Source organism: Phyllobates terribilis, unplaced genomic scaffold (genome assembly GCF_046119375.1).
Source record: "Phyllobates terribilis strain yellow unplaced genomic scaffold, ASM4611937v1 Scaffold_11__3_contigs__length_659146591, whole genome shotgun sequence".
Lineage (NCBI taxonomy): Eukaryota > Metazoa > Chordata > Amphibia > Anura > Dendrobatidae > Phyllobates > Phyllobates terribilis.
This window is the reverse complement of record NW_027362771.1, coordinates 322,046,127-322,118,215: the sequence shown is the minus strand read 5'-3', so window position 1 is coordinate 322,118,215 and position 72,089 is coordinate 322,046,127. Positions and strand designations below refer to the sequence as shown.

The window sequence follows — 72,089 nt, the reverse complement described above, 5'->3', positions numbered from 1 at the left end:
TCATCAGATTTGGCTTACCCTTATCTCGCACCCTCATCGGGTTTGGCTTATCATCTCGCGCCCTCATCAGATTTGGTGCACCTTTATCTCGTGCCCTCATCAGGTTTGGCCTACCATCATCTCGAGCCCTCATCAGGTTTGGCCTACCATAATCTCGCGCCCGTATCAGGTTTGGCCAATCATCTCGCGCCCTCATCAGATTTGGCCAATCATTTTGCGCCCTTATCAGATTTGGCGAAGCTTTATCTTGCGCCCTCATCAAGTTTGGCCTAACATCATCTTTCACACTCATCAGGTTGGGCATTCCATCATCTCGCACCCTTATCAGGTTTGGCCTAGCATTATATCGCGCCCTCATCAGGTTTGGCCTGTCATCATCTCGCGCCCTCTTCAGGTTTGGCCTACCATCATTTTGCGCCCTCATCAGGTTTGGCCTATCATCATCTTGCGCCCTCATCAGGTGTGGCCTATCATCACCTCACACCCTCTTCAGAATTTGCCTATCATCACCTCATGCCCTTATCAGGATTGGCCTAACATCATCTCACGCCCTCATCAGGTTTGGCCTTCCATCATCTCGCGGCCTCATCAGGTTTGGTCTTCCATGATCTCGTGGCCTCATCAGGTTTGGCCTATCTTCATCTCGCGGACTCATCAGGTTTGGCCTACCATCATCTCACGCCCTCATCAGGATTAGTCTACCATCCTTTCTCACCCACAAATTTGGCCTACCATCATCTTGCACTCACACAGATTTGGCCTACCATCATTTCGCGCCCTGATCAGTTTTGGCCTATCATCATATCGCACCCTCATCAGGTTTGGCCTATCATCATCTCTGGTTTGGCGTATCATTCTTGTGCCCCATCAGGTTTGATTTATCATCATCTCGCACCTTCATCAGATTTGGCCTATCATCATCTCGCGACCTCAACAGGTTCGGGTTATTATCATTTCCCGTCCTCTTCAGGTTTGGACTATCAACATCTCGCGCCCTCATCAGGTTTGGCCAAACATCATCTCAAGCCCACATCATGATTGGCCAACCATCATCTCGTGCCTTTATCATGTTTGGCCTACCATCATCTCGCACCTTCTTCAGGTTGGGCCTATCATCATCTCACGCCCTCATCAGGTTTAGCCTATTGTCATCTCAGGTATGGCCTATCTTCATCTCGCCCTCTCTTCAGGTTTGGCCTGTCATCATCTCGCACCCACACCAGGTTTGGCCCATCATCATCTCAATCCTTCATCAGATTTGGCCTACCATCATCTCGCGCCCCCATCAGGTTTGGCCAATTATCATCTCGCGCCCTCATCATGTTTGGCTTACCATCTCGAAACTACTTCAGGTTTGGTCTACAATCATCTCGCGCCCTCATCAGATTTGACCTACCTTCATCTCACGCCCTCATCAGATTTGGCATAGTTTTATCTCACGCCCTCATCGGGTTTGGCCTTCCATCATCTCACGCCCTCTTCAGATTTGGAGAACCCTTATCTCGAGCCCTCATCAGTTTTGGCCTATCATCATCTCACGCCTTCATCAGTTTTGGCGTACCATCATCTCGCGCCCTCTTCAGGTTTGGCCCACCATCTACTAGTGCCCTCATCAGATTTGGCATATCTTTATCTCGCACCCTCATCAGATTTGGCATACCCTTATCTCGCACCCTCATCAGGTTTGACCTATCATCATCTCGCGCCCTCATCAGATTTGGCGTACCCTTAACTCGCGCCCTCATTAGTTTTGGCCTATCATCATCTCGCGCCCTCTTCAGGTTTGGCCTACCATCTACTAGTGCCCTCATCAGGTTTGGCCTATCTTCATCTCACGCTCTCATCAGGTTTGGCCTATCATCATCTCGCACCCTCACCAGGTTTGGCCCACCATCATCTTGTGCCTTCATCAGGTTTGGACTATCATCTCGCGCCCTCATCAGGTTTGGCCTATCATCATCTCGATCCCTCATCAGATTTGGACTACCATCATCTCGCGCCCTCATCAGGTTTGGCCAATCATCATCTCGCGCCCACATCACGTTTGGCCTATCATCTCGCGACTACTTCAGGTTTGATCTACCATCATCTCGCGCAATCATCAGATTTGGCCTACCATCATCTCCTGCCCTCATCAGATTTGGCGTAGTTTTATCTCGTGCCCTCATCAGGTTTGCCCTAACATCATCTCACGCACTCATCATGTTGGGCATTCCATCATCTCGCACCTTCATCAGGTTTAGCCTACCATAATCTCGCGCCCTTATCAGGTTTGGCCAATCATCATCTCGCGCCCTCTTCAGGTTTGGCCTATCATCAGGTTTGAACAATCATCTTGCGCCCTTGTCAGATTTGGCGTAGCTTTATCTCGCGCCCTCATCAGGTTTGGCCTATCATCATCTCGCGCCCTCATCAGATTTGGCGTACCCTTATCTCGCACCCTCATCAGGTTTGGCATATCATCATCTCGCGCCCTCATCAGATTTGGCGAACCCTTATCTCACGCCTTCATCAGTTTTGGCGTACCATCATCTCGCGCCCTCTTCAGGTTTGGCCTACCATCTACTAGTGCCCTCATCAGGTTTGGCCTATCTTCATCTCACGCTCTCATCAGGTTTGGCCTATCATCATCTCGCACCCTCACCAGGTTTGGCCCACCATCATCTTGTGCCTTCATCAGGTTTGGCCAATCATCATCTCGCGCCCACATCACGTTTGGCCTATCATCTCGTGACTACTTCAGGTTTGATCTACCATCATCTCGCGCAATCATCAGATTTGGCCTACCATCATCTCGCGCCCTCATCAGATTTGGCATAGTTTTATCTCGCGCCCTCATCAGGTTTGGCCTAACATCATCTCACGCACTCATCATGTTGGGCATTCCATCATCTCGCACTTTCATCAGGTTGGGCCCACCATTATATCGCGCCCTCATCAGATTTGGCATACCCTTATCTCGCGCCCTCATCAGATTTGGCCTATCATCTCGCGCCCTCATCAGATTTGGCGTACCTTTATCTCGCACCCTTATTAGGTTTGGCCTACCATCATCTCGAGACCTCATCAGGTTTAGTCTACCATAATCTCGCGCCCTTATCAGGTTTGGCCAATCATCATCTCGCGCCCTCTTCAGGTTCGGCCTATCGTCAGGTTTGGACAATCATCTTGCGCCCTTATCAGATTTGGCGTAGCTTTATTTCGCGCCCTCATCAGGTTTGGCCTAACATCATTTCTCATACTCATCAGGTTGGGCATTCCATCATCTCGCGCACTCATCAGGTTTGGCCTAGCATTATATCGCACCCTCATCAGGTTTGGCCTACCATCATTTCACGGATTCATCAGGTTTGGCCTACCATCATTTCGCGCCCTCTTCACGTTTGGCCTATCATCATCTCACGCCCTCATCAGGTGTGGCCTATCATCACCTCGCGCCCTCATCAGGATTTGTCTATCATTACCTCGTGCCCTTATCAGGATTGGCCTAACATCATCTCATGCCCTCATCAGGTTTGGCCTTCCATCATCTCGCGGCCTCATCAGGTTTGGCCTTCCATCATCTCGCGGCCTCATCAGGTTTGGCCTATCATAATCTCGAACCCTCATCAGGTTTGGCCTACGATCATCTCACACCCTCCTCATCAGGTTTGGCCTATCAGCATCTCGCTCACTCATCAGGATTGGCCTAACATAATCTCATGTCCTCATCAGGTTTGGCATTCCATCATCTCGTGGACTCATCAGGTTTGGCCTACTATCATCTCACACCCTCATCAGAATTGGTCTACCATCCTTTCTCACCCTCCTCAAGTTTGGCATACCATCATCTTGCACTCACATCATATTTGGCCTACCATCATATCGCGCCCTGATCAGTTTTGGCCTACCATCATCTCGCACCCTCATCAGGTTTGGCCTATCATCCTCTCAGGTTTGGCGTATCATTCTTGTGCCCCATCAGGTTTGATTTATCATCATCTCGTACCTTCATCAGATTTGGCCTATCATCATCTCGTGACCTCATCAGGTTTGGCTTAAAATCATTTCCCGTCCTCATCAGGTTTGGCCTACCAACATCTCGCGCCCTCATCGGGTTTGACCTATCATCTTCTCACGCCCTCATCATGATTGGCCTACCATAATCTCGTGCCCTCATCATGTTTGGCCTACCATCATCTCGCGCCTTCTTCAGATTTGGCCCATCATCATCTCGCGCCCTCATCAAGTTTAGCCTATTACCATCTTAGGTATGGCCTATCTTCATCTCGTGCACTCATCAGGTTTGGCCTATCATCATCTCTCATCCTCACCAGGTTTGGCCCACCATCATCTTGTGCCTTCATCAGGTTTGGCCTACCATCATCTCGAGCCCTCACCAGATTTGGCCTATCATCATTTCGCGCCGTCATCAGGTGTGGCCTATCATCTCAGGCGCTTATCACGATTGGCCTAACATCATCTCACGCCCTCATCAGGTTTGGCCTTCCATCATCTCGAGTCATCATTAGATTTGGCCTACCATCATCTCATACCCTCATCAGGTTTGGCCTACCATCATCTCGCGCCCTCATCAGATTTGGCGTACCCTTATCTCGCGGCCTCATTAGGTTTGTCCTATCATCATCTCACGACCTCTTCAGATTTGGCGTACCCTTATCTCGCGCCCTCATCAGGTTTGGCCTATCATCATCTCACGCCCTCATCAGGTTTGGCCTTTCATTATCTCGCGCCCTCATCAGGTTTGGCATACCATCATCTCGCGTCATCTTCAGGTTTGGCCTACCATCATCTCGCACCCTCGCCAGGTTTGGCCCACCATCACCTTGTGCCTTCATCAGGTTTGGCCTATCATCATCTCGCGCCCTCATCAGGATTGGCCTAACATAATATCACGCCCTCATCAGGTTTGGCCTACCATCATCTCACGTCCTCATCAGGTTTGGGGAATAATCTCGCGCCCTTATCAGATTTAGTATAGCTTTATCTCGCGCCCTCATCAGGATTGGCCTAACATAATATCACGCCCTCATCAGGTTTGGCCTACCATCATCTCACGTCTTCATCAGGTTTGGCCAATAATCTCGCGCCCTTATCAGATTTAGTATAGCTTTATCTCGCGCCCTCATCAGGTTTGGCCTAACATCATCTTTCGTACTCATCAGGTAGGGCATTCCATCATCTCGTGCCCTCATCTGGTTTGGCCTAGCATCATCTCACGCCCTCATCAGGATTGGTCTACCATCCTTTCTCGCCCTCCTCAAGTTTGGCCTACTCTCATCTTGCACTCACATCAGATTTGGCCTACCATCATCTCGCACCCTCATCAGTCTTGGCCTACCATCATCTCGCACCCTCATCAGGATTGGCCTATCTTCATCTCAGGTTTGGCGTATCATTCTTGTGCCCCATCAGGTTTTATTTATCATCATCTCGCACCTTCATCAGATTTGGCCTATCATCATCTTGCGACCTCATCAGGTTTGGCTTATTATCATTTCCCGCCTCATCAGGTTTGGCCTTCCATTATCTCGTGTCATCTTCAGGTTTGGCCTACCATCATCTCGCCCCCTCACCAGCTTTGGCCCACCAATCATCTTGTGCCTTCATCAGGTTTGGACTATCATCATCTCGCATCCTCATCAGGTTTGGCTCACCATTATATCGCACCCTCATCAGATTTGGTGTACCCTTATCTCGCAACCTCATCAGGTTTGGCATACCATCATCTCGCGCCCTCTTCAGGTTTGACCTACCATCTACTAGTGCCCTCATCAGAATTAGCGTAACTTTATCTCGCGCCCTCATTAGGTTTGGCCTACCATCATCTCGAGCCCTCATCAGGTTTACCCTACCATCATCTTGCGCCCTTATCAGATTTGGCCAATCATCATCTCGCGCCCTCATCAGGTTTGGAAAATCAACTCGCTCCCTTATCAGATTTGGCGTAGCTTTATCTCGCTCCCTCATCAGGCTTGGCCTAACATCATCTCTCGTACTCATCAGGTTGGGCATTCCATCATCTTGCACCCTCATCAGGTTTGGCCTATAATCATCTCGCGCCCTCTTCAGGTCTGGGCTACCATCATTTCGCGCCCTCATCAAGTTTGGCCTACCATCATTTCGTGCCCTCTTCAGGTTTGGCCTATCATCATCTCGCGCCCTCATCAGGATTTGCCTATCATCACCTCATGCCCTGATCAGGATTGGCCTAACATCATCTCACGCACTAATCAGGTTTGGCCTTCCATCATCTCGCGGACTCATCAGGTTTGGCCTTCCATCATCTCGAGTCATCATCAGATTTGGCCTACCATCATATCATACCCTCATCAGGTTTGGCCTACCATCGTCTCGTGCCCTAATCAGATTTGGCGTACCCTTATCTCACGGCCTCATCAGGTTTGGCCTATCATGATCTCGCGCCCTCATCAGATTTGGCGTACCCTTATCTGGCGCCCTCATCAGGTTTGGCCTATCATCATCTCACGCCCTCATCAGGTTTGGCTTCCATCATTTCGTGTCATCTTCAGGTTTGGCCTACCATCATCTCGCACCCTCACCAGGTTTGGCCCACCATCATCTTGTGCCTTCATCAGGTTTGACCTATCATCATCTCGTGCCCTCATCAGGATTGGCCTAACATAATCTCACGCCCTCATCAGGTTTGGCCTTCCATCATATCGCGGACTCATCAGGTTTGGCCTACCATCATCGCACACCCTCATCAGGATTGGTCTACCATCCTTTCTCACCCTCCTCAAGTTTGGCCTACCATCATCTTGCACTCACATCAGATTTGGCCTACTATTATATTGCGCCCTGATCAGTTTTGGCCTATCATCATCTCGCACCCTCATCAGGTTTGGCCTATCATCATCTCAGGTTTGGCGTATCATTCTTGTGCCCCATCAGGTTTGATTTATCATCGTTTCGCACCTTCATCAGATTTGGCCTATCATCAACTCGTGACCTCATCAGTTTTGGCTTATTATCATTTCCCGTCCTCATCAGGTTTGGCCTATCAACATCTCGCGCCCTCATCGGATTTGGCCTATCATCTTCTCACGCCCTCATCATGATTGGCCTACCATCATCTGGTGCCCTCATCATGTTTGGCCTACCATCATCTCGCGCCTTCTTCAGGTTTGACCTATCATCATCTCGTGCCCTCATCAGGTTTAGCCTATTATCATCTCAGGTATGGCCTATCTTCATCTCGTGCTCTCATCAGGTTTGGCCTATCATCTTCTCGCACCCTCACTAGGTTTGACCCACCATCAACTTGAGCCTTCATCAGGTTTGGCATACCATCATCTCGCGCCCTCACCAGATTTAGCCTATCATCATTTTGCGCCCTCAACAGGTGTGGCCTATCATCATCATCTCACGCCCTCATCAGGATTTGCCTATCATCATCTCGTGCCCTTATCACGATTGGCCTAACATCATCTCACGCCCTCATCAGGTTTGGTCTATCATCATCTCGCGCCCTCATCATGTTTGGCCTACCATGTTCTCGCACCCTCATATGGTTTGGCCTACCATGATCTCTCACGCGCATAAGGTTTGGCCTATCATCATCTCGCTCCCCTATCAGCCTTGGCCTATGATCATCTCGCGCCCTCCTCAAGTTTGGCCAAACATCATCTCGCGACCTTATCAGGGCGCCTTCATCGGGTGGCCTATCATCATTTCGCGCCCTCATCAGGTTTTGCCCATTATCACTTGGCGCCCTCATAAGGTTTGGCCTATCATCATGTCAAGTTTGGCATTTCATCATCTCTTGCCCTTATCAGATTTGGCCTATAATCATTTCGCCCCCCCATCAGGCTTGGCCTATCATCATTTCGCGCCCTCATCAGGTTTGGCTTATCATCATCTCGCACCCTCATCAAGTTTGCCCAATCATCATCTCGCGCTCTCATAAGGTTTGGCCTATCATCGCCTCAGGTTTGGCCTCTCATTATCTCAGGTTTGGCCTATCATCATCTCGCGCCCTCATCAGGTTTGGCCTAACATTAGGGTTGAGCGAATATGTTCTGTCCGAGTATGCTCGGGCCGAGCTCCGAGTATTTACAGCTTGTCGGTGATAAGGTTAAATCGCTCCCGTGTGCATGATTTGCAACTGTTTGATAGCTTTATTACATGTGAGGAATGTGTAAGAAATAGACATTTCTCCCTTGTAATAAAGCTGTCAAACAGTTGCAAATCATGCACACGGGAGCGATTTATCTTATCACAGAGCAGCTGTAAATACTCGGAGTTCGGCCCAAGAATACTCGGCGAAAGGTTTAATAAAACATACTCGCTCAACACTACCTATCATCAACTGGCGCCCTCATAAGGTTTGGCCGATCATCATCTCGTGCCCTCATCAGGTTTGGCCTATCATCATCTCGCGCCCTCATCAGTTTTGGCCTGTCATCATCTCGTGCCCTCATGAGGTTTCTTATATATGTCTTTCTGTAAAGGCATCACCTTCACAATCACAGCAATTTGAAGAGATGCTTATCTGGACCTGTCCCCTTCAACAGTCAGTGTCTGAAGATATAAAATGATATTCAGGTTTAGAATTTTGTACATTCTATTCCCGTTGTGATGTCATTAGAACTGTCTTTTTTTCATGGATCCAATTTTTAACAACAACAAAAGAATAATTTAATAAAAAGTCAAAAGCCCCTACCTCCTTTTATAATTATAAAACATACATTTAAAGTGATCCTTTTATTTTATCTATATTTTCTACTGCTCTATATATTAAAAGAAAAGACTCCTTTCATTCATTTTTGAATGCATTAAACTACAACTCCAATGTCAGCCCAGTAGCTACCGAGGGGGGCAGAGGCGGTTGTGGCCCCGGGCCCAGCATACTGTGGGGGCCCACCCGGATCTACGCTATTGTAACTGTATCGTCGTGTGCAGCACGCCTTTACAGTTACACTCCGGGCAGAGAAGGGAGACTGGATGTCCCTGCACTTCCCGGCGGCCGCTATGCGGCCCTTGAGCAGGAGGAGGGGGGGCCCGGTGCCAGCATCAGGCCCCCCGCCCGTCACCGCAAGCTCAATGATGAGAGAGGGAGTGCGATGCTCCCTCTCTCATCAGTCCCCCTCTGAGTCTGATGTCAGTGACATCATCACTTGGTGCCAGGCCCTCTGTGCTGAGATGTGTGCGTTCACTCGGAGCAGCGGGGGAACGTTGAGGAGAGGTGAGTATTGTGTTTATTTATTCCTCCTATGGGGGAGATTATACTACAGACTCTGTCTATGGGGGGAGATTATACTACAGACTCTGTCTATGGGGGGGGGGATTATACTATATAGAGTACCATCTGGTGCATTATACTATATGGAGGCTATTTATACAGTGTGGGGATTACAGTTAGATTCATACAGTGTGTGAGATAATGTGCGGTCTTTGTACAGTGTGGGAGCCATCCGTTTGGAGGCTACTAAGGGGTTGTATACTGTGTGGGGGGTACTATACGGTGAGGGGGAATTATACTATGTATAGGAGAGGATCATATTCTGTAGAGGGGAGCTGTACATGGGGGGAGGCTCAGGACATTATTAAATGTTAAATGGGCACTTATCGTTATAAGGGAACTCAGGTTATTATGATTGTCAAAGGGGCACACAGAGAGCCCTATTACTTTCTAGGGGGCACAATATGGGCAATGTTTTTCTAGGGCACTTACACACGGCATTACTATATTCTAGAGGTTTGTTTTACCATCTAGAGAGCACACAGTACCACACAGAAGGGGCAGTAATAGGGACACATACAGCAACAGAGGCTCAGTATTGAGGTATTAGCAGGATGAGGCGTTTGTGCAGGTTGGGAATAGATGTGGGTGGTGCCTGAAATGTAAGGAGTCAAATGTGTCTTTGTTGTGATCTCTGCAGACCTGAGACTCTGAGTCCTGGATGGAGAAGTCGTTGTGTCGGTCTGGGCCAGATGGAAAAGACGGGAAAAGTGTACAATTTAATCAGAAAGAACGTCAGCTGTAAGGTACTATATATAACTGTGCTTTGATCTCTTATATGTTCTGCAGGACTGATGTCACCATATGGTGGTAATATCAGTGCTGGTCTTTGTATAGAGATTATTTTTAGTAACCGTTCGGTCATCTGCTGAGGTTCTCCTACATCCACTATCTGGATGCGCGCCACCATAGTTATAGTCAGGGTTACCTGGTTAGGGGCCCACTCAGAAGTTTCGCCCCCCGAACCAAAACCCTAGTTACGCCTTTGTGTCAGCCCCTATACTTCCATTTCTGACCGCATTAAACTACAACTCCAATGTCAGACCCTAATTCAATGGGAACAAAAAAGAGCTGAGAATAGAGAATGATAATAATATAATTTGTCCACGTAAATGGCAAAACTACCCAAAAATGGAGCCACATAAAAATGTCCCAACTTAACCTCCCAACAAACATGTTTTATTACACTGTCATCTTCCTATTATATTTGTCCTGTAGGAGTCATTACTTCCCCAGCAATATAGCAGCTAATTGCTAGTTTTTTTGCCGCTATACCCATTAAGATCTACCGATCATCAGCAACTCCTCATTTAAGGAAGGGGTTGTCCTGAAAATGTCTTATTACAGAGTGTTCCCGATAAATCCTTTGGATACGCTATAAGTATACCAAAGCTTAAAAATAAAGAGCTACCTACCTGGACTCGTCCCCTTTCAGCTGTCAAGTTCTAGTGACACGAGATTGCTCCGGTGCAGAACATTCTGCTTCAATTGTGATGTCTATGATGTCATGTGCCCTGTGTCTAAAACACAAAATGATTCAGGTTTAGAAATTTGTACATTCTATTCTAATTGTGATGTCATGGAATGTCGATTATGTAACGTGTGCCGTGATGTCATCGGAACTGTCACTGTTTTTTTTTTATGTATCGAAATTTTAACATTAACAAGAAATTAATTTAATAAAAATACATACCCCCCTACGTTGTTTCATAATTATAAGACGCCCATTTAAAGGGATCCTTTTATTTTATCTATATTACCTACTGCTCTATGTATTAAAAGAAAACACAGGACTCCTTACTACCATTCCTGACCGCATTAAACTACAACTCAAATGTCATCCTTCTCTGTTGTCAGCTCTTTTATTACTACTGAATTAGAGGCTAATATAATTTGTCCGCGTAAATAGAAAAACTACCCAAAAAATAGAGCCACATGAAGATATCCCAACTTCACCACTCTCTATCTACATGCCTTACTAGAGCATAGGGATGGCATAGAGGGAAAGCTCCATTGAAGAATTCCATAGTTGGGAGCCAGTGCAAAGAGCTGGAAGACTCCCAACAAACATGTATTATTACATTGTCATCCTCCTACAATAAGTGTCCTGTAGGGGTCATTACTTCCCCAGCGATATAGCAGCTAATTGCTAAGGGTTTTAGCTGCCATACCCATTAATATCAACTGATATTCAGCAACTCCTCATTTAGGCAAGCGGTTGTCCTGAAAATGTCCTATTACAGAGTGTTCCCGGCAATCCATGATAAATCCGGTGCATACGCTTTAAGTATACCAAAGCTTAGAAGTAAAGAACTACCTACCTGGACTAGTCCCCTTCCAGCTGTCAGGTTCTAGTGACACAAGATGGCTCCGGTGCAGAATTTTATATATTCTGCTCCAATTGTGATGTCATCTGATGTCTATGATGTCATGTACCCTGTGTCTAAAATACAAAATGATTCTGGTTTAGAAATTTATACATTCTATTGTAATTGTGATGTCATGGAATCTCGTTGATGTCACGTGTCCTGTAATGTCATCAAAACTGTCACTGTTTTTTTTTTTTATGTATCCAACTTTTAACATTAACAAGAAATTAATTTAATAAAAATACATAACCCCCTACGTTGTTTCATAATTATAAGACGTCCACTTAAAGGTATCCTTTTATCTGTATTACCTACTGCTCTATGTATTAAAAGAAAACACAGGACTCCTTACTACCATTCCTGATCGCATTAAACTACAACTCAAATGTCAGCCTCTACTTCAATAGGAATAAAAGAGCTGACAACAGAGAATGATACTATAATTTGTCCACGTAAATAGCAAAACGACCCAAAAATTGAGCCACATAAAGATATCCCAACTTGACTACTTTCTATCTACATGGCTTACTAGAGCATAGGGATGACATAGAGGGCGAGCTCCACTGACGACTTCCATAGTGGGGAGCCAGTGCAAATAGCTGAAAGTCTCCCAACAAACATATATTATTACATTGTCATCCTCCTACAGGTGTCCTGTAGGGGTCATTACTTCCCCAGCAATATAGCAGCTAATTACTAGGATTTTTGCTGCCATACCCTTTAAGATCAACTGATCATCAGCAACTCCTCATTTAGTGAAGGGTTGTCTTGATAATGTCTTGTGACCGAGTGTTCCCGATAAATCTGTTGGATACACTATAAGTATACCAAAGCTTAAAAATAAAGAGCTACCTACCTGGACTCATCCCCTTTCAGCTGTCAGGTTCTAGTGACACAAGATGGCTCTGGTGCAGAACTTTATACATTCTACTCCAATTGTGATGTCATGTGATGTCTATGAAGTCATGTGCTTTGTGATGTCATCAGAGTTGTCACTGTTATTTCAAATTTACAACCACAAAAAAGTTGATTTCATTGTTTAAAAAAATCATGGTGGGTAATTGCAGCCTGTGATTATTTTACATACTGTTATTAATATTCATAAGCTCGGCATGTAGAATATATAGTTAATAGACTGTGTTGAATGACTAGATGCCTATTAGAGCAATAAGATATACTTTAGTAACATTATCTCTATTTCTACAATCTTTTGGTTGAGTCTAAGGGCTCATGCTAATCTGCTTTAAATCAGATGAGTGCAATGTGATAAAAAATCTGCTTGCACTCTGACTATTGTCATTGAATGATTGTGTTCATCTGTGATTTTTTCTCAGCTCGGATCGGACTGAGAAAAATAATCGCACCATGCTGTGAGTGGCCGCGTATATCAGATGAGACTCGCCAACGTAGGCAGATTATAATGAGGGCAATTTGAGCTATCGCCCCGTCCGGGGAGCCCATAGCCAGATTACCCTCATTATAATGTGGTGTGCGCCGCCAATGCGGCACACATATCCCGGCAGGCAGGGGCGGGCTGGGCGCGGTCGTGTCTGCTAAAGTCACGTCACGCAGGACACAGTGCGCCCTGCACAGCTGCTTCCCATAGGAGAGAAGCTGGACGGGAGACGGGCCGGGGGAAGGTGAGTGACGTGTGTGTGTGTGACAGTGTGTGCATATATGATTGTGTTTATCTATGTATGTGTGATATGTCTGTTTATATGTATTTTTGTGTATGTCTTCAAATGTGTTTATGCTTGTATGTGTCTTTGCAGATGTCTGTATATGTTTGTGTGTGGGCCCGGGGCGTCGCTAGGCACTTATATCCGGGGCCTGGGCCGCAGTGCATTGCTCTGAAACTCGCTGTAGATTTTTTTTTTTTTTTTCTTCAAATAATCAAACTTTATTAACTGTCTGTGCACTGAGTGCAGGCACCGCGCAGCACACAGGGTTTGCCTGACGCACCCGTGCGTGCAGTGTGGTTGCTCTGTGTCATTACCTCGCAGCTCCTCCTCCCTGCTGATCCTTTTCTTCGGGCAAGTCAGAGCAGAGTACAGCGCCACCTAGGGGGAGGATACGATGGAAGGGGGAGGAAGGAGATCAGTGGGGCCAAGTCTGTCAGGGAATATAGCCGGCCATGGGGAGATGAGAGAGAGATTACCTCTCTCTCTGTGGCTGCAGAGCACATCCCCCCTCCTTTAATGTTTCAGGCAGCTCAGCAGTCCAGATGGGGGAGGGTGTGCAGAGACAGTGCAGGGCTGACAGGGGGTCTCCTGTTTACAACCCTCCCTCTTACTGCTGATTTCCAAGGTCAGGACTCTTCCAATGCTGCCACTGGATAACTACTGATGAAGAGAGTATGTATATGTCATGTCCCAGCATAATGTGTATATGTATAATGTGTATACAGGTCTTGTCTCTGTATACGTGTGTGTATATACATAATGAGCATATGTGTAGGTCATGCAGGGGCGTATCTAGGCGGGTGGAGGGGGTCAGCCGGGACACGTGCCCCAGGCGCAGCCGGCAGAGGGTGGGGGGCGTCGAGCTGCTTAATGCATCGGTCTGAGGTGCCCCCTCCTCCCCGGTGGCAGTTTTCTGCCGCCTCCCGGACTAGGATTCGGCTGTTCTCTGAGCGGGCTGTCAAGCTGACAGCCCGCTCAGAGAAGCTGCGACGTGCCAGGTCCCAATGATTGTAGACGCAATTGGAGCTCTGACCGTCGGCTTAGAGAGACATCAGCAGTGTGATCAGGTCATGTGATCGTGCTGCTGACGTCACTCGCCGGTGCCCACAAGAGAGAGCAGAGCCTTAGTAATAAGCACTCCTGTGGCTATGGAGCTGCAGACAACGAAGATTCAGCCCAGGGGGCTATTAATTGTGCAGGGTGGATAATTATTAATTGTGCAGGGGGGCAATTATTAATTGTGCAGTGGGGCTAATTATTAAATTGTGCAGGGGGGCTGTTTATTTATTGTGCAGGGTGCTATTAAATTGTGCAGGGGGGTCTGTTTATTCATTGTGCAGGGGGTTATTCATTGTGCAGGGGGTTATTCATTGTGCAGGGGGCTAATCATTGTGCAGGGGGGCTATTTATTAATTTTGCAGGGGAGCTATATACTAATTGTGCAGGGGGCTATTTACTAATTGTGCAGGAGACATATTTATTCAGTGTGGAGGGGAGAGGTTTAATCTGTGGGGGTGCGTGCAGACACATTATTGGTAGCGAGGGGGAAAATGTGTGCGAACACAGTATGGGGGGAGTGTGATGAGGGGGCACAGTACAGAGACTGGGACCTATAGGGAGGACACAGTGTGAAGAGGGGGCCCAGTATGGAAAGGAAAGGGCAGTATGGAGGGCATATGCCATAAGACGGACAGTGTGTGAGCCATAAGAGGGACAGTGTGTGAGTCATATTTTGTGCAGAGAATATAGAGAGGGGCAATTATTTATTTAGGGGATCAATGTAGGGCAGATATTTGTATTCAGGAGCATTATAATGACGCTGCTAATCTTTAAGGACATCGTGTGGGGATGTGCTGCAGAAGACCGGAGAAGATGGAAGTCTGCAGAGACGAGCTGTGGATGGGAAAAGTCATCATGTGTCTGGACAAGAGGAAGAAAAGAAAGAGAACGACTCCAGAGACAGCGTCACCTATAAGGTAACTGGATGTAAATGTTTTTTATGATGCTGACATTTTTATATTTTTATTTATGTTAGTAGGATTAAAAATATTGTCCATGTTTGTGATTAGTCTGCAGTCATTCTATGTGACTGCTGACTTCTGAATTCTTTTTTTTTTGTTTAGGGGAGGGGTAGGATGCAAAGCTTAAACCTCGGGGCTTGGGCCCCTGATCTTTTCTAACTCTAGCAATGCCCCTGGTGTGTGCACATTTCTGCGACCCATATATGTGCAAGTCTGCATGTGTATACATGACTGCGTGTGCATATGTGTGCGACTGCATGTGCATGACTGCGTGTGTGTGTGTGTGTGTGTGTGTGTGTGTGTGTGTGACTGCATGTGTGTACTGTATCTAGGGAGCTATGTGGTGCCTCCTGGATGTAGGGAGCTACGTTCGGCCTCCTACTGGATGTAGGGAGCTACGTGCTGCCTCCTACTGGAGGTAGGGAGCTACGTGCTGCCTCCTACTGGAGGTAGGGAGCTACGTGCTGCCTCCTACTGGAGGTAGGGAGCTACGTGCTGCCTCCTACTGGAGGTAGGGAGCTACGTGCTGCCTCCTACTGGAGGTAGGGAGCTACGTGCGGCCTCCTACTGGAGGTAGGGAGCTACGTGCGGCCTCCTACTGGAGGTAGGGAGCTACGTGCGGCCTCCTACTGGAGGTAGGGAGCTACGTGCGGCCTCCTACTGGAGGTAGGGAGCTACGTGCGGCCTCCTACTGGAGGTAGGGAGCTATATGGGAACTTGTGACGACACAGCTTTTAATCCTCATTATCCAAAATAATAATTAATAATACTTATTTAAATTAAGTAGGCCAGGAGAAATACACTATTATTTTTATGTTGACTTTTGAATTCATGTGTTTCTTCAGGTGGGACAAGAAACATGGACTTTTGTCATAAGTCTGAATGTTGACTTCTCTTGTAGGTTGAGTTGAGCCTTGTTAACTGATGAATAGCTGTTATTTACAATTTATATCAGCTCCTACAGTTTATTGTACTGTTATCTTTGCATGGGGTCTTTGAACAATGAATGTTTGTTAAATATGTTGATTAACCATTGTGTGGGCCCTGTGGCTTGTTGACTCGCAGAGCAGAGGAGTATAAGCTATTAAGATCAATTAAATGATCAAACAATGGAGAGTTAAACTCATCTCACCTCCCCCTGACCTGTTGAAAATGTCTTGAAGGGCAGTTGCGAACCATATAAGGGGGTTATGACTCTGTATCAGGAGTCTTTTTACAAAACCACAGACAGGGACACTAATGGACAGCTCTACAGGACAGCATGGCTCCATCCAGAGGTATACAGATCTGCTCTATTGACTATCACAGAACTCATGGATATATTCGGGAGAAATCCAGGTTGGGACCATCCGGTCACTTGGTTCCATGGATATGTCAGGAGAAGCTAGATTGGGACCCAAGGGTCTCCTGGCCACGTACCTCAATGGATTGTCAGCTTCCTAAGCTTGCCGCTATGTTCTCTCTGTTGGTGTCCACAAAAAGCGGGGTGCCACTAGTTGAGTTAGTTGGTCCTGGAAGTCCCAAAGTCGCAGCTGCTCTATTCCCAGCGGGCCAGCGGAAGGGTGAGACTGTGTTGTTTTGCACCATCTTGGGTGTTTGCTGGGACTGTTCTATATGTTTATTGTGTGTTTGGTGGTTCAATAAAGTATTGCCACACAGTTTTAACCTCACTCTGTGTTATCTGAGTAGTGTTATGCCCATAGAAGACCCTGTGTCTTCACAGTGCTCATACTGTATATAGGGGGATTTTGTGGGGGCTCATACTGTATGTAGAGGGCTATGTGGGGCTTATACTGAATGTAGGGGGTTGTGAGGACACTGGGTCGCCCGTGGGTGTAATACTACTCAGACAACACAGGGTGAGGGTAAAACAGTGTGGCAATACTTTATTGAACCACCAAACAGACAATAAACATATAGAACAATCCCAGCAAATACACAAGATGGTGCAAGTTACAGAGTTTCCCCCTTCCGCTGGCCGGCCGGGAACAGAGCAGTGAGGTATGTGGCCAAGTGACATGATTGTCCCAACCTGAATTTCTTCATAATGGCTCTGAGAGTTCAGTGATAGTCAATGGAGCAGATTTGTATTTCTCTTGATGGAGCCATGTGTCCTGGTTGCTATGCTGAAGAGTCTCTCTTGGCTGTCTCTTTGTAAAGTCTCCTTGATACAGAGGCATATGCCCCTTTATATAGTTTCCAATAGTCCTTTCAAGCACACATCCACAGGTCAAGAATAAAGGATGATGATATTAATCCGCAGGGCTTGAGTATCCACAGCTCATCCCCCAGTGTTTACTGGCAAACACCCTACAATGGTATTTAACCCCTTCGCAACCCTGGGATTTTCAATTTTTGCATTTTCGTTTTTTGCTCCCCTTGTTCCCAGAGCCATAGCATTTTTATTTTTTGGTCAATATGGCCGTGTGAGGGCTTATTTTTTGCGGGACGAGTTGTACTTTTCAACGCCATTGCTAGTTTTACCATATCGTGTACGGGAAAACGGGGAAAAAATTCCAAGTGCGGTGAAATTGCAAAAGAAGTGCAATACCACAGATGTTTTTTTTTTTTTTTTTACCACGTTCACTGAATGCTAAAACTGACCTGCCATTATTATTCTCCAGGTCATTACGAGTTCGTAAATACCAAACATGTATAGGTTCTTTTTTATTTAAGTGGTGAAAAAAATTCCAAAGTTTGGTAAAAAAAAAAATGGCGCCATTTTCCAAGACCCGTAGCGTCTCCATTTTTCGGGATCTGGGGCGGTTGAGGGCTTATTTTTTGCGCACCGAGCTGACGTTTTTATTGATACTACTTTGGGGTAGATCCGATGTTTTGATCGCCCGTTATTGAATTTTATTGCAATGTTGCGGCGACCAAAAAAACGTAATTCTGGCGTTTAGAATTTTTTTTCTCGTTACACCGATTACCGATCGGATTAATTCTTTTTTTATATTGATAGATCGGGCGATTCTGAACGCGGCGATACCAAATATGTGTAATGTGTTTTTTTTTTTTATTATTTTATTTTGAATGGGGCGAAGGGGGTGATTTAAACTTTTAGATATTTTTTATTTTTTTAATAATTTTAAAATCTTTTTTTTTTTCACTTTTTGCTTGCTTCTATAGTCTCCATAGGAGACTCGAAGCAGCACTTGTCTGATCGCCTCTGCTACATATAGGTGATCAGATCACCTGTATGTAGCAGAAATGGTCCTGTGCTATGAGCGCCGACCACTAGGTGACGCTCATAGCGACCAGCTCATGACAACCACTGGAGTCTGCTGCAGACCCAGGGTTGTCATGCCCACCCATCGGTGACCCGCGATCACGTAACGGGGTCACCGATGGGCGGGGTAAGTGACGCGCTTCCAGTGCGGCGATGTTAAATGCCGCTGTCAGAGATTGACAGCGGCATTTAACATGTTAACAGCCGCGGGTGGATCGCGATTCCACCTGCGGCTGTTGCGGGCACATGTCAGCTGTAATAATCAGCTGACATGTGCCCGGTTCAGTGCGGGCTCAGCGCCGGAGCTCTCACTGAACCGTGAGGTTACAGCCTGTAGGTACAAATACGGCACAGGCTGTAAAGGGGTTAAAGTTGTTGTCCACTACTTTCACATTGATGCCCTATCCGTAGGATAGGGCATCAATGTATAATCGGCCGGGATCCCGCAAGCGGCACACCCGCCGATCAGCTGTTATCGGTGGCGGCAGCGGCGGCTGCCGGCCGGAAGTCCTTACCTGTGGTGCTTGGCTGTCGATCTGTAGTGGCCGCCAGGGATTACTACACATTCGCCTCCCAGTCAGTTGAATAGGAGGCGGATGTGCAGTAACAAGTGCCAGCCACTACAACTTGACGGCCAAGCACCACAGGAAAGGATGTCCGGCCGGCGGCCGCTGCTGCCAGCACCGATAACAGCTGATTGGCGGGGGTGCCGCTAAGGATAGGGCGTCAATGTGAAAGGAGTGGACAACTCCTTTAACATATCTAGCAAACATCCATTGTTCAAAGATCCTGAGTCTCTTTTCTTTCAAAACTGGCAGACAATACATTGTAGGAGCTGATATAATATGAATGCCTGTTATTTACATCAATTAACAAATATAAACTCAAGTGATCAACATTCAGGTTTATACAAATAATAGTCTGTGTTGATCAACCAAAGAAGAACACATTCAAAAGTCAACATAAAGGTGTATGGCTCCTGGCCTACTGAATGTGTCTGGCATAATTAGGAAAAAAAGCTGTATTGTCACAAGGGCTCCTATTGTATGTAGGGGGCTATGTGGGGGCTCATACTGTATATATTGAGCACAATTAATTATGCTGACATCCCCCTATAAAGTCATACAATTAATGTAAAAAAATAATTATAATTAATATGTTAGCATTAATATTGAGCAGTATTAATTTCAGCCTATTGGTTCGGTCTCCACTACAGTCACGGTCTCATGTGGTCCCTCGGGAAAATTAATCTCCCACCCCTGCTCTTTTTCATATAGCGCTATGTTATGCATAGTGCTGTACACAAGGAAAAAATTTGTGCGGTGCTCTATGTGCGCTGCTGTCTTTCTTTTTAAATCTACAGATGCGCACCAGAGCACCTGTATGTTACTCACATGACTTATCACATGATACATTGGGTACCTGAGGGAGGGGGCCCACACTTTCTAAACTGGTTACTCTTAATTCACCCCTGCTCACCAATGCAAGTCAATGCGTGCGAGAAAAAAAATGCACGGCACACGGACCATGCTTATGCCATCAGCTTTTATGAGGAGGCAAGTTCTGGACAGGACCAAGGAAATGCAGTGGATGTTGTGTATATGAACTTTTCAAAAACCTTTTGATACGGTTCCACACAAAAGGTTGATACATAAAATGAGAACAATGGGGATAGGGGAAAATATATGTATGTGGGTTAAGAACTGGCACAGTGATCGGAAACAAAGGGTGGTTATTAATGGAACACACTCAGACTGGGTCACAGTTAACAGTAGGGTACCAAAGGGGTTAGTATTGGGCCCGCTTGTTTTTCATATAGTTATTAATGACCTTGTAGGGAGCATACAGAGTAGTATTTCAATATTTGCAGATGACACTAAACTTTGCAGGGTAATCAATACAGAGGAGGACAATTTTATATTACAGGAGGATCTATGTAAACTAGAAGCTTGGACTGATAAATGGCAAATGAGCTTTAATGGGGATAAATGTAAGGTAATGCACTTGGGCAGAGGAAATAAAATGTATAATTATATGCTTAATTGTTAAACACTGGGCAAAACTGTAACTGAATAAGACCTGGATGTATTGGTAGACGACAAGCTCACATTTGGGGGCCAGTGTCAGGCAGCTGCTACAAAGGCAAATAAAATAATGGGATGCATTAAAAGAGGCATAGATGCTCATGAGGAGAACATAATTTTACCGCTATACAAGACACTAGTGCGACCACACTTAGAATACTGTGTACAGTTCTGGTCTCCGGTGTATAAGAAAGACATAGCTGAACTAGAGCGGGTGCAGAGAAGAGCGACCAAGGTTATTAGAGGACTGGGGTTCTGCAATACCAAGACAGGTTATTACACTTGGGGTTATTTAGTTTGGAAAAATGAAGGCTTAGGGGTGATCTTATACTATGTACAAATATATGAGGGGACAGTACAAAGACCTTTCTACTGATCTTTTTACTCTGAGGCCTGAGACTGGAACAAGGGGGCATCTTCTACGTCTGGAGGAAAGAAGGTTTAATCATAATCACAGATGCGGATTCTTTACTGTAATAGCAGTGAGACTATGGAACTCTCTGCCGCATGATGTTGTAATGAGTGATTCACTACGAAAATTTAAGAAGGGCCTGAATGCCTTTCTTGAAAAGTATAATATTTCAGGTTATAAATACTAGATTCATTGATAGGGTGTTGATCGAGGGAACTAGTCTGATTGTCGTATGGAGTCAGGAAGGAATTTTTTCCCCCAATGTGGAGCTTAGTGTTTGCCACATGTTTTTTTTTTGCCTTCCTCTGTATCAATATGTTAGGCTATGGGTTGTACTAGATGGACTTAGTTTTTAAGGTTGAAGGAAGACTATGTTACTGTGTATAGCATCCATATAATAAGCACCTATGTAAAACCCTTCAGTGGCTGTGGTGGCATCTCGGCGCAGAAATTCTGAGTCTCAGATCTTCATCTGGCCTTGTTTTGTGTTTTGGCCATCATGTCAACAAGACAAGGGTGTTTGGGGCAAGAGACATGTTGGTGAGGGGGTTGTTGGCTGCCGTGATGCTGGCACTGGAGGTGGCTGCCAAGATACTGGCACTTGAGATGGTGGTGGCTGTCAAGATGCTGGCACTGGAGGTGGTTGCCGTGATGCTGGCACTGTAGGTGGTGATGGCTGCCAAGATGCTGTGACTGGAGGTGGTATTGATGGCTGCCGTGATACTGGCACTTTAGGTGGTGGTGGTGGTGGTGGTGGTGGCTGCCGTGATGGTTGGTCTGCTGAGTGACCTTGTTGGGGGTCTAATCACCGTTTTTGTTGACCTCAGAAAGCTGCTCACTTTCGAGGCATTCAAAAATGGCCATTGGTAAATTTGGTGGCATGGTGACAGACAATACAATTTGGAAGGTGGCCCTGGTCGGCAGCCTCAAATAAAAGGGAACATGCTTGAAATAATGGGCCACGCTCAGACAAAAATCCTCCTGCCCATCCTCATTCACAGGTATTCCCATGTGGTGTACGCCAGTGGTGGTGATGGGGGGGGCCCTCTTTCGGCGGTAGTGAATCTGGCTTATTGGTGCATGAAGGGAGGTGTCGAGGGGCTGTGGTGTGCTGGTGCTCTCCACAGGCTCTTCTTCCGAGCTGGAGGTATTTCCCTTTTTGGTCCGATCAGATCTGTAAGGTCAGGGATGAAAGAGTAAAAAGCATTTATTATTATGCAAAATCCTAATCAAAACATTACACAAACAAACTGAAAAAGGTAGCCACTTACGGGAGAAGATCTAGGACTGGGGCCAAAAACTGGAGCCGGTCATAATATAGGTATGGCCATTTTTTTAAGACCACACCCACTCTTCCTACACTGTTGTCTCTCACAGCAGAACTGGTCCCAGCAACTCCTACATAACCTTGTCACTACACCCACTGGAAAGAAAAGTGGAAGAGATTATATAATTTTTTTTATAGGTAAAGGATTCTGTATGCAATAACATGTATAATGTGTATTCTAAGATCAGTACTGCTAGTATAACGGTTATTTTTCTTTGTCTTTTTTTGTGTTTATGCTGGGTTGCCAAATTTTCGAGTTTGGCGATATTTTTTGGACCAAAAATTACACACGTAATGTTCTGGCTTCAATAGTTATTTGTTAGACCTCACCTACAACATAACACATATTCAGACAATCCTAATATCCCGTTCATATTTGCCATTCTTATATCATCTTGAATCTGCTGTGAGCTGTCTTCCAAATTAGGATATAGTTGGCAGCAAATATAGTTCCATGGTGCCTGCAGGTGACTCTGGTCCCCATAGCCATCATCCCTTCTGTCCCACAATTCTGGTCTTTGCTGAACCAGAACCAGCATCATTTCGACATCAATGGTGCAAGTCATGATGTTGGTTTCTGTGGAGGCGTGTTTTTTTCACTTTATATCATCCTTTGTCCCAAAAGATGAGCTTCCACCCTTTAGTCCACTTCCCTCACTTACCCCCTATGTCTCCACTCCTGTTGCTGATCCCCCACCGTTTTCAACACCCACTCCTGGCCCTGATTACAGTTCCGTACCTTATTATAATTTTGTAATGTTTATTTGTTTTATATTTACATTTGTTTTATTTAATGTTTTGATCATTTCTAATACATTTTGTTTTTTCTTATCTGCTTGTTTTTTTCTTTGCTACCTTATGTAAAATGGTAGTTTAAATGTAATGCTAAAGCATATCTGAATTTCACAGAAATCTTGGGGAAATTTAAAAAGATTTTGAGAAAGGGGGGGGGCTTCAAATACATAAGTAGGGCTATAGCAGTGATGACTTGGCCTAGGAACTTGGGATCTTATATTGTCTATTCATATGTAGTCTAGTCTACAACATTTTGGCGTTGTTTTACTTCCTTACAAATTTGGGTATTTTTTTTTTTTTTAAATCAGGTGGGGTCCCCCTCATTTTCTTAACCAGCTGAGGGAAAGCAGTGGGCTGGTGGTGTTGTTCTGGGAATGGGCCACTATTTATGGATCTTCCCAGCTTATAAATAACAGCTCACAGCTGTTTGTGTAGCCTTTACTGGTTATTAAAAAGGGGGTATCCCCCAAAAAATTACTTGGGGTACTCCCAAGTTTTAATAACCAGCAATGGCTAAACACACAGCTGTGGGCTGATATGAATAGGTTGAAAAGGGGCCATGGATATTGGCCTCCTCTCAGACTAATAACATCAGCCCTCAGCCACCCCAGAAATGGCACATAAATTAGATGGGCCAATTCTGGTGCTTAGCCTTGGCTCTTCTCACTTGCCTTGGTGCATTGGCAAGTGAGGTAATGGTTTTGGGGTTGATATCAGCTGTTTCATGTTTGCTGACATCAAGCCCAGGGGTTAGTAATGGAGAGGCGTCAATAAGACATCCCCATTACTGACTCCTTTAGTTCAAGTAAAAAAAACTCACACAGAACAAAGTCCGTTTGTAACATACCTGGCGGCGTCCTTGCATGGTGGTCCATCTCCCACTGTGCAAGAGAGCGCACTTGATCTCCTGTCCAGAATGTCTCTCTGGCTTCCCTCCATGCTGTCTGTTTGTGTCTGTTTCTGCTGCTTAAGGGCGGCGCCCGATCACTTCCTGCCTTTTGTTCCTGCTGTGGGTCACACCCCTTGTGCGTCCTCAGCCTATTGCTGTCTGTCACTTGGTATATAGCTCGGCAGCTCCCTTCTATCCCTGCCTGAGCATAGTGTTTTCCTTCAGTGTGTGCTTGCTCTCTGAAGGTGCCAGGTCCCGTCTTTGTTTCCTTGTCTGCCTTTCCTGGAGGCTGTATTTCCAGGCCTGTCTGAACTAAGTCCTGTATGTCTCCTGCTTTTTGTATCAGTTCCCGTGTCTGAACTGAGTCCTGTATGTCTCCTGCTTTTTGTATCAGTTCCCGTGTCTGAACTGAGTCCTGTATGTCTCCTGCTTTGCGGTATCAGCTCCTGTGTCTGAACTGTGTCCTGTATGTCTCCTGCTTTGCGGTATTAGTTCCCGTGTCTGAACTAAGTCCTGTATGTCTCCTGCTTTGCGGTATTAGTTCCCGTGTCTGAACTGAGTCCTTTCTGTGTTCTCTTGTCTGTCCTGTCTGAACACGCTCCTAGCCTGTTCCTCCCGCCTTCTAGGGGCCGATTACCTAGACCCGCTCCTGTATCTTGTCTGTCCTGTCTGAACACGCTCCTTGCCTGTTCGTTCCGCCTTCTAGTGGCCGATTTCCTAGACCCGCTCCTGTGTCTGGTCTGTCCTGTCTGAACACGCTCCTTGCCTGTTCGTTCCGCCTCTCTGGGGGCCGTATTCCCAGACCCGCTCCTGTATCCCTCTGCAGTGTCGGTCTCCTCCGTACACTCAGTTCCAGTCTGAACTCTCTCCTGTCCTTTACCTGTTTTGCCTCTATGTCCGTTCCCTTCCTTTTTCTGCAGAGTCTGAACTCGTACCTAACTCCTGCTTATTGTCTCTGCAAGTACTGTGTGAGTATCTGGCTCTGTCTTTCCCTTCCTGTCTGTTCCGTGTGAACAGAGCCCTGTCCTCCCTGCTCAGCCTTGTCGGCACTCTAGCTGTGCTTGCCTGTAACCCTCTGCCTGTATTGTTCCTGAGTCCCGGTGTGTACTGGGTCCTATCCCGCCTGTGTTCCTACCTGCTAGTGCCTCCCTGTCTGCACTCTAGCTGTGCTTGCCTGTAACCCTCTGCCTGTATTGTTCCTGAGTCCCGGTGTGTACTGGGTCCTATCCCGCCTGTGTTCCTACCTGCTAGTGCCTCCCTGTCTGCACTCTAGCTGTGCTTGCCTTTACCCCCCTGCCTGCATACCCGCCTGCCTGCATACCAGTCGTGCCTGCCTATACCCTCCAGTCTGTGTGCCAGCCTACCAGCCTGTTCCTGTATTTCCCTGTGTGGGTCAACAGCCGTGTCCGGGGTCTGTCCTGGAGTAGCACCTGGTCCCTCTGCTCGGTTCCTCCTTGGTGCACTGGCGTCGTATGCCGTCGTGCGACCCTGGTCGGATCGGGTGAATACTTAGTCACGCCCCTCCAGGCATTCACTCTCCGGCACGGTCCAGTGGAATCACTACCAATCACACGCACACGCCGCTTAGCCCGGGCGTGTGCATAACACCGTTATTTGAGCAAAACACTCCAGGACCCTCTTTTACCCATTTATTAAGATCCAAATAAAAATAAAAAACAAACTAATCCTCACCTGTCCGCTGGTAATCCATACTCATGATGTAGCACAACGATCCCCAGCTCTGCTATATCCGGATGGTGTGTTGAGCGGTTGCATGAGAATGCGTCTGCTCAGCAAGCCAGTTGGAACTCACTGACAGTAGCGTGAGGACGCGCCTGCAGTGACGAGCGGTGACGTCAATAAGCTTGCAACTTGAAAATGCTTTGCTATTTTCTTACAGTCTACTTCTGCTTTGTGGGCCTCCATCATTTTCATTTTCAGAGTGCTAGGCTGCTGCTGAGAAGAAACCATAGCTGCTGTTTTTGGCACAAGGTTAGAGTAGGCTGGGTTTTTATAAAGTTGGGAAATTTGTATCACCTAACCTTTCCTAACGATGATGGTGAACAAGCCATAACCCTAAGGCTGCGTGCCCATGATCCGTAGTAGCAGCGGTTTGGATGCAGATCACCTGCGCTGCGTTCAAAATGCTGCGTTCTACATTAGAAGCACAGTGGATGGATTTATAGAAATCCCATGCCCGCTGTGCTTCTATTTGATACCGCAAAAACTCGCCCGTGGCGTGGCTTTACGAGCTGTAGCATGTCAATTTCTGTTGCGGAGATGCAGAAATTTCCCCAATACAATGTATTAGATGTCGTGAAGACCCGGGGTCTTCCGTGGGCGTAACTCTACTCAGACTACACAGGATGAGGGTAAAACAGTTTGGCAATACTTTATTGAACCACAAAGTGGACAATAAACACATAGAACAGTCCCAGCATATCCCCAAGATGGTATAATATTACACAGTCCTCACCCTTCCGCTGGCCCGCCTGGGATAGAACAGCTGCGACTTTAGGAATTCCATGGCCAACTGCCTCAACCAGTGGCCCCCCGCTTCTGGCGGGCCCTCACAGAGAGAAGGTAGAGGCAAGCTTAGGAAGCTAGCAGTCCATCGAGGTACAAGGCCAGGAGACCTGAGGGTCCCACCCTGGCCTCTCCGAGAGTTTCCCTGGGGCCAAATGACCGGCTGGTCCCAATCTGGCTTCTCCGAATGTCTCAATGGGTTCCAGGCGACCGGAGGGTCCCACCTGGCAACCCCAAACAACATATCCATGGGGCCAGGTGACTTCATCATCCCAACTTGGTCGTCCCAAATGTATCCATGGGCTCTCTGATGGTCAATGGAGCAGATCCGTATTTTTCCAGTCAGGGCCTCGTACCCTTAGGCCGGAATCATGTAGAATCCAAATCTGTTTCTCTTTTGGTAAAGCCATGCTCCTAAGCTGATGGTGTGACAGTCTATCTGATCTTTTGCTAGTCTTTGATTCTCTTTGTAAAGTGTCTTTTAAATCTGTTTTAAGTCTGACTGCTACAGAAGCATATCTCCTTTTAAGTACACATCCACAGGTCAAGGGTTTAGGGAGGGCATTACTCACAGGGATCAGGTCTCATTGTTTGAACCAATCAAATTTACATAGTTGGTATAGTAGGGGCTCTATAAATCAACATTCAGCTGGCTTAGTACAATACGCTGTGTGCAGAATTATTAGGCAAGTTGTATTTTAGAGGATTATTTTTATTATTGATCAACAACTATGTTCTCAATCAACCCAAAAGACTCATAAATATCCAAGCTTAATATTTTTGGAAGTTGGAGTGGGTTTTTTTTAGATTTGGCTATCTTAGGAGGATATCTGTTTGTGCAGGTAACTATTACTGTGCAGAATTATTAGACAACTTAATAAAAACCAAATATAATCCCATCTCACTTGTTTATTTTCACCAGGTAAACCAATATCAGTGCACAAAATTTAGAAATAAACATTTCTGACATGCAAAAACAAAAACTGAAAAAATTAGTGATCAATATAGCCACCTTTCTTTATGATGACACTCAACAGCCTTCCATCCATAGATTCTGTCAGTTGCTTGATCTGTTTTCGATCAACATTGCGTGCAGCAGCGACCACAGCCTCCCAGACACTGTTCCAAAAGGTGTACTGTTTTCCCTCCCTGTAGATCTCACATTTTATGATGGATCACAGGTTCTCTATGGGGTTCAGATCAGATGAACAAGGGGGCCATGTCATTATTTTTTCTTCTTTTAGACCTTTACTGGCCAGCCACGCTGTGGAGTAGTTGGATGCATGTGATGGAGCATTGTCCGGCATGAAAATCATGTTTTTCTTGAACGATACCGATTTCTTCCTGTACCACTGCTTAAAGAAGTTGTCTTCCAGAAACTGGCAGTAGGTCTGGGAGTTGAGCTTCACTCCATCCTCAAGACACAGGAGGTAATTAAAACGCTGGCTTGCACTAATTTGTGTGTACCCGTGAGGCTGCTTCCCGAGCCTCAAAGGGGAATTTACAGACAAACTGACTCCGATATGAATTATGAAATATTATGAGTTCCATACGTCCGACAGTAACGGGACCCATATGTTTAGTGACCAAATCAGCCCAGGAATGTATAGGTAGTTTTCCAGGGCTGTAACCAAAATCAGGGCATAGCGCAAAAACACTAGAATAGCAGACTGCAGCTATGTGATATGTGGTCTCTAAATAAAGATAAAATCATAAGGGAAAAAATGGCATAGTTTGCAAACTTCTGCGATCAACGAGTGGTGAGTTATCGCAGAAGTTAGCGTTTTTAATAAAAATGTACAGGCTGGAGACCGGCCCACATGATGTTACCACAAGGGGCATGTGGCCAGATCTCCCCTTAGGTATAAGAGAATCCATGGAGAAGACAGGAGCACTCATTGCCAGGGGGGAATAAGAATTATAAGCAACGGGTCCTGTTCAATAACAGCATAATTTAACTGGAGAGCCCCCTCCTCCACCTATATTGAATCGTCTCAGCGATCGTATAGTGTAAGTAAAGTTATCTTCTTTCCTCCTGTTTATTTTATGTAACTTAGTATGTATTTTAATGTCTCCTTTGTAACATCCTTATGTATATATTTTTCCTAAACATTGCCTCCCTTTTGGATTAAACATAAAATTTAATAGTTGTTTCTTTTGTTCTGTAATCGTTCCCTTCCCCGAAGCCATATACGCTACCAAAACGCAGGCGTCCGGCCAGGCCTGTATTATATTTCAAACTCGGCCGGTGGTGGCAGAGAGTATTAATAATTGGGCTATCGTGAAGCTGACAGTGACCGTACAGAGGGCATTAAACACGGATTCCAGGCTGTGGAACCCAGGGTGTTGCGCCACACGCTCACTGGTCGCTTACCGACACCTACGTAGCGAGTAGTCTGGATCGCGTGCTCGCAACTCCGGACAAAATACGGACAGCATGACGGCACTGTGAGATATTGCGTGATCTCCCCTGTGTCGTCCCTCTATGTGTTGGAATTCCTGACACGTCTTTTTTGGCCAACACGCTTCTTGCGACCCTGTTGGGTATTTTCCATGAAACGCTTGATTGATCGGTGATAACGCTTCAAAAGTTTGGAAATTTCAAGACTGCTGCTTCCCTCTGCAAGACATCTCACAATTTTGGACTTTTCAGAGCCTGTCAAATCTCTCTTCTGACCCATTTTGCCAATGGAAAGGAAGTCGCCTAATAATTAAGCACACCTTATATAGGGTGCTGATGTCATTAGTCAACACCCCTCCTCATTATAGAGATGCACATCACCAGATTTACTTAATTGGTAGTTGGCTCTCAAGCCTATGCAGCTTGGAGTAGGACAACATGTATAAAAAGTATCATGTACTCAAAATACTCATTCACCTAATAATTCTGCACATAGTGTATGTCATTAGCATATTAACAAACATCATTGTTTCCAAACGAAGAGAAGTCAACATTCAGTTTTATACAAATACTGGTCTGTTCTTCTTGACCAGCCACAGAAATACACATACACTATTGTGTTTCTGTTGACTTATGAATGTATTTCTATTGGCTTAAGAAATCTAATCGTCTGGCTGATTAAGATTATAAGCTGTATCGACACAGATGCATTAACTCTGCATGTGTTTGATGAACACATCCGGATTTACCTGCATGCTCGAACGCAGCGCTTTGGATGCAGCAAAAATATGTGCCCAAACTTGCGTGTCCAAACTTTTGCATGCCACTGTAAGAGGCGCACATCGCTATTCACGTTACATGTAAAACCGCATGGCAGTGTACACATAGGATGATTGTTGCCTTCAGGGGTTCTATAGTGACGGAATACATCAGCCACCCATGAGATGACAGCTGCAGTCATGCAGAATGAGGGGATAGCACTTATGTTATCAGGCATCAGCCACAACATGCGAGAACCACTCATATTTTTAAAGGGAACACACAAGTCCACCATGTACGAGGGCGTGTCTTCAATAAGCAATCACAGATCCTCTCGCTCCAATTAGAAGGGGTTTTACATTGCAAGCAGTAGTAAAGGGCGCAATGTGCCGCCTAGCAGCATTGGTGGTGCCGGACTGCTGTCATTCAGGTGACGCACACTGGAGCTCTGATTCCTGATCTACAAGCTGCAGGGATATAGCAGAGCACATCCTATTCATAGACTGATGCACAATAGAAGACAGCTACAGCACATCTAGCATCTCTGCTCAGCATTTGGGGCAATCTCCTGTGTCCTTTCCTTTGTTTAGTACTGGTTCAGCACCACAGTGGTGGGCAGCTCTCCTCTGGGCACTACAGTCCTAGATTCAGCACTAAACCGGTGGGCAGCTCTCTTCTGGGCACTACATTCCTAGATTCAGCACCACACCGATGGGCAGCTCTTCTCTGGGCAGTACAGTCCTAGATTCAGCACCATAGTGTTGGCCAGCTCTCCTCTGGGCATTACAGTCCTGGATTCAGCACCACACCGATGGGCAGCTCTGATCTGGGCAGCACAGTCTAGATTCACCACTACGTAAGTGGTCAGCTGGACATTATAGTCAAATTTTGGTGCAACACCACGAAGGGCAGTGCCATCCAGATTCAGCATGACACTAGTGGACAGCTTTGGTGCCTCTGGCTACAACAGTTTCAGCACTTCTGCCTAGGACAGCTCCAGCTTCACTTCTACCTTGAAGAAAATGTCCTTCTCCTCTTGCCCCTCTCTGATATCCTCAATTATAAACCAATGCACTGGTTATTGGCACAAGAATAAGTCAGCGACCGAATCCAAGTATATAGCAGGATTGGACAAGGCTATTTGTATTGGTGTGAAATGGCTCTTAAGCATGTCATTTCCTTATGCGCCCTTATTGGAGTGATATGTTTTGTTCATGGACTTCCTAAACCAGAAAGTAGCCAAGGTAAACTTACTCTTAAATATGCAATTAATGCTCTAATTTAGCATCGCTTAGATAGTGTTTATGGGCCAGATTATAAGCAGTTATTATAAGCAATTATTATAGCAATTAAAACCTGATCCTGTGTGCTAGAATTGTGTATAGCCCTCTAGAAAGAAGACAGAATGTATATGGGGAGAATGCAGCTGACATGTTCACTGTAATCCAACGATTAAAGTAATTTAACTAAATCCATCTTCACAAATCAACTCTTAAAGGAATAAGGCTGAGTGCACACGATGCGTTTTTTATGCGTTTCCGCAGTGTTTCTGCAGCTGCGGAAACACATTAAAAACGCATGGTAGAAGGGCAACAATGTTCCCCAATGATAATCCGCATGTGCTGTGCCCATGCTGCGGATTTTTCCGCAGCGTTTATGCTGAACTCAAAAATCCGCAGCATGTCCATTAATTTTGCGGAAACGCTGTGTTTTCACCGCCATTGACTTGCATTAGAACGCGCCAATTCCGCAAGACTGCATTTGCACTTGCGTTATTGGCACGTTCTAATGTGCGGATGGTACTCGAGTGTGGAGAAGATGAGACTCTCCTCCACACCCAGCTACCATCAAAAAGCTGTAAAAACAAGAATAAAATAAAAAATAAAGATATATTCACCTTCTGACGGCCCCCGGTCTCCTTCCCTCTGCTCGCGTGCAAGACTGAAGGACCTTCGGTGACGTCACAGTGATGTGACCGCAGGCCCTTCAGCGCAGTGTCTCGCGATATCCCGGCAGCCAGGAACAAGCCAGGAACGAACGCGGCAGCACAAGCCGGGGCATCAGAGGGTAAAGTATAGCTTTATTTTTTTATTTTTAAACATTCTTAAACGGTCACACTATATAAATCCATGCCGGTTTCATGGATTTATATAGTGTGACCTAGTTGTCAAGCACTTTCCAGGTGATGCTAAAATCGCTTGGAAACCGCTTGTCAATCCGCATGCGGAAACGCATGTGAATCCGCATGTATTCCGCAGGAAAAACGCATGTACAATCCGCATGCGTTTTTTCTGCCAGGGAGATGCAGAAATTTTCTGCTTCATTTCTGCATCGTGTGCACATACCCTAAAGCACCTTTTTTGTACAAAGCAGTCTTATAAACGTGTAGTTGTGTATTTAGGATTATTCTTCTATAGTTTATGTTTAGTAATTATTCCTGAATTGATGCATATTTAATTTACATATATGAACTCGGCGATGAGTTAATTGTAATATTTATGCCTCTTTATCCCTTCTAGACAAGGAGCTGCATAATAGAGCATTTCAGAGTCGCACACTAATCCCTGTTGCTCATATGGGTAAGCCCCCTCTGATCCAAATATGACTGCACTTTTAACACTTTAGATCCTGGATGGAGGAGGGGGGTTTTACCAGGTAACTTAATACCTATAATTATTTCTCTATGGGTGATTGTGTGACATTTATTGTCAAATTCTGTACACTTTATTATTCTCTAGTTATTTGTTGGATACTACTTTATCTATTTAATATATACCATTATACTGTGGGAACAAGGATTGAGTACTTTTGCGGCTCTGTGTTGTGATTTTCACCCCGAATGACTTACTATTTTTATATATGTATTTTTGTCCCTTTTGCATGTATATTTTAAATGATTGAATAAACATGTGTTTTTAATTACCAACATTTTTTTGTTGTTTGAGTGGGAATGTACTCCGTGCTCTCTGTAGGTTAATTGATTCCATTTGGAGTTCCCAGTACACTATTTTGTAGATAGATTGTACAACGCGGCCAGTTCGGTTCAATAGTTTATATAATAGAGCATTAAGTGTAGAGAGACCACTGGAAGAACAGGCAAGTTTCCAGACTTTTACATGGTTTACAGCATTTTGTGCAGAGAATTTATACAAAACATTTCCAAACAGATGTGTTGTGTTTAGTGGGCTGCCGATAATTATTTAATAATATCATATAATGTGTACTGTAAGGGTATGTGCACACGATGCAGAAATGCTCAGGATTTTTTCCTGAGCGTTTCTGCATCTCTCTGGCAGGAAAAAACGCATGCGGATTGTACATGCGGTTTCCTGCCAGGGACATGCGGAAATGAAGCGGTCTTCACTTTCATTTCCGCATGCGGGTTGACAAGCGCTTCCCAAGCGATTTTAGCATCACTTGGAAAGTGCTTGTCAACTTCACACTATATAAATCCATGCAACCGGCATGGTATTTATATAGTGTGTGAATGTCAAAAAATAAAAAATAAATCTATACTTTACCCTCTGATGGCCCCCGGTGTCCTGCTTCATCGGTCCCGGCTGCCGGCAGTGAAGACTTTAGGACCTTCCGACGTCAGCGTCACGTGACCCGTCACATGACTCTGACGTCAGCGAAGGTCCTTCTTCATTCAACCGCGAAGTGCCCGGGAAGCCGGCAGGACGCAGCGCGGGCCGTCAGAAGGTGAGAATATATATTTTTTTTATTTTATTCTTTTTTTTTTAATGGTACCTGGGTCTGGATGAGAGTCCTCTCATCCACACCCGGGTACCATCCGCACATTAGACCGCATGAAAAGCGCATCAACATATACAGTGATGCGGATTCCATGCGGTCTAATGCAAGTCAATGGCGGCAAAAGAGCAGCGTTTCCGCAAAATTAATTGACATGCTGCGGATTTTTGACTGCAGCGTTTACGCTGCGGAAAAATCCGCATCATGGGCACAGCACATGCGGATTTCCATTGGGGAACATTGCTGCCCTTCTACCATGCGTTTTTCATGCGTTTCCGCGGCGTTTACGCAACTGCAAAAACGCCGCGGAAACGCATGAAAAATGCATCGTGTGAACTCAGCCTAACTGTTAATAAATTACCATAATTATTGTACAACCTTGATCGATTCTAAAACAGATGGACTAATGTCATGCAACAGATGCACAGACTAGACTACTATCGGACACAGCAATATTCTTGCAAACAAACACTTGTATTTAGGAGCATAGATACTGTGGGTAGTGGGATCTATTAGCTTGCCGAAGCAGATACAGTAAACAGAGGAACAAGTAAAGGTAAAATGTATTATCCTCAGGCATTCATTGCTACTAACAGTGAGAAGCAACAGTAAAAGCTACAGTTTTTCCTGTTTTTCCATCCTGTAGATAAAGTAAAAAATGATTCCCTTGTGGATGACATTTTAGCTTCTAGATGTCAGTAGCGGAGAAGGAGAAAAAAAAATGTCAAAAGAAGTGGTGGACAAAGACCACAGGCAGTTACCACAAGACCTCCACGGGTGAGGCAGACTCAACAAAAAGCTTAAAGCCAGTAGAGTATTTTGATTCCACTAAAAGTGGATTGGATGATAAATATGAAGGTATTTGATAATCATCATAGCCATCTCATATTATTACCAGTGATAAAATGCTCTTCCAAACGTTATATATTGCTGTGTATCTTTGAATTTGGTTTAGGACTTTCTCAAACAACAAATATCACAACATAAAAGCAGAGCCCTTGACCTGCTGCAGATCACAACCCAACAACTGGGTGGCCAAACATATAGCTTTTCCCTTTTTTATTAAAAGATGGTAACCCTGCTCAACACTGTAGTTCATGATGAATCCATCCACTTAGTGGAAGCAGGTATCATGTACATGAGAAAGCCAGCAAAAATGATCTCATAGGACACAGATGGGATGACCACATTAGTGCAGTCTGTGATTCAGAATGGTATTGATTATATGAATAAAATGGCTCAAGGTAATGATTAATCCTCTTTGCCTCTGCTCTGATATTTCAGTTACTGGAAATCTCATCGTTCGTTAGAACTGCAATGTGTTTAGAGCATTCCACTGATAAAAGAAATCTCTCAGTGGTGCTGAAATGGTTTATTGCACTAAACAATTAGAAACTGATTAACCTTTTTTTTAATAATATTGTTATTATCTAGTAATAATAAAAATTACCAAATCAAACAACAAAAATAAAAAAAGTCACCAACATACTCAAAGACTACAGTAGTGGTACACATAAAAGAGATGATCACTTTTGGGTGGATTTCCCTTTAAGGATTCATTCATGTGAATGACATATTATTTATAACCTATAAATACTAAATTCAGAGGTACTCGGTCTAGAAGTTTAAATCCCCCAAATAGTATTCAATTTATTTAAAATGTATTTTTTTCATCAGTAGAATGTACCATTAAATCACACTGCATCAATCTACACAAAGCCATTAACATAAATCGCATAATTAAATACTGGGCAGCTAATTATATGCTTGAAGATACAACTAAGCATGTAAGCTGTAACAAATAGTACAAAATCTAAATAGCTAAGTAATATCTAAAATACTTACATTATTGACATATATTACATAACGTATTTTACTAAATGACATCATGTAATGACCATGCTTATCGAATAAGCAAAGGCCCGATTCATCATTGCATTTGCTCCTGTTTTTTGTCTTGTTTTGTCTGTTTTTGCGTTTTTTTTTGTTTGGACCCAATTCATTATTCTATTTTTGCCTTATTTTAAGGCTATTTTATATGTGCTCATCTGCTTTTCTTTTGTTTTCTGCTTTGTGGGCAGAGTTTAGCAATTACAGATGTTTTGCCTGATTCATCAATAGTGACTTTTTAGAAAGTCACATAATTTAACACAACTCCACTCCAGTCCCCCCTGGTGTATTTTTGATGCCAGTATTTTGGTGCATTTTTTTACTTCATGTGGCTGAATGTGTGACCTTTGGCACCAAAAAGTCTCAAAAACAGTTCAAGGCTGAAAAAAAATCATTTTTGTCTTGTCAAATGCCAAATAGTGATGATAGAGTATGTTCTGTTAACCCTTTCTGCGAGTATGCTCGGGCGAACACCGAGTATCTTCAGCTCGGGGGGTTATGTTTCAGTCTCTCTGTGTGCATGATTTGCGACTGTTTGACAGCTTTAATACATGTGAGAAATGTCTGCTTCTTAGGCATTCCTCACATGTATTAAAGCTGTCAAACAGCAAGCTGAAGAAACTCGGTGTTCACCTGAGCATACTCGCAGAAAGGGTTAACAGAACATACTCGCTCATCACTAATGCCAAATTCATGAATCCTCTGCACCATTTTGAAGAATTTAGCAGCAAGAACAAGTACTAATAACACAAAACAAAAAAGGAAAGTGACTTTATAAAAAAAAAGCAGCAAATGATGAATCGGGACCAAAGTTTCATGGACATGTACTTTTTAAATACAATTTTAGATGGAAGGATTGAATAAGCTAATGAGACTTATTTATAATAAAAGCATACCGTAAATGTATTTCTTTTTATAACTACCTCTAATAACCAATTTAATAGCATAGATTTTTTCCAATTTAGTAGTGATGAGCGAGCGTGCTCACTTCTGCTCTGTACTCGCCCGAGCATCTCACTGCTCGGCGCTCCGTGACTACTTCCAAAATGCTCAGCCAGGAGCTTGAGTCCCTGCCCCGCATGTTTGGCGCTGTTTTAACAGTGAATAAACATGCAGAGATTGCCTGCCACTCACTGTAATGCCGCAGCCATGTTGGTTGTGGCATTACAGTGATTGGCTGGCTGCATAGCGTTATCGGGTCTATATTAGACGCGGTGACCCTATGCACGTCACAATCTACCCTTCAGACAGGCAGAGTAGGGAGAGGTTCTGCTTAGTTAGGGAGAGAATTGGTGGTTTATTAGTTAGGTATAAATATTCCACATCTACTGCAAAAAATATATATATATATATATATATAATCTATCACATCTGAACTAAGAGTCCTTCTAAGGATTAATCCAGCTGCATATATTATTCCTGGTGATAGCAGGAGTTAGGCAGGCCGAGTTTGAGGACAGTGTATACAACAGAAAAGGAGCAAGTTCTGTCTTCTGCTGTTACAGATATCCATAGCCCTAGAAATCAGGGCTAATTTTTTATTTCTTTTGCTCTTAATCCTGATTATTTATATCTATATCGCCACTGCCTAAAACTGTGGTCATCTGACGTGATCCGATATTACTGCCGTAATAATCGTCACTTTTTTTGGAGCGTGCCAAATATCACACTTCATTGAAAATGGGCAAGGGACGGGGAAGTGGATGTGATGCTAATGGTGCACGCAGAGGCCGAGCTCTTGGGCAAGATTAAACTGTGCCTGCTGAGGGAGCACAACAAACACCCACATCATGTCGAACTACATTCCGGTCCAAATTTCTAGGGGGCCGTGGAACACCACTCTTGAAGCCAGAGCAGTGTGAAAAGGTTGTTTGTTGGATAGCAGATAATGCTTCCAGTCAGTTTGCCACCACCACCACCCTGTCTTCCACACAGTCCAGTCTCAGTAGCTGTGAGTCTGGACTACATATTCCTCACCCTGTTCCTCCTTTCTCCCAGCATGCCGAGTGCCCAAACTTGGACACTCTGAAGAGCTGTTCACTTTTCCATTTATAGATTCGGGCCTCTTGCCTCGCCCACTTCATGTAGTGATGCCCAAATATTTGAGCAGCCACAGTCACACGAGGGCAACTGTGAGAAAGTGCAATTAGTGTTGCAAGAGGTGAATGATGATGATGAGACACAATTGCCAGCTAGTCAGGATGAGGCCCAGGATGCGTACGTGGAAGACGAGGTGGTGGACAATGAAGCCACTGACCCAACCTGGCAAGATGACATGCATAGCGAGGACAGCAGCACAGGGGGCGAGGGAGGCATAGCACCACAACAGGCAGGAACAAGCAGTGTGGTGGCCACAGACACACGGCGGGCAACTGTTCCCCGGAACATCAACACAAAGGAAGTTGCCAGTCCAACTGTTAGGTCTTCCAGAGTCTTGCTCTTTTTTAAAGACTGTTCAGATAACCCCAAAAAGGACATTTCCAACATCTGCCACGCCAGCATCAGCAGGGACAGCAAAACTACCAGCCTAACCACCACAAGCATGCTCAGGCACATGACAGCAAAGCACCCGACTAGTTGGGTCGAACACCAGGGTCCAGGATTAGTGTCTTCGGGTAACACCATTGCCTGTTGTGCGCGCACGCCAATCCTCTATCCATGGTGCAGGCGAAGATTCCTCCCGCCCTGCACCTGTCGTTGCACACTCGCAACCACCACCATCAGCAACCACGTCCTTGTCCCAGCGCAACGTTCAGTTGTCCCTACCTCTGTCCTTTGTGAACTGTGGGGCGTTGGCTGCGTATTTGCGCTTGCTTTCAGAGCTAAACTACCATATTTTTAGACTGCTTGCACTTGAAATGTTGCCTTTTAGGCTCGTGGAGAAGGAATCTTTCCGCAACCTCATGGCAGCGGCCATCGCTTGGTACTTTGTCCCCAGACACCACTATTTCTCCTAGTTAGTCATCCCCGCCTTACACAAGCACCTGTCCCAGAACATTACCCGTGCCCTCAACAATGCAGTTACTGGGAAGGTCTACCTAACCACAGACACATGGACAAGTGCTTGTGGGCTGGGATGGCACATCTCGCTGACAGCACACTGGGTTAATATAGTGGAAGCCGGCACCCAGTCGGACCCTGGGATGGAACATGTCATCCCAACGCCGAAGATTGCTGGACCTGGGTCAATCAGGGTCGCCCCCACATTCCACAGCTCCTGCTCCTCCTCCTCTTCAGCCTCCACCTCTGAAATAACCACATCAGTCGGAAGCTGGAAGCACTGCAGCACTGCATCGACAAAGTGACAACAGGCTGTGCTGAAGCTAATGTGCTTAGGGGCCAAACCTCACACCGCTGCAGAGTTGTTGATTTGACAGCTGTAACAGAGCAGGCAGATCTGTGGCTGTCACCACTGAACCTACAGCCAGGCATGGTCATGTGTGACAATGGCCGGAACCTGGTGGCTGCTCTGAAGCTAGGCAAGCTTGCACATGTACCATGACTGGTCCATGTGCTCAACCTAGTGGTTCAGTGGTTTCTCAAAACCTACCCGGATCTGCATGATCTGCTTGTGAAAGTACGCTGCGTGTGTGCCCATTTCTGAAAGTCTCCTACAGCTTCCGCCACTCTCGTCGTGCTTCACCAGCGTTTGCAGCTTCCAGCTCACCGACTGGTGTGTGATGTCACCACGCATTGGAACTCAATGATGCATATGTTGGGAAGCATTTGTGAGCAGCAGAGGACAGCACCAGCTTCAACATGCCCGTCGGTATTCAGGTCAGCCTCCGCATATAAGAGCTGATGAGTGGGCATGGATGTCTTACATCTGTGCCGTCCTCCAAAACTTTGAGGACTCCACGAAGATGGTGAGCGGCGATGACACCATAATTGGTGTCACCATATTGCTTTTCTGTCTACTGAAACACTCGCTGCTCACAATTAAAGAGGAGGCATTGCCGGCAGAGCACGATGAGATGGAGCAAGGAACCATACAGAGTGATGCCACATTGCCCAGCCTCATCTCATCTCAACTCTGATTGCGTGATTATGAGAAGGAGGAAGACGAGGAGGAATAGGAGCTGTTTTCCTGCGCTACAGACGGTCGTATTCACATAACAGTCATAGCGTCTGTTCAGAGTGGATGGCCTGAGGAGAGGGAGAATGAGGAGGAGGAGGAGAGCATGGACAGTCGTCTTCTTGGTCAGGACAGGGATGACTTGGCTGTTGGCAGTCTGGCACACATGGCTGAGTTTGTTACGCTGCCTTTCCCATGACCCTCGCGTTGTACTCATTTTGACCGACCGTAATTACTGGTTGGTCACACTTCTAGACCCACGCTACAAGGAGAACTTTCTATTTCTCCTTCCCGTGGTGGAGAGGTTTAATAAAATGTTGCAGTACCAGAACGCCCTTGTTGAGGAATTATTAAAAAAATTCCCATCTGAAAACGCTGGTGACAGAGGTCACAGTTCCTTGGACAACCAAGGAGTACAGGCGAGGGAGACAAAAATACGATGCAGCAGTGGCAGGGGAACACTGTCAAAGGTGTGGGACAGTTTCCTCAGACCCTTCCAGCGCCCAGGCCCTGATGCGTAGGGTATTCTGACAAGGAGGGAAAAGTTTTGGAAGATGCTGAAGGAGTACCTTGCCGACTGTATCAATGTCCTCCGTGATTTCTCTGTGCCTTATAACTATTGGGTATCCAAGCTGGACACGTGGCATGAACTGGCTCTCTACGCCTTGGAGGTCCTGGACAGCCTGCCGCTAGCGTTTTGTCAGAGCGTGTTTTTAGTTCCGTCGGGGGTATTATAACTGATAGGCGCATCCGCCTATCAACTGAAAATGCCAACAGGCTGACTCATCAAAATGAACAAGGGCTGGATTGGGCCAGACTTCTCAACACCACCGGATGATAGCAGCAGAATATAAACTCAAATCCAGTGGCTTTTTGGGGGGGGGGGGTCTATTCCCATGCACCTCTTCAAATCCAGACATGGGTATACCCTTCCAGATGGTGTCTATTTTCTGTTGTCCTCCTCCTTCTGCTCCTCATCCTCCACCACCATATCACCAGGGTGACCGTGATGCAACACCCACATAATTTTTTTTAAGGGTGTTTATGATGCCCGTAGGAAATTTTTTTAGAAGTCTACCTCTAACATTCTGTATGTTATATAGTATGTTCATGTATGTTTTTCAGCCCATGAACTTAGTGCATGGGCATTACCAGTTTGGAGGCCCACTCCTTAACAATGGTAACAATTTTTTTAATGAGGACCTCCTTGACGTCTCTTCAAAGGGGGTATTGGAGCGCGTCCTAATTTTTGGCAGCCCTCGTACTTGCTGCATATGCAATAACAGTAGACGGAGACCCACTCCTTAATAATTGGAACAAAGCATAGCTGGCTGATGGCCCTCTAACAATAGTAAGGGCCACCTGATGGCCTTGTAAAAATAGGCTTTGTAACTTTCACAGTCCCTCCTTCATAAATGATGTGTCTGATCATGTCTCACACACCACATGGCCAGATAAGGTGGTAAAATGTTAAAATGACATTTACCGGTGAATGTATTTTTCACCGTTGAAAGCAATGCAAAAGTGCAAAAACGCATCAAAAACACTACATGTGAACATAGCCCAAGGTATGGAGGAGCATTTATGGTTTTGGTTATTTATTTTGCCTTATATAGAAGTAATTACCCTGGAAAGAATGTTCCTTAACACTTTTTCCATTTTGGCTTAGTTTTTGTATGTTTTATATTGTCAGTCCGTAAAAGTGGCTTAATACTTTGACAAAATGTTCACAGCAGTGACCTGGGAGTCAGAGATGCTTCCAGGGGTCTTCCCCATGCTGCTCCTATATCATTTTGGCACTTTTCCCATCAATTTGGCCAATTTTTCTGGGGGGCCGCGGGAAAAATGTTCGAGTTTGTCATTGACTTACATTGGGCTTGTTGCTCGGGTCGAGCACACGAGCATTATGATTTTCTTGACTCAAGCAATGAGTACCCGAACATTCTAGTGCTCGCTCATCACTACTATTTAGGTTACTATTTTATGAATGGAAATGAATGCCTAATTGAGTTTAAGTTTAAGCACTCAGCATTAATGAAGGAGACATTAAGTGCAGCTCTCCAGAAATGACATAATTAGATGGCTGAAAGTAGGTCAGAAATGTATTATTTTAGATGATCCTGATGGGCTTCACCAATTAGATGGAACTCCACTCACTGCAGAAGTTCTTGTTCAGAAGATTGCTAAGAGAATATATGAAGAGAATGACAGAGGAGTATTTGACGAGATTGTTTCCAAGCTCCTAAACGTTGGTAGGTGAAGATTTTTCATACCTACAAATTATCAATTGACCAGTTATTCCCTGCAGAAAATATTGGAACATTTCCTTGTAATTTATTCAGGGGGTCACCCAGAAGGTAAATTAATTGTAGCTCGCTCAGATATGTTTGTCACAGAGGCAGTAACCCATTTTGTCCTTGTGCTTGATGATGTAAAGTTTGCATGCAGAAAAACTCATACTGTAGGTTTCTGTAGAAATTGAAGCCACAATGATGACTGGCTGCAAACTTTCTCTAATTTTCATTTTATTTTAGATGGATTGAAGCAACAAAAAATCTGTTGCATAATGCAGTTTCTAAAAAAACTTTTCTAATTGCATATATTTACACAGTAATGTGTGATAAGAGAGAATTATGCAATGCACGCAGTAGACCTTTGTTTTCTAGATACATACCTATATATAGGTATACATTTAAATGTACAGTAAATTGTTTGTGCAGTTAACCCCTTCACGACTTTGACTGTATTCATACATCCAGTTCGCCTGGTACTTACCAACCTTGGACGTATGTATATGTGCAGTCGATTTTGCGCGCACAGAGGTTGTGTGCGTGTGATCGCCGCCGGATGTCAGTTGATTCTGACAGCAGACACCCGGCACCAGGAGTGGTACCCGCACCGCTCCCGGCGCTTTAATCCCCTAAATGCTGCGGTCAATATCGATCGCAGCATTTAGAGAACAGGCAGAAGGAGGAAGCCCCCTCTGCCCTCAGATCGGCGCCCCGCGACGTCATCGCATGGGCCCGATCGTTGTAATGATGACCCGACGTTGTCATGACGACATCCAGGTCTCTAGAGCTAGCAAACTTGCTACATCATTATTTTTTCTAGATCAGATCAGCACCATGGTCACCTCCTCCTGGATATTATGACATCATGAAGAATATATAAGCAGCCGCTCACCCAGAACTTCTTAGCTACTTAAGGTGGGTACTTATGAATACGTCCTGGTATTCATTGATCTCTTCCCTTGGTTGCCTGAAGCTTGGGCAGTGACCAAAATTAACGCAAAAGGAAAAATAAAAAAATTGAAAAGTGAGGTGGTTTGCAGATATGGAGTGTCCAAACCATAGAGAGTGACAGAGGCAGACACTTCACTTGAAAACTGATGAAACAGATCACGGCCACTCTGGGGACCTTACAGGCTTTCCATGTTCCCTATCAATCACAAAGTAGTGGGAAGTTGGAACGCCTTAAAATAGTTATCCACTACTATTCAAAATAGCCCTATTTGCTTTTATGATGAAAAGCAGCTTCTTTCTAATTACCACCCGCTGCTGTTTCTGCCTGTGAGCTGATCTATCACTGGCTGCTCACAGGCAGCATGTGACCCCCCCACCTCCCCCGCTAACCTATCATGATCTCAGGTTTGGCCTATCATCACCTCGCGCCCTCATCAGAATTGGCCTATCATCTCGTGCCCTCACGAGGTTTGGCCTATGATCATCTCACTCTTTCATCAGGTTTGGCCTATTATCATCTCACGCCCTCATCAGATTTGGCCTATCATCATCTCGCACCCTCAACAAGTTTGGCCTATCATCATCTCTCGCCCTCATCAGGTTTGGTATGTCATGACTTCACACCCTCATCACGTTTGGCCTACCATCATCTCGTGCCTTCATCATGTTTGAACTATCATCATCTCGCGCCCTTATCATATTGGACCTACCATCATATCACGCCCTGGTCAGGATTGTACAAACAACAACCAACATATCTTAAGGAAACAATGGCTGAAACCTCGGTAAATCCAGAGTCAGTCAGAATAGCCTCATATAGCATTTAGAACAGAAAAAAACATAAGTACAAAATGGCATAAAAAGTTAAAGTTTTATTTAGTCAATCTGTAAATATTTACATTAATATATTAACATATGTCACCAAATACTGCATACACCAGCTGAGGTAATATTTGTTGGTGACATATGTTTGATTTTTGGTGATTGCATGTGCCATTACGGGCCGATAAGCGCCTGCGCCGCTGCCCCCCGATTTCCGCGCATGGATTTGGCTATCTTTATCCCCTGTGTGTGGTCTCCGGATCCGTGACCGCACGTGCTGGAGACGGATGAAAAAAGAGAGAAAAAGAGAACCGACCATAGAGTCCCAGATGTCAAATATGGTGAATAATAGTAGATTTATTGATAACAGGTGACAACAACGAATGACAGATTACCTACATCAATTAAAATAACTTAAAAACATCTAAAAACAGGGGCGCATATCCGGATGGGGTACAATTCATGTGAGAAATGGATGTAAGAAAAAAACGAATAATGAATAATATACTAGTGTATATAAATATAGTATATAAATATAAATGTATATAAATATAGTATATGAAAATAAGTAAAAATATAATGAATAGATTAATAGCCAACTATAAAGAAGATGGACAAAGTGGACAATAATTGTAAATAATCAATATGCAGACATAAAATTGAAAACATAAGTAAAAGTGCCAGTGCATTTAAATATTATCAATCCTAACCCCAAAATTGTATAAAGTATAATATGAGGACACATGCTAAATCCAGATATCTGTATATAAATATAATAATATGTGCCTTCCAATGTTTACAGGGGGAAAAAAAAGGGGCAATAAGATCAATTCATAGTCAATTGTAAAGAAGGGTCATCAGAGCTGATCCAATGTACATCTAGAGTGTATGTATATCATATCATAGTTGGCATATATCACATGAATGAAAGTAACTTACAAGTAGCGATAGAATAATACCACAAGCCGGACCGCGTCCACCCCGACGCGCGTTTCGGCAAGCGCCTTCGTCAGGGGGTGGAGATAACAGGCAAAAAGGAAGTATAAGAAGAAACAGAAAGCCAATGAGAGAATACCAATCATATCGGGGGCGTGTGGTAATGAACCAATCAACAAGGAGTGGGCGTGGTATGACGCGATGCAAGCCACAGCGTCCGCACATCTCCACGGCAACCGCGTCATGTGACCCGTGGTCACGGGACCACGTGGGAACCATGACCCAGAACCGCAGGGCATCTAGGAACGCGGTCAGCGTGGAGACCGTCCAAGACACAGAGGCACGCCCGCGTGCCGCCAACTCCAAGGTGGGGTGCCGCCAACTCCAAGGTGATGAAGGGAGGCGTGGAATCACGCATGTGATGCCATGGCAACTGTGGGCAGACACGACCGCCGCGTCACGAGATCAGCAAATGTATAGATAACACATGTGGACGCGGCGGCTGCGGGTATCCAAGGCAACATGGCAACAATGCGTTCACCTCCCATGTAAGGGGGAGATTACGTGATAAAAGGAACGGAAGATATATGCCAACTATGTAAAGTGACAAGTATAAAGAGATATATATATAGATAATACCGAAGTGTACATGAGAGGAGAAATAACTTATTCACTAAATTCATTCTATCAGTCAAAACTACAAAGTGAATATGTGCATATATGTATATGAAAATATAATATAAAATGAATATACAAACTGATATAAACACATGCACATATAAAAATACAATGTAAACAGAAAAAAATAAATAAGAATAAAAATAATTAGATGAATATAACAAGAGTGTATAGATGTATACAGAGAATAAGTGAATAAACAATGGTGATAATAAATATAGTGTGTAGAGGAATATGATATGTGAGGAAGAGTGAATAACAAAGTGTGCAAACAAAGACAAAAAATGATAATATAATGATGTGAAGAATGGTAGTAAAAAATGTGCGAGTGAATGAGTAATAAGAAAGTGTGTGAAAAAAAAAAATATATATATATATATATTATTAATTATTGTGAGAATGTGTATATAAATGTGTATGTAATAATGTGTATGTGAGAAGTAGATGAAAGTGCAAGAAATAAGTAAAAGTGACGTGTGCAAGTGAACAAAAGAAAAATAAAATATGGACATCAAATTAAAAATGAAAAATTGTGTATAAACAAAAAATGATAATATAAAATGTGAGGAATGGTAATAAAAGTGTAAGTGAATAAGTGATAAGAAAGTGTGTGAAAATGTGAGAATAAGTGTGTGTGAATGTGTATGAATAAATGTGAATAAAAGTGCAAGAAATAAGTAAAAGTGACATGTGCAAGTGAACATAATAAAAATAGGGTATAGACATCAAATTAGAAATAAAATTACACAGCCACTACATGAAAATAATAATTCACAAGGTCATAAATACACATGTACCAACACATAAATCCATCATATAAATACATCTCCCATCCATATACAATATAGAAGCACGATATACATGATCATGTCCACCACATCCATTGGATACTAAGTGACCAAAGTGGTATATAAAAGTCCAGGGATATCGTATAGTGATTCATCACGGTGCATCAAGATGTCCTCCGAACATAGGAAGTGTTGACACACCCAGCAAAGATGTCCCCCAGGCGAATCAAATCGCAAAAAAACAGGAACTAAAAAAAGGATAAATATATAATCATTAGCTATAGTCCAAGAAAATAATATAGAACTATGGATTTACACCACGACCCCAGATGGCATAAAGGCACAATTAAAACCTCACGCCATATATCATTGGCTGTATATAAAACAGAGAAGATATTAAAATAGACATAAAAAAACGAATCTAAAAAATTATATATACAAACAAGCCTGATATCAAGTAAGTAGTCAGAGAAATGGGACGAAACTATTATATTCGTTAAGGCCAAAAGGATGGACCGTATTTAAGGTCCAAATCCATTTCGATTCCCGCTGAGCCAAATTGCGACGGGTATTACCACCTCGAATAGTCGGGGAAATGGAATCAATGCCACGAACCAAGAATTTAGTACTGTCACAGTTATGGTGGATCTTGAAGTGTCTTGGAATCGTTTTTAAAGTTGATACATCCTTCTCATCTTTGCCAGCTATAATCCCCAAAATGTGTTCACGTACACGTACTTTCAATTGTCGAGATGTCATTCCGACATATATCTTAGGGCAGGGACATGTAGCGTAGTATATTACGGCCCTAGTGGTACAAGAGATTTTTTTATTAATTTTATATGATTTAAGTCCCTTTGAATCAAAAAAAGTATCAGATCGTTCAATGTTAGGACATGCCACACATTGTCCACAAGGCGAACAACCCACCATCATGGGGAAATTGTCCAAAAATGTCTTCGGAGGCACAGGTTGGTAATGGCTAGAAACTAAACAATCATGTAAATTTTTAGATCTCCGAAAAGTAATTTGAGGTTTACTCGAGAGGTACTTGGACAGTGTAGGATCTGCCAAGAGAATAGGCCATGATCGGTCCAAGCATTGTCTCATGGTATCAGCATGTGCACTGAATGTCGTGATGAAACGAACACGATTCTTATGACCCTTCTTTACAATTGACTATGAATTGATCTTATTGCCCCTTTTTTTCCCCCTGTAAACATTGGTAGGCACATATTATATTTATATACAGATATCTGGATTTAGCATGTGTCCTCATATTATACTTTATACAATTTTGGGGTTAGGATTGATAATATTTAAATGCACTGGCACTTTTACTTATGTTTTCAATTTTATGTCTGCATATTGATTATTTACAATTTTTGTGCATCTTCTTTATAGTTGGCTATTAATATTTCATTATATTTTTTACTTATTTTCATATACTATATTTATATACACTAGTATATTATTCATTATTCGTTTTTTTCTTACATCCATTTCTCACATGAATTGTACACCATCCGGATACGCGCCCCTGTTTTTAGATGTTTTTAAGTTATTTTAATTGATGTAGGTAATCTGTCATTCGTTGTTGTCACCTGTTATCAATAAATCTACTATTATTCACCATATTTGACATCTGGGACTCTATGGTCGGTTCTCTTTTTCTCTTTTTTCATCCATTGATTTTTCCGATTGTCCCCTTTCGCCTATACTGGTCCTCCTATTTCGGCTGGTTTTTAACTTTATACACTCTAGGCATAATATATTTTACTTATTACCGCCGGATTTATATTTCTTTTTGGTTTTTCTTGTATTGTTCTATTACGTGCTGGAGATGCATACAGGGGGCGTGACGGCCATTATCCATGGGGCCGAACAGGTTTGGTACTGCCGCGCATGCGCCGCTTCAGGCCTTCATTTGATCCTGAGTTGCATGATGATGCTCAGTATTCATGGGACAGAGTGGGTTTAAAACTACCACGCACGCTCCGTCTAAGATCCTTATTTATCTTGAGCTATGTGTTTCAATCACATGACGCACCATTTGACCAATTGTGGGTGTATTTATAAAGGTCCTGTTCATTCTCTTTCACTTACCTGTTTCTTGATAAAGCTTTTTTGCAAGCGAAACGTGTGTCGAGACACCTTTTGCCACCTGTCCTCCGCGTCCCCATGGACACCATATACAATTGTGGTAAGCATCTGGTGAACTTGGGTTTGGTTTAAACATTTTTATGTGCTCCACTTGGAATATATAGCCTTATTCTATCCAGTATATCTCTGGAAAGATACCACACTATGTATATGGACTCTTCTTCCAGCACATTGCACTTTCTTGTCATGTATTATATTTATATTATGGATATATTAATGTAAGTTATTTACAGATTGACTAAATAAAACTTTAACTTTTTATACCATTTTGTACCTATGTTTTTTTCTGTTCTAAATGCTATATGAGTAGGCTATTCTGGCTGACTTTGGATTTACCGGGTTTTCAGCCATTGTTTCTTTAAGATATGTTGGTCGTTGTTTGTACATTGACTTGTGCCTGTGTTTTCACAGTAACTTTATGGCCGACAATGGACTTCCGTACCCGGGATAATTCCTGGCTGGCTCAATTGAACGATATTTCTGGTGACAATGGTGCTAATGGACTGGGAAGGGATCCGGATTTAAGGGACAGCATTGCGAAGTTTAAAACCTTTCTTAGACGCAGAACACGGACGTGGTGGAACCACGCTTTTCTTATTAAATATATTGACCAGGCCCTCATTCCCCGTGCTGTGAGGATTCAAATTTTTCTGTCTTTTAATATTGAGGATAATGACTTTAAAGCAAAGTGGGAAACATTGGCAGATACCTGCTCATTGGGGTTCCTGAAACTCCTGAGGTAATTCAATGCGACATCCCTGAAGGAGATGGAAGTAGAAATTGAGACGCTCCAGACCCAACTTAAAAACGATCTAAATAATGATGATCTGAGTAAACTCAATGAGGAGGTGGATCTTGAGTCCCAGAAGCTGGTTAAGGATAGTCAATCGAATAAAATTAAGAAATTTCAGCGTGATATTCATGACAGACAAACGAATGCTGTATATAGATGAAGGCTTCCACCTACAAGATCAAGATCATGCCATACTTTGGCATCTCGGTCAAGATCTACTTCCATCACTTCTAACATCTCTAATGATGATACTACATCTGAAAATCGGAGTTCTGGAGTAGGGATGCATAGTCAATCTGCACCTAGATTTTAATCAAAAGCCAATACACGCAGCAGGAATCACAATCCGCCTCAGGTTAATGCTGCCCAAGGGGGGCTCCGTGTCATCAACCTCTCGAATCATATGCTGACCGAGAGACAGGTGGAGGTCCTGGGATTTGTTTTATCTTTTGCTCTCTCTAATGGGTTTGACTTTTTTTTACTGCCCTCAAGGACCTCCACCTGTTTGCTTGGAAATTAATTTTAAAAAAACTTCATTTTAGACCACACGGTGAGGATGCCCCTTTGATAGCGGCAGAGAGGGAGGCTCTACAGAACTTAGAAGATCTCCTCATGGAGCAATTTCTGGCTCCCTCAGTTGGGTCCTTAACATCGTGGGTGCCCAAATACACTAGATTCCCCCCCTTGTCACTAAGCCCATCAGTGGAGATTTTTGTCCGCCTTGTTACTGAAGACTTGAAAAAACTCTCCACACGGAGAAGAGGGGACAATCTCTCCATGGCTCAGCGGATGGCAATACAACAGCTAAAATCCCTTAAGGATATTGTGATTAAGCAAGCGGACAAGGGGGAGGAATATTGTGTTGTGGCCGTGTAATCTACGAGAGGGAGGCCTTGCGTCAGTTGAGGAATCGTGATACTTACTCTAAATTGGATTACAACCCGTCAGCCTCCTTCTTTGCCGCATTACAGGGTATCCTGGCACGAGCATGTGAACAAGGAATCATAAATAAAAAAACGGCAGATGCCTTGACAGTTCGGTTTTCAAAGACGGCCACCTTTTATTTGCTACCTATGCTCCACAAGGATGCCCTCAACCCACCGGGGCGTCCGATCGTGCCCGGTTTGGGTAGTTTATGTGGACCAATCTGCCAATACATTGACAGTCACCTTAGACCTCTAGTGGCCACACTACCATACTATATTAAAGACCCGACGGACCCTACACAGGTTAAAGACGTCCTTGTGGATAATGATAATTTCATGGTCACGGCTGATATTGAGAGCCTATATACATGTATCAGCCATGATTTGGGCCTGTCTGCAGTCTCTGCCTCTTCCTCAGGACGTCCGACCTGGATGGCCCCTCGAGTGAGTTTATCCTCTAGCTCCTTCACTTTGCCCTTTCACATAATTATTTTTTGTTTAAGGATGTTGTGTACCTGCAGAGACGCGGCACGGCCATGGGGGCGGCCTGCGCGTCCTCCTACGCCAACCTCTTCCTGGGTGCGTGGGAGAGAGAGGTGTTTGGTGATAGGGGGGTGCGGGGCGCCGCATGGGTTGTGTCGTGGCTCAGGTACATTGATGATATTTTATTTTTTTGGCATGGGACGGTGAGGGAGCTCGAGGAATTTATGCTGCAGCTCAATTCTAACACCTGGGACATTAAACTGTCATATGTATACCATCATAGACATATTGAGTTTCTGGACGTTGTGTTGGAGGTAGACTCATCTTTGTCTCTCCAGACCGACGTCTTTAGAAAGCCAACGGCGGTTAATGTGCTTTTACACGCAAAGTCTGCGCATAATATTTCCGCGATTCGGACCGTCCCAGTCTGCCAATCCCTGAGGATGAGGCGCATCTGCTCTACAGAGTCATCTTTTGAGAGACAGGCCACAGATCTGGCTGAACACTTTAGGAATCGGGGCTACAGCAATAGCTCCATCAGTCATGGCTATGAGAGAGTGAGGAGGACTCCTAATGACCGTCTTCTCTATTCCACCTCTCCCAAAAGGTAGGGAGGAGCCTGAGAGGGTTCGCTATATATCCACCTTTAATCATCAATGGGGTGAGATGCGAAAAAATGTTCCAAAACATTAAGGGATTCTTGGCATGGAGCCCTCCCTGCGTGACTCTCTTGGGGATTATCCCCTCATGACGGCTTGACGAGCTAAGAATTTGGGGGATTTGCTGGTGTCAAGTCACTATATTCCCCCTTTGACCAATTTTTTTGGCTCCCATGAACCCACGGTAGGGTGCTTTCCATGTGGTCACTGTTCTACCTGCGTGAATGTCCTGCGCTCTGCTTCCTTCTCTTCATCTGATGGCTCCCGTGAGTTTAAAATCTTGAAATATATTTCATGTAGTTCTACTCAAGTTATTTATTATGTTACTTGTGGTTGCCAACTAATTTATGTTGGTTTGACCACTAGGGAGCTCAAGGTGAGGGTTCAGGAGCAAGTGCGGGACATTTGTGCGACCAGCACAGTGATTGACCCTCGGGAGCTGAGGACACTGTCGCGTCACTTCCTAGCTCCTTGAGAGTGCGCGACATTGATGTCCTACATTTGGGCTTCCGGGGAGGTAGCAAATTCTGGCCCAGAAAGAGGCCAGATGGATCGTGACCCTCGATACCGTGGCTACGCGGGGTCTGAATGAGAGTCTGGTCTTTTCATCATTTTTGTAATTGCGTCCGCTTTGAATGCTCCCGTATTTTCCGTTATCCCTTATGGACTATTTGGGATGGTGGGAATTTTTAATGGATTTAAATTTTTTACTTTTCTAATTATTCTGTTTTCCTCTTATATGATTTGTATTTAAGAGGATTACCTTTAGATGCACCACATCTTCTATTCTCTGCAGTTCTCCTGGGCTTTTCCTATTAAATATAGACATTCGTCTTTTCCTAGGAGATGCCATTTGGAATTTTATCGGACTGCATTGGAAACATGTCTGTTGGATTATCTTTAGATATAAATATTTATAGATATGTATTATCTTGCGAGTGTGTTACATGTTATGCTTCTACATGGCTTTTTTTGTAATTTTATGTATTTCATGCACTGTACTACTTACTGTATACACCAGTTGAGGTAATATTTGTTTGTGACATATGTTTGATTTTCGGTGATTGCATGCGCCATTATGGGTCGATGTGCACGTGCGCCGCTGCCCCTCCATTTCCGCGCATGAATTTGGCTATCTTTATCCCCTGTGTGTGATCTCCGGATGCGTCACCGTACATGCTACTGATGCATACAGGGGGCATGATGGCCATTATCCATGGGGCCGAACGGGTTTGGTGCTGCCGCGCATGCGCCACTTCAGGCCTTCATTTGATCCTGAGTTGCATGATGACGCCCAGTATTCATGGGGCGGAACTGGTTTAAAACTACCACGCACGCTCCGTCGAAGATCCTTAGAGCTATGTGTTTCAATCACATGACGCACCATGTGACCAATTGTGGGTGTATTTATAAAGGTCCTGTTTATTCTCTTTCATTTACCTGTCTCTTGATGAAGCTTTTTACAAGCGAAACATGCGTCAAGACACCTTTGCCACCTGTCCTCCGCGTCCCCCTGGACACCATATACAATTGTGGTAAGCATCTGGTAAACCTGGGTTTGGTTTAAACATTTTTATGTGCTCCACTTCTAATATACAGCCTTATTCTATCCAGTATATCTCTGGAAAGATACCACACTATGTATATGGACTCTTCTTCCAGCACATTGCACTTTGTCATGTATTACATTAATATATCCATAATATAAATATAAGTTATTTACAGATTGACTAAATAAAACTTGAACTTTTTATACCATTTTGTACTCATGTTTTTTTCTGTTCCTCATCAGGATTGGCCTACCATCATCTCGTGCCCTCATCTGGTTTGGCCTATCATCATCTCGCACCCAAATCAGGTTTGGCCAATCATCATCTGGAGCCATCATCAGGTTTGGACTACCATCATCTCGCGCCCTCATCAGGTTTGGACTACCATCATCACGCGCCCTCATCAGGTTTGGTCTACCATCATCTCGCACCCAAATCAGGTTTGGCCAATCATCATCTGGAGCCATCATCAGGTTTGGACTACCATCATCTCGCGTCCTCATCAGGTTTGGACTACCATCATCACGCGCCCTCATCAGGTTTGGTCTACCATCATCTCGCGCCCTCATCAGGTTTGGTCTACCATCATTTCGCTCTCTCATCAAGATTGGCATATCATCATCTCGCTCTCTCATCAGATTTGGCTTACCATCATCTCGCACCCTCATCAGATTTGGCTTATCATTTCACACCCTCAGCAGGTTTGGCTTATCATCTCGCGCCCCCTCAGGTTTGACCTATTATCATCTCAGGTTTGGCATATCATCATCTCGCGCCCTCATTAGGTATGGCCTAACATTATCTCACGCCCTCATCAGGATTGGCCTAACATCATCTCACGCCCTAATCAGGTTTTGCCTATCATCATCTCGCACCCCCATCAGGCCAAACCTGAGATGATGATAGGCCAAGACTAATGAGGGCGCGAGATGATGATAGGCCAAACCTGATGAGGGCGCTAGATGATGATAGGATAAACCTGATGAGGGCGTGAGATGATGGTAGACCAAACCTGATGAGAGTGCCAGATGATGATAGGCCAAACCTGATGAGAACGTGAGATGATGATAGGATAAACCTGATGAGGGCTCGAGAAGATCGTAGGCCAAACCTGATGAGGGTGCGAGATGATGGTAGGCCCAACTTGAAGATGGCACGAGATGATTATATGCTAAACCTGAGATGATGATAGGCAAAACCTGATGGGGGCGCGAGATGATGGTAGGCCAAACCTGAGGAGATGATAGGTTTCGCGCCCCCATCAGATTTGGCCTATCATCTCGCATTTGGCCTACCATCAACTCGCGTCCCCATCAGGTTTGGCCCACCATGATCTCCACCCTCATGTGAGTGTGTGTGAGCGTGTCTGTGTGAGCGTGTCTGTGTGAGCGTGTCTGTGTGAGTGAGAGTGTGTTTGTGTGAGAGCGTTTGTGTGAGTGTCTGGGTGAGTGTGTGTGTTTATGTGACTGTTTGAGTGTGTTTGTGTTAGAATATTTGTGTGAGTGTGTTTGGGAGTGTTTGTGGGTGTGTATGTGTGAGCATGTTTTTGTCAGCGTGTTTGTGTGAGTGTTAATGTGAGTGTGCTTATAGGTTTATGTGAGTGAGTGTGTTTGTGGGAGAAAGTGTGTTTATGTTAGTATGTGGGATAGTGTGGGCGTGTTTGTGTGTGAGCGTGTTTGCGTGAGCAGGTTTGCGTGAGTGTGTTTGTGTGGGCGTGTATGTCTGAGCATGTTTTTGTCCGCGTGTTTGTGTGAGTTTTTGTGTGTGTGTGCTTATGTGAGTGTGCTTGTATGTTTATGTGAGTGTGTGGGAGAGTGTTTGTGTGGGAGAATGTGTTTGTCTGAGTGTGTTTGTTACGGATCCGGGTGGTGGAACCTCTGTGCCGTGGTGCAAGGAGGGACCCAGAGGGGCGTAACTAAGTATCAACTCAGACCGACCCTGGTCGTACGGCAGCTAACGACTCCGTGACCAGGGAGGGACCGAGCAGAGGGACCAGGTGCTACTCTGGGGACGACCTTGTAAGAGAGCAGGTGGCTCCCACGGGTCAGAAGACTGGGACTGACCGGTATAGCGGATGGGCACAGCAAGCAGGCAGAAGTCTCTGGGTTAGCTGACAGGTGGTCACGGCACGTGACGGCAGAGCAGGCTGAAGTCTCTAGGTTAGCAGACAGGTGGTCACGGCAAGTGACGGCAGAGCCTCCAGGTAGGGTAGTAGGTAACAGGCAGGTAACAGGCGAGTGCTCCCAGGTGAGCAGACTAGCAGGCACGGCAGGTAGCAGGCAGGTAACTGGCAGGTGCTTCCTGGTAAGCAGGCGGGCTTGCCCATAGACAGACTGTCGGGCTGGAGAGTAGTCAGGCTGGCGGACTGGAACAGTAGTCAGGCTGGCAACTGGACCTGAGGGCTGAAGCAGAGGTAAGAATACTTGTGCAACAACTATTGCTCGGGCACCTCCATTTTGGAGGAGGTGCCTTATATATGGGATGTCCTCCGGCAATTGGCCGGGGACTCCTTAGGGCGACGCGCGCGGCCCCTTTAAGAGAGGGAGCACCCGCGCCCTAAGCACAGTGCCCAGGAAGCTGCGCGCGCCGGCAGCAAAAGGAAGAGGAGCGCGGGAGGACGCCGCGCAGGGAGCGAGGAGGTGAGAGGGACGGCTTCTCTGCCTGGCAGGGGGCAGAGATGCCGATGCTACAGTGTTTATGTGAGTTTGTTTTAAATTAAGGTGAGTTCAATAGTTAGAAAAATCTGATAATTTATGGAAAGTATTAGCAAAATGTTTAATTACACCTATCAAAAAAACAGCCTCCTCCATATCCCCTCAAGCTGTCCTATCCATCACCAAGATAGATGCGTTTTCTGCCATTTAGGTAGAAGTAATCTTCAAACAATTTGCTTCTAATTTAGACAAAGTAGCTAGAAGGTATATCTTGCAAACTCTACATGTGATGTTTGCCTATTAAACAATAGTTGTAATATGTATTTGCGAAACTTCCATTTTATCTATGCCTGACCTACACTATTTCATTTTTTAGAAGGTAGTAGTACATTGATAGTTTTTGTGTTTAAGAGTGCGTATGTGTGTGAGTGAGAGAGCATTTGTGTGAGAGAGTGTGTCAGTGATAATTGTGTGAAGTAGTGTGTTTGAGATTGTGTGTGTTTGTGTGAGAGAGAGTATGTGTGTAGGAAAGTGTGTCTGTATGAGAGAGTGTGGAGTGTGTGTCTGAGAGTGGGGGTGTAGGATAGTGTGTGTGAGAGAGTGTGCTTGTGTGTGTGTGTGTGTGTGTAAGAGAAAATGTTTGACAGTTTGTGTGTTAAGAGTGTGTATGTGTTTGTGTAAGTGTGTGTTTGTGTGTGTGAGATTGGGTGAGAGAGTGAGTGTGTGTGTGAGAGTGTATTTGAGTGTACAGTTATATGAAAAAGTTTGGGCACCCCTATTAATCTTAAGCTTATTGTTTTATAAAAATTGGTGTTTTTGCAACAGCTATTTCAGTTTGATATATGTAATAACTGTTGGACACAGTAATGTTTCTGCCTTGAAATGAGGTTTATTGTACTAACAGAAAATGTACCATTTGCATTCAAACAAAATTTGACAGGTGCATAAGTATGGGCACCCTTATCATTTTCTTGTTTTAAATACTCCTACCTACTTTTTACTGACTTACTAAAGCACTTTTTTTGGTTTTGTAACCTCATTGAGCTTTGAACTTCATAGCCAGGTGTATGCAATCATGAGAAAAGCTACTTAAAGTGGCCACTCGCAAGTTGTTCTCCTGTTTGAATCTCATCTGAAGAGTGGCATCATGGGCTCCTCAAAACAACTGTCAAATGATCTGAAAACAAAGATTATTCAACATAGTTGTTCAGGGGAAGGATACAAAAAGCTGTCTGAGATTTAACCTGTCAGTTTCCACTGTGAGGAACATAGTAAGGAAATGGAAGAACACAGGGACAATTCTTGTTAAGGCCAGAAGTGGCAGGCCAAGAAAAACATCAGAAAGGCAGAGAAGAAGAATGGTGAGATCAGTCAAGGACAATCCTCAGACCACCTCCAGAGAGCTGCAGCATCAACTTGATGCAGATGGTGTCACTGTGCATCGGTCAACTATACAACGCTCTTTGCACAAGGAGAAGCTGTATGGGAGAGTGATGCGAACGAAGCTGTTTCTGCAAGCACGCCACAAACAGAGTCGGCTGAGGTGTGCAAAAGCACATTTGGAGAAGCCAATTTCCTTTTGGAAGAAGGTCCTGTGGACTGATGAAACCAAGATTGAGTTGTTTGGTCATACAAAAAGGCGTTATGCATGGCGGCAAAAGGACACAGCATTCCAAGAAAAACACTTGCTACCCACAGTAAAATTTGGTGGAGGTTCCATCATGCTTTGGGGCTGTGTGGCCAATGCCGGCACCGGGAATCTTGTTAAAGTTGAGGGACGCATGGATTCCACTCAGTATCAGCAGATTCTTGACAATAATGTTCAAGAATCAGTGATAAAGCTGAAGTTACGCAGGGGATGGATCTTTCAGCAAGACAATGATCCAAAACACCGCTCCAAATCTACTCAGGCATTCATGCAGAGGAACAATTACAATTTTCTGGAATGGCCATCCCAGTCCCCATACCTGAATATCATTGAACATCTGTGGGATCATTTGAAGAGGGCTGTCCATGCTCTGCGACCATCAAACTTAACTGAACTGGAATTGTTTTGTGAAGAGGAATGGTCAAAAATGCCTTCATCCAGGATCCAGGAACTCATTAAAAGCTACAGGAAGCGACTAGAGGCTGTTATTTTTGCAAAAGGAGGATCTACTAAATATTAATGTCACTTTTCTGGTGAGGTGCCCATACTTATGCACCTGTCAAACTTTGTTTGAATGCAGATTGCACATTTTCTGTTAGTACAATAAACCTCATTTCAAGGCAGAAACATTACTGTGTCCAACAGTTATTACATATATCAAACTGAAATAGCTGTTGCAAAAACACCAATTTTTATAAAACAATAAGCTTAAGATTAATAGGGGTGCCCAAACTTTTTCATATAACTGTATGTGTGTGAGCGTGTCTAAGATTGTATTAGAGTGTGTAGGAGAGTGTGTGAGCGAGTTGTTGTGTAAGAATGTGTTTGTGCAGGAGTGTGTGAGTGAAGGAGAGATGGTGTGCGTGTGAGAGTGTGTAAGAGTGTGTGTATGTGTATCAGAGAGTTTTTGTGTGTAAGGGTGTGTGTGGGATTGTGTGTACATGTGAGCGTGCATGCGAGAGTGTGTGATTGTGTTTGTGTGTAAGAGTGTGTTCGTGAGTGTGCATGTGAGATTGTGTGTGAGTGCGAGAGAGTATGTAAAAGTGTGTGTGACAGTATGCTTTTGTGTAAGAGTGTGTGGAGGGGAGTGTGTGTATGAAGGAGAGTGTCAGAGTGAGATAGAGTGTCTGGTCTGAGAATGTGTGTGTGAAAGTGTGTCTGTGTGTGAAAGAGTATGTTTGTGTGAATGTGAGTGCGTTTGAGTATGCCTTTGTGTGTGAGTGAGAAGTTTTTTGTGTGTGGAGGGGAGTGTGCAAAGGGAAGTGTGTGTGTGTGTGTGTGTGTGTAGGAGAGTCCAAGAGAGAGACTAGAAGGAGACAAAGCGCAGATATGGAAAAGAGAGCACAATTGCGCTCACCTGGTTTGCGTTCTGTACACACAACCACTGAAAACACTTAAAGCTGCTGCAGACCCACGAGGAGATAAAAGCATCGATACTAGAAAACAAATGTCAAATCGTTAAACCATTTACAATTAGATTGGCATTCGTCATTCTTCCTACAACAGCGCAGAATCCACCCATTTGTTTTTCAGTATCGATGTGTGTAGGAGAGTGTCAGAGTGTGAGAGTGTCTAGAGAAAAAGAGTGCGTGTGAGAGAGTGTCTGGTCTAAGAATGTGTGTGTCTGTGTGAATGTGAGAGTGTGTGTGAGATTGGGGGGGGGGGAGTGTTTTTGTTTGAGAGAGAGAGTGTGTGTGTGTGTGTGTGTGTGTGAGACAGTGTGAGAGTGAGTGTGTATTTGTGAAGGAATATGTGTGTTTGTGTAGAAGTGTGTGAGTGGGGGAGAGTGTGTGTAGATGAGTGTGTGTAGGAAAGCGTGTGAGAGTGAATGTGTGAAAATGTGTTCGTGTGAGAGTGCATGTTTCAGAGTGCATGTGTGTGGGTGTAGGAGTGTGTGAGTGTGTTTGTGTGAGGGTGTGTATGTGAGAGATTGAGCATGTGTGCTTCAGCAGAAGTGTTTGTGTGAGAGTGGGGGAGAGTGTGGGTGTGTGTGGAGTGTGAGAATGTTTTGTGTGAGTGTTTCTGTGTGTGTGGGAGTGTGTATGTATGAGTGTGAGAGTGTCTGGTCTGAGAGTACGTATATGTGAATGTGTGTGTGTGTGTGAGTGCCTTGGCGTAGAAGAGTGTGTATGTGGAGTGTCTGGGTGAGTGTTTCTGTGAGTGAGAGAATGTGAGAGAGAAAGTGAGATCGAAAGATTGTGTGCATGTGAGAGCGTGCGTGCGAATGTGTGTGTGTGTTAGAGAGTGTGTGTAGTTGTATGTCAGAGAGAGTGAGTGTGTGCGTGTGTGACTGTTTGTGTGTGAGAATGTGTGAGTGTGTGTGTGGCTAAGTGCCCATGATGAAGAAATGCTGCATATTTTTTACGCTTCTCCCTGGCAGGAAAAACAAATGCGGATTTTACATGCGTTTTTCCTGCCATGTAGAGGCGTTTGTCAAGCGTTTTTGCATGCATTTCTGCATGCGGGTTATCAAGCGCTTTTCCAAGCGATTTTAGCATCAATTGGAAAAGTGCTTGACAACTTTAGTCACACTATATAAATCCATGCAACCGGCATGGATTTATATAGTGTGACTAAGTAATAGTTAAAGAAAAGAATAAGAATGGTAAAAAATAAAGATTATACTTACTTTCCGATGGCCCCCGGTGTTTTCTCCTCTTCGTCCGGTCTGTTGTATGGGTCGTGGTGGTGTGAAAGGACCTGCCATGACATAATTTAGTCATGTGACAGGTCACGCCACCGCCGACGGTCGCGTGACCTGTCACATGGCTAAATGACGTCATGGCAACTCCTTTCACACGACCGCGACCCATACAACAGACCGGACGCATCGCTGAGGAAACCGGGGGACATCGGAAGGTAAGTATAATCTTTATTTTTTATTTTAAATTCTTTTTTTAACAGGTTCTATGGTACCCGGGTCTGGAGGAGAGTCTCCTCTTCTCCAAACCCGGGTAACATCCGCACATTGGACCGTATGATATCCGCTTGTGAAAATGTGTTCATACGGATATTATGCGGTTCAATGCAAGTCAATGGCAGCAATTATGCTGCGTGTCCGCAAAATTAATGGACATGCCGCGTATTTTTCCGCAATGATAATCTGCAGCGGAAATTTCCGCAGCATGTGCATAGCACATGCGGATTATCATTGGGAACCATGGGGCACGTATTACCAAGCGTTTTTTAAGCGTTTTTGCTGCGGAAATTCCGTGGCAAAAACGCTTGAAAAACACATAGTGGGCACACAGCCTGAGAATATGTGTGTGAGAATGTTTGAGTGTAGGTGTGAGTGTGATAGAAAGAGTGTGTGTGAGATTGTGTGTGGCTGTGTTTTTAAGTGAAAGATTGTGTGGGTTTGTGACTGTGTAAGTGAGAATGTGTGCGTGCGAGTGAGTTTGTGGGAGAGTGAATGTGTTTGTGTGTGTAAGAGTGTGTACGAGAGAGTGTGTGTCTGTGAGAGAATGTATGTGCGCGTGCATGGTAGTGTATGTCAGTGTGTGAGAATGTGTATTAGAGTGTGTAAGAGTGTGCGAGAATGTATTTTTGTGAGTGCGTGTGTGTGTGCATGATAGTGAGTGTGTGAGAGGGTGTGTATGTGAGAGTGTGAGTGTATGTGTATGAGAGTGTTTGATAGAGAATGTGCGAGAGACAATGTGAATTAGAATGTGTAGGAGAGTGTGTATGTGTGTGTTTTTGTGACTGTGTGAGAGAGGTGTGTGAGAATGTGTGTGAGACAGTGTGTTTGTGTGAGTGTGTGTGCGCGCGCGTGATAGTGAGTTTGTGTGAGAGAGTGTCTGTGTGAGATTGTGTGTAGGAGAGTGTGAAAGAATGTGTGAGCAAGAGAGAAAAAGAGTCTGAGTGTGGAGGGGAGTGTGTGAGAGTGCATACATGTGTGTGTCAGTGAGTGAGAGTTATGCAGACATGACGTACGGTACGCAAACATGCATGCATACAGAAGGCAGACATGCACACACAGTACATAGACATGCACTCAGACATGCTTGCACACGGTACACAGATATGTACACATACAATACGAGACACGCACATATACAAAAATATACACAGATAAGTACACATACAGGCATACGTACATATACATATTTGAAGACAAATTTACAGAAACTCTGCTGTGAACTCCCTAAGGTTAACGCAGTTCACAGCTGGCCTGTTCACATAGAGGTAAACAGTGGAAACCCCCCACAAATTACACCATTTTGGAAACTAGTCCCCTCAGGAACATATCTAGATGTGTGGTGAGCACCTTGAACCTCCAAGGTGCTACACAGACGTTTATAACATTGAGCCGTAAAAATAAAATGTTCACATTTTTCCCCAAAAAATGTTTTTTAGCTCACAATTTCGCATTTTCATAAGAGAAATTGCACCATACCATTTGTTGTGCAATTTCCCCTGAGTAAGCCGATACCCCATATGTGGGGATAAACACTGTTTGGACACATGGCAGGGTACGGAAGGGAAGGAGCGCCAGTTGACTTTTTGAATGTAAAATTTGCTTGAATAATTAGCGGACGCCATGTCGCGTTTGGGGAGCCCCTGATGTGCCTAAACAGTGGAAACCCCCCACAAGTGACACCATTTTGGAAACTAGACCCCTCAAGGAACGTATCTACAGTTGAAACAAGAAGTTTACATGCATATGTGTCTTTTTATATAGTGTATGTTTTTTTCAATATCTGACATGAAATCAGAATAAACCTTTCCCGTTTTAGGTTAATTAGGATTACCATAAATTTTAATATTTGCCAAATGCCAGAATATATTCTATAATATAATAAAAGTGGTGTGGAGAGAGCACTTAAGTTACGGGGTACATGTCTCCTGAATCACAAGCTGGGCACAATGTATGGGGGCGCTACAATATATGGGGGCACAACGTATGGGCACTAAACTGGTATATTTACAATTCTCCAGAAAAAAAGCTTGGCGTGGATGTCACAAAATAGTAACTGCAGCCATAGATGAATTCATTGAGAGGTGCAATTTCTACAATGGGGTTACTTTTGTTTTCTTTCTGCTATTCTGGCACTTCAGGGCTCCGCAAATGTCGCACGCTAACTATTCTAGCAAAATCTGTGCTCCAAAAGCCAAATAGCGCTCCTTCCATCTCAGCCCTAACAGTAGTGTGGCCTAACAGTAGTTTCTGACGATATATAGGGCAGCACCTCATTAGGGAGAAAATGCACAATAAATTATGGAGTCCATTTTCAACTATTAACCCTTGTGTACCTGAAAAATTTGCAGCAAATACAAAAATGTAATTTTTACCACTAAAATGTCATATTTCCATGTCTCAATGTTATAAAATTCTGTGAACATATGGGTTCAAAATACTCACTACACCCCTACATGAATTCTTTAGGCAGTGAAGTTTCTAATATGGGGTCACTTGTGGGGGATTCTGCTGTTCTGACACCTCAAGGGCTCAGCTAATGGAGCCCACAATCTATTCAAACAAAATCTGCGTTTTAAAAGCCAAGTAGCGCTCCTTCCCATCCGACCCCTGCTGTGTGCTCAAACAGTAGTGTACAACCACATATTGGGTACTGCCACATTCGGGAGAAATTGCATAAAAAAATATGGGGTCCAATTTCTCCCATTACCACTCGTGTAAATTATAAATTTGGTGCTAAAACAGTATTTTAGTGGAAAAAAAACTATTTTTTGTTCTCACATCTAAATGTTATAAAGTTTTGTGAATTACTTGTAGGGTAAACATGCTCATCATACCCCTAAATTAATTCCTTAATTAGTTTCCAAAATGGGGTCACTTGTGGGGGCGTTTCTGCCAGGGCTGTGGAGTCGGTAAGCCAAACCTCTGACTACGACTCCAACTCCGATTCCTCAATTTCCATGACACCGACTCCGACTCCCTCATACATGGCTCATGTTTAAGTGATAAATTTACTGTAGCACAGATTCATCTCAGCTAAAAGTCTAGACCCTTAGATCAGGAATAGGACATTTAATAACTTTCCCAAATTCTTACGAAAAAAAATATTCCCCATAAACTGCATTGAACTACTGTACCCAATTTATTATATAGTTTAGGAGTTGGAGTTGGTCCATTTTATACCGACTCACCAAAATGGACTCCGACTTCGACTCCACAGCCCTGGTTAGCGCTAATACCAGGCACCGGGTGCTGACAACTGTCCTCATCCTTGCCTGGTCTTCCTGCGACCTGCAAGACCAGGCAACGCTGATGATAAAAAAAACAACAACTGTGGACTCCCCCCATATATTTTATCCTCTTAGTGAGCAAGCCAATTTTGACCTTAGAGGGGTTGTTCACTACATTTTATTACCCCTCTCCCCCCAATGCATTCCCCCGGGTCAAGATGTCATCAGGGTGCACATGTGTCATCAGTATGCACGTGTGCGGCACGCACGCATATCCTTTGTGCTGCCAGAAAAAATTACATGTCTGCAAGTTTTTCACACGGACACGTCGTCCATGTGAAAAAACTGACATTCATGCACCACCATTGAATACAATGGGTGTGCGTGTGTCCGTATTTGCAGTTCTTAAAAAGTGGATGTGTGAAGGTAGCCTAACACATACACTTCACATTCTGTGTGTAAATAGACAGCACATCTATACTACAGATATGCAACCACCACATATACTCTATGGATTAAATCAGTATTTTTTTTAAGAGAAAACCAGGAGTGAAACAAACAGATAAAATCTATCTTGGAGAGACCTGCTCCGGCTCCTGATTTTTGCTTACAAATTCCTGACCCAAATCCAGGCCAAAATCTGTCTGTGAAAGTGTCCACAGGATGGCGGCAGTAATATGGGACCGTGTTTTTATGATTTCTCCCACAGTCCCTGCAGCAGCTTCAGCCGCACAGTAACAGATGTGATACCAGGGGCAAGGGGTGACACCTGCTGCAATCCTTGTATACTGCGGCCATTGTACTGGGGTCCTAGAAAGTTATACCACAGGGAAGGCAGTGGACAGAGGAATACGGACACGGATCATTGACACTTATCTATCACTTTGTGATTTACTGATCTCAGGCTCCGCAGTAAAAGCTCATCACAATCTTCCATCTGTGGCCTGGAGAAAATGCTGCTCTTTTTCGGCGTCTAAGGGGAGGACACATCTGCCGGTGAGACTATTGCTCTGCTCAAGTGATCGGCTGCAGCTGGTGCGAGTGGATGATCAAGCGATGTCATAAGGCAGAAGGCGATGAGGTGAAGAGAGAAGCCCAGGACCAGCAGAGCAATTCATTATTGTCACTGCTTTGAAAACATCTTCATTTTCTTTGTAATCTGGAATAAATATTTATTTAGAAACTTCTCTCTGATAGAACAACTACCCCCGATATACCCAGCACAGGATGTGCCCCGGAATCTCTACTATAGTGCACATGATATAATCTATATATGTACTTCATGGTACAAATGGTGACAAGACCACTACCTGCAGCCACCAGTAGAGGGAGCGCCAGAGCGAGCTGCATGGCGCAGTTTTAAAAACATGAGTAAACAAAATCACCAACTGTCGCGGGCCATCGCTGGCCGCCAGGCTCCTTCCCCCGGCTCCAGCACAGTGACGGCCAGGGGGGGGCAGGCGGCCCCTAACATCGCCCTATGCCCGCCTCCCGTCGTCGGTACCCCCTGCGGTGTCAGCATCGCCCGGTACATAAGCCATCATCTGTCTCCTCTGCAGCACGCAGGGTACGTCTGGCAGTTGGAATCCAGTGCCACGCAGGGGACATCGGGCAGCGCGTTGCCGTCACTGCAGGGCGCGCAGAGACACGTGATCGCAGAGGAGCCAGAGGCTGTGGTGCACCCGGGGGCTGGATCAGGGTTGTGGCTATATCCCAGTGCGGTGAAATGCCTGGTCCTTCTGGCCACTAGGATTTTGCTTTCTCACACAGAGCTGGCTATTTCTTACTGGGCAGAGGGATCAGGCCCTTCTGGCCACTAGGATTTATCCTGCCCTATATAACAATACACTTATTGTATATAGATATACTAGATGGGGGCCCGATTCTAACGCATCGGGTATTCTAGAACATGTATGCAACCGACCAGGCGCAATCAGCAGAGCGGTGTTTACATTTGGCGCCAATATCGCTGATTGTTCGCGGTCGCCGGCCGCGACCAATCAGCAGAGTGGTGTTTAAATTTGGCGCCAATATCACTGATTGTTCGCGGTTGCCGGCCGCGACCAATCAGCAAACCGTATTAGTGAGGACCGGGCAGCGGCGCTGCCTGTGCGGGTACTTCCGCTGCGAGCAGCCGTCCCTCCCCTCCCAAGCCGCTGATCTCCCGACGGTAGCCGCATGGGGGTCAGCGGCGCCGCAGGTCAGGGTAATTATGCTGCATCGCCGCTGACCTCTGTGCAGAGCTGTGTTTAAACTTGGCGCCAATCTTGCTAATTGGTCGCTGCCGCCGGCCGCGACCAATCAGCAGAGCAGTGTTTAAATTTGGCGCTAATATCGCTGATTGGTCGCGGCCGGGACCAATCAGCGAATCTTATTACTGAGGACCGGGCAGCGGCGCTGCCTGTGCGGGTACTTCCGCTGCGAAGAGGCGGGAGATGATCGGCTGCTCGCAGCTGAAGTATCCCGACCGGCTGCGCTGGTCCCCGGTCCTCCCTTCACACTTGCCATCGGTAGATCAGCAGGCCAAGCCACTGATCTCCCGACAGTAGCCGCATGGAGGTCAGCGGCGCCGCCCGTCGGGGTACTTGTGCTGCCAGCAGCTGGGAGATGAGCGGCTAGTGCCACTCATCTCCCCGCTACATCGCCGCTGACCTCCGTCCGGCAGATGAGCCGCTAACGGCCGCCATCTTTTTCTGAAATCCCGCGTCGCTGATTGGCCGCGGCCGGACCAATCAGCGACGTGGGATTTCCTAGACAGACAGACGGGATAAGACGATTATATATATTAATTATGAATCCTGTAATGTTATTTTTCGCAGTAATGTTGAGGCGCCGACTAGATAGGACGTCTGATCACAGATATTTATTTTTATGGGATGTTTATACGCAGGAATTTTCCCCCTGATTTCAGTCTGTACAATATACTGCTCTGATCACAACCACATCCTGTTTCATTTACTGGTAATCATTTTTGTGGATCACACGGCCACAGATTTTTTACATGCATGCACCTAGGGGTGTTTTAACCCTCGGGTGACTTTCCGTTTTTTTCATTTTAAATTTTTTTCCTCCCCATAACTTTTTTATTTTTCTGTCCACATCGGCGTTGAGAGCTTTTTTTTTTTTTTTTGGTGGGACGTTTTTATTGATACCATTTTGGCGTAGCTACCGTGTTTTGATCGCCTCTTATTGCAATGTTGTGGCGGCCAAAAAAACGTAATTCTGGTGTTTCAATTTTTTTCTCGTTATGCCGTTTACCAATCCGATTAATTTATTTTATATTTTGATAGGTCAGACCTTTCTGAACACCGCAATTCCAAATTTGTGTATTTTTTCTTGTTTTTTAATGGAGCAAAAGGGATATTTGTTTTTTTTTTCTTATATTTTTATGACATATGATGTAACTGCATCATATATGTTGTGAAGGGGTTAATACTATAAAGGCCCAATGCACCAGGTCCTTCCTCCCTCTAGGATTTAGCCTGCTTTATATAAGAAAGCTAAATCCCAGTGGTTGATTTCTTGGCGTTTTTATTTGAAGTAAATTGATTTTTTAAAGGGAATCTGTCACCCCCTGGGAAGTATCAGACCTCTACTATGGGCATACAGGTGATAGAAATGTAAATTTATGCTTACCTGTATGGCCCATATTAGAGGTATGCTTGCTTTTTTTTTATAAAATCAGGATGCCGGGAGGAAGTGGAGACCAAACCTTATTGTTGCGCACCCTGGAGGTCACTGGAGCGGAAGTCACATTGCTTTAGTTCATGTGAAGCACCTGAAGGGTTAATAAACTTCTTGATCTGTGTGTCATGTATGCTGATGACACACAGACCTACTTCCATGGACCCGATATCTCCTCCCTACTAACCAAAATCCACCAGTGTCTGTCCGCTATCGCATCCTTCTTCTCTGCTAGATTTCAAAAACTTAACAATTCATCATCTTTCCACCATCTCATTCACCCCCCCCCCCCCATTTGACCAATCTATCAACATCCATGGCTATTCACTCTCCCCAGTCCCGCAAGCTCGCTGCTTTGGGGTAACCCTGGACTCTGATCTCTCCTTCAAACCACATATCCAAGCCCTTTCCATTTCCTGCCAACTCAAACTCAAAAATATCTCCCGGATCCGCACATTCCATAACCACAAATTTACAAAAACACTAGTGCACGCCCTCATTATTTCCCACCTCAACTACTGCAACCTCCTGCTCTGTGGCCTCCCCTCTAACACTCTTGCACCCCTCCAGTCTATCCTAAACTCTGCTGCCCGACTAATCCACCTGTCCCCACGCTATTCCCCGGCCTCTCCTCTCTGTCAATCCCTTCACTGGCTCCCCATTGCCCAGAGACTCCAGTTCAAAACCCTAACCACAGCATACAAAGCCATCGACAACCTATCTCCTCCATATACAGTATCTGTGACCTAGTCTCTTGGTACATACCTGCACGCAACCTCCGATCCTCACAAGATCTCCTGCTGTTATCTCCTCTTCCCACAATCGCATACAAGATTTCTCCCGTGCGTCCCCCGTACTCTGGAGCTCTCTACCCCAACATATCCGACTCTTGCCCACCGTGGAAACCTTCAAAAGGAACCTGAAGACTCACCTCTTCCGACAAGCCTACAACCTTCAGCAACCATTGCTCCACCATACCGCTGCACGACCAGCTCTACCCTCTACTACTGTATCCTCACCCATCCCTTGTAGACTGTGAGCCCTCGCGGGCAGGGTCCTCGCTCCTCCTGTACCAGTCGTCATCACATTTTGTTAAAGATCATTGTAATTGTTTTTGTATGTATACCCCTTTTTTCACATGTAAAGCGCCATGGAATAAATGCCGCTATAATAATCTATAATAATAATAATATTAATGTGTTTTTTTAACTATTTTGTGTGACATAACTCTCTGATTTAAGGGCATAAGAATTCAAATTTGAAAATTGCAACATTTTCGACAAATTTCCTTTTTTTTCACAAATAAACACAAGTCATATTGAACAAATTTTACCACTACCATGAAGTACAATATGTCACGAGAAAACAGTCTCAGAATCAGTGAGCTCCGTGGAAGCGCTCCAGGGTTAGTACCTCATAAACTTACCCTGGTCAGAATTGTAAAATTTGGCTTGGTCATTAAAGGGAATCTGTTACCCCTTGGGACTTATCTGACCTACTAATATGGGCATACAGGTGATAGAAATGTAAATCTATACTTACCTATATGGCCCATATTAGAGGTCTGCTTGCTTTTTTTTTTTTATAAAATCAGGATGCTGGGAGGAAGTGGAGACCAAACCTTATTGTTGCGCACCCCGGAGGTCAGTGGAGCAGAAGTCACAGTGTCTCCCCGGCGCCTGCGCACTAGAGCCCAGCAGTGTAAAATAGGGCAGGGAGAAAAAAGAACGCGCCTTGCGTTATAGGAGCATTGCGCATGTGCGGGATGTGCAAATGTGGCACCCCAGGGGTCTGGTTTTCCACAGTAATGTAATGTTATGTCTGAGAGCAGGTGGGAGGTCCTTTGGTCAGGGATCCTGTGCATGCCACACCTCCTGCCCAGTCTTGGGAGGGGAAGAACTTCCCCTGTATAAACCCGGGGCTGAGGCAGGGTGAGTCAGACAAGGAGAGTGGAGACAAGAAGCAGCATAGGAAACAGCAGAGTTACAAGGAGTCAGGGGCTGGCAGCTGCAGAGCTCGCCCTGACTAAGAAGATTCTTTACCGGACCCGGAGTCCGAGGCTGTGGGGACTAACTCCTACCCAGCAGCAGAATCCGTCAGGCAGGGGATTTCAGGTCCTCTGGCCCAGAAGCCCGAAGGCACGGTCACACGCGTGGGACCAGCACCGCCATCGTGGAGCGGAAGCCATTAGAAGGCCCCGAGTCACCGGCCATACGGGTGAGCACCACACGGTACACTCAGGGACGTGGGCTACTTACATCAGCTTCTAGCAAGGTAGCCAGAAGAGTACAGTCAGTTTGGGAGGCCTACAACTACGCCTGGCCAGGGGAGATCCCATCTGCTCAAAGACTGACCAGGCCCCGTTTGCTAGCAAGTACTCCGGGAGGGTCTGTCGTTGTTACCAGTAAAGACCCTGAACTACACCGTACCGTCTCTGAGTGGTTCCTGCTACCCCCATCATCCACGTCGGCTGCCCTGAGGCCATACCCCTCCCGTTGGGGGTTATACTATCACGCTGCACAATCCTACCACCGGCCTCAGCGGTCTGCCCTGCAGCAGCAGCTTCCTGGCTGCACTCAACGGGTGGCGTAGTCATCAACTATTTACTACTAATAGACTGCCGTCTAGTTTGACTCCCTGGGCACGGACCGGGTCACCGCCACGAGACTACAACCCTCCACTGATCCGGCTCCGGGTAGGCTCCCGCGTGCGCAACGCAGCGCGACACAGGCCCAGGGGCGCGTCAACTTTGGCGTAGTCGGCAGGATTTCGTGCCCGCAACCACCGGGTACTGCGTGCCTGAAAAGCAAAGACTGTTCAAACTTACCAGTGGTGAAGGTTTCCCGCCATCCGGCGCCATCTTCTACCTTCTTCCCGCCATCCGCGAAGTTTTCCCGCCATCCGGCGCCATCTTCGACCTTCTTCCCGCCATCCGTGGAGTTTTCCCGCCATTGGACGCCATCTTGAGGACGCCGCGCGGGAAGAAGAGGGGCGTGGACTCCGAAAGCGCGCGAGAACTGAAGCCCCGCCTCACGTCCGGACGTTGCGTAAGGTCCTGGAAGGAGCCCAGCAGACGCCGACGTCACAGGAGCGCGACGGAAGGTCCTCAACCCTGACGATCCACTGCGGAGCCGCGGCCTACGGAAGAGGATCATCGCAAGGTAGGCCACGGTCCACTAGGGGGGAGGAAGATGTCGGATACGGAGGAGAGCTTCACTGCCTCAACCCCCGCCAGCGCTACCGCTGCTGCAGTTATGCCCTTCACCATGCCCTATATCCCGGGAGCAGCTTGGCTACCCCAGTACACAGGGGAGTCACATACCCTGCATGACTTTAGAGAAAAGCTGGATAGCCTCTTCCAGGTGTACCCCCTCACAGAAGAGCAAAAAGTGAGCATCCTGGTGGCCCAACTAACCGGGGCAGCCAAAAGGGAAGTAAAATCCTGGCCACCTGGGAGGAAGACTGTCGCAGGGATACTAACCCGGCTGAAGGACACCTTTGATACCCGCACCTCAGCCGAGATTAAGCTTAGATTCTACGGGTGCAAGCAGCGAGCGCATGAGAGTATAAGGGACTATGCACTAAACCTACAAGAGGCCCTGAGGGCCATAAAGCAGACCGACCCTGATGGGGTGGGAAACGAGGACAGGCTATTGACTGAACAATTTATAGAGGGTTTATATTGCAATGCCCACCGAACCCAGTTGCGGGCAATGGCCTTACAGGATCCCCATCTGGACTTTGCACAGTTCAAGGATAGAGCTATCCGGGTGCTCCGAGAACCAGCACCGGGTGGCGTTGTTACCCACAGGCGCCCAGCTATCACTTACCACCAGGAGGCGGCGCCCTTGTCGGCAGGGCCTGTGGGAGCTGATGCGCAGGCATTGGACAATGACCCGGCTCCAGACCTACGCCATCAGGTCCAAGAGCTAGCTAAGAGCGTTGCTGCGCTAACCCGAACTGTGCAGTCTTTACAGGTTTCCACCCCAGGGAAGATCCAGCTGGCATCCGGACCGGAGGACATCCCGTGGCGTCGACCAAGGAGGACCCCACCGGCCAGAGGAAGACCCAGTGACCGATACAGCGAGGACGGACGACCCATCTGCCGCCGCTGCAATCAACCCGGACATATGGAAAGGTACTGTTCTTTAAACGGGCACAACCTGGGGTAGAGGGCCAACCCCCAGGAAAAAGATCACCAGGCCCATCGAACTGGCGCGACAGATATGTGGGAGGACGTCCAGTCTTGCCTGTGGTACTGGATGGCATTCCCATGAGTGCCCTACTGGATACCGGGTCACAGGTCACCACCATCCCGTACGTGCTCTTCAAGCAGTACTGGAATGACTCGGATATTACCCGCTACCCTGACGACGACTTGAGTATCATCGCCAGCAATGGCCAGCCCGTGCCACAGATCGGATTTAAAGAGGTGACCCTCAAAATCGGTAGAGTCGAACTGGCCGCACAGGGACTGATCATTGTAGATATTGATAAACATGAGAGTCACCCAAAAATAACTCTAGGAACTAACGTAATTGAAAATTGTCTTGCAGAGGTGATTTTCCTTTTACAGCAGGTTGCCAAGAACGCCAGCTCCGGCGAGCAGCGGGTGCTCCAGAAAGAGATCCGGGCACTGATGCAACGGCAACAAGTGGAACTCTCCGGCGGTGAGATTGGTAGCGTAAGAATGTGTGACCCTTTTCCTATTGCCATGCCCCCAAAAAGTGAAATGATGATTTGGTGCCGGGCAGCTATTGGTCTGAGAGGTAGAGATTACCAGGCAATGGTAGAACCAGTTTACTCAGACAGTAGGCCCACCATTTTGACAGCACGGGGGGTGGTCAATGTACGCCATGGGAGGGTGCCCATTCGCATAATAAATATCGGGGAGAGGGAAGTGTACCTGCCCCGGTATGCCACGCTAGCCAAATTATATACCACTAATCAAAATTCTATACAATCTGTGGAACCCTTGCCTCCATCTCACCCGGAGGAAGGTAACGGCTCTAAGAAAGACATGGAGGACTGGTGTCAGCAACTACATTTGGGTACTGATTCCACTCCCTCACATCAGAAACAAGGAGTCTATCGGGTGGTTCAAGAGTATGAGAGAGTGTTTAGTAAACACCCGTTAGACTTCGGGCGAGTCAAGGGGGTAGAACACCGCATCCCCACGGGAGATCATCCTCCCATAAAAGAGAGGTATCGACCCGTACCCCCTGCACATTACCAACACGCCAAGGGGATGCTTAGAGACATGAAGGAGGCTGGGGTAATCCGGGATAGCTGTAGCCCCTGGGCAGCCCCACTAGTTTTAGTCAAAAAGAAAGACAACACCATGAGGATGTGTGTAGATTACCGGAAAATCAACCGTATAACACACAAGGATGCGTACCCCTTACCAAGGATAGAGGAGTCATTGGCTGCTTTAAGATC

General features: G+C 45.2%; 1 long non-coding RNA gene across 1 annotated transcript; it reads left to right on the top strand.

Annotated features, from left to right (window-relative positions):
• Window positions 1-13,625: 13,625 nt before the first annotated feature.
• Window positions 13,626-53,045, top strand: LOC141165124 (uncharacterized). The gene is made up of 4 exons (XR_012251062.1): window positions 13,626-13,988; window positions 15,151-15,292; window positions 52,424-52,502; window positions 52,760-53,045. It is a non-coding gene; the product is annotated as an uncharacterized lncRNA (long non-coding RNA).
• Window positions 53,046-72,089: the final 19,044 nt, after the last annotated feature.